At 35.3% G+C, this 72,089-nt stretch overlaps 2 pseudogenes; both read left to right on the top strand.

Annotated features, from left to right (window-relative positions):
- Positions 1 to 44,225: 44,225 nt before the first annotated feature.
- On the top strand, positions 44,226 to 44,850 carry LOC149155237 (uncharacterized; annotated as a pseudogene).
- A 10,573-nt stretch (positions 44,851 to 55,423) lies between these two features.
- On the top strand, positions 55,424 to 57,076 carry LOC149155236 (cytochrome P450 94B3 pseudogene; annotated as a pseudogene).
- The last annotated feature ends 15,013 nt before the right edge of the window (positions 57,077 to 72,089 follow it).

Here is a 72,089-nt window from a genome sequence, read left to right as displayed (position 1 = left end):
AAGTCTTGTTTGCTTCCCAAGACTTATGGGAAATAGTTGAGGATGGTTTTGAACAACCAACAGATGAAAATGAGTTTAATAATCTAACTCAAGGAGAGAAGGATCTGTTAAAGAGCTACAGGAAGAAGGACTCAAAAGCTCTCTTCTTCCTGTATCAAGTAGTGCATGGAAGCATGTTTCCAAGGTTAGTAGCAGCTAAGACATCCAAAGAAGCATGGCAAACTCTCAAGACAACCTATCAAGGCATGGAGAAAGTGAAGACAGCAAAACTACAGTTGCTGAGGAAAGATTTTGAGAACCTGAACATGAAGGAGTCAGACAATATTGACTCATTCTTCACTCAAGTAATTGGTCTGGTCACACAAATAAGATCTCATGGAGAGATACTTGAAGAAAGGAGGATTGTGGAGAAACTATTAAGGATTCTACCCTCAAAGTTCGATGTGATTGTCACCACCATAGAAGAGACAAAAGATCTCACAAATTTCTCAGTTGATGAGCTTCATGCATCACTGATAACACATGAGCAGAGGTTGAGTAGAAATGAAAACTCATCTCTAGAGCAAGCCTTCAAGACCCAAATGTCCTTTGGAAGAGGAAGAGGTCAAGGCAGAGGAAATAAGAGAGCAAGAGGCAGAAGCCAAAACAGAGGTGGAAGGAACAGTCCAGCAAATGCTCAAGGAAGAGGCAGCGATACAAATCAGAACCAAGGCCAAGGCAGCAGCCAACAAGGAGGACAACATCATGCTCAAGGACAAAGGTATGAAAAATCCAATGTCCAATGTTATTATTGTAAAAATATGGGCATTATGCCAATGAATGTAGGAAGAAGCAACATGATGTGAATAATAGATCTAATGTAAATATTACTAGAGAAAATGTCAGCCAAGATAATGTGTTGTTAGCTTGTAACATGGCTGAAACAAATAGTGAAGACATATGGTTTCTAGACTCCGGTTGCAGCAACCATATTACAGGAAACATAGCTTTGTTTTCTGGTCTAGATCAAAGTGTGAAGTCACAAGTCACACTTGGGACTGATCGAAAAAATTTTGTTATGGGTAAAGGAGAAGTTAAAATATTTACAAAGCAAGGTGAAAGGAAAACCATAGCAGATGTCTATTATGTTCCTGGAATGAGATGTAACCTCTTGAGTATTGGACAGCTTGTCCAAAAAGGTTACAATGTTTTCTTTGAGAATGATGTATGCACCATCATAGATATTGCACCTAGCAAAAGATGTATTGCTGAAGTGAGGATGACGAGGAACAGGATGTTCCCTCTCAGAATAAGGGTAGATTTGAAAAACAAAGAAGAAATTGCAGCAGTTACCCAAGAGGCTTTCCGAAACCAACCAAAAGATGAAAATTGGTTGTGGCACTTGAGATTTGGACATCTCAACTTTGGAGGCCTTAATTTGTTGAACAGAAAAGGGATGGTAAGAGGATTACCATTGATAGAGAAACCGAACAACCTTTGTGAAGGTTGCATATTGGGGAAACAACACAGAGAAAGTTTTGCAAGCAGGTAAAGCATAAGGGCAAAGGCACCCTTAGAAATTGTCCACTCAGATTTATGTGGACCAATGCAAACCCCATCTTTAGCAGGCAGCCAATATTTTCTAACATTCATTGATGATTTTACAAGAAAGACTTGGGTTTATTTCTTGAAGAACAAATTGGAAGTGTTTGAAAAATTCCGAAATTTCAAAGCACTTGTGGAAAATCAAAGTGGGCTGCGCATCAAGGTTTTGAGAATAGACAGAGGAGGTGAGTATATCTCCAAGGAATTCCTACGGTTTTGCAGAGAAAATGGAATTCACAAGCAGTTTACAACGAGGTACATCCCAAAGCAAAATGGAGTTGCTGAAAGGAAGAACAGGACCATTATGGATATGGCAAGGAGCATGTTGAAGGCAAAGCGTTTGCCAAATGATTATTGGGCTAAAGCTGTAAACTGTGCAGTATATGTCTTGAATAGGTGTCCTACAAAAGCTGTAATGAACAAAGTGCCAGAAGAGGCATGGAGTGGGAGAAAGAAAGGAGTCACCCACATGAAATTTTTTGGATGTGTGGCCTATGCACACATTCCTGATCAGCTAAGGAGGAAGTTGGACAGCAAAGGGGAGAAATGCATCTTCATTGGATACAGTGAGGAATCCAAAGCTTACAGGTTGTATATCCCATCCACCAAGAAGTTTTTTGTAAGAAGAGATGTTCAGTTCATCGAGGAGGAAGCTTGGGATGGAAGCATAGAGAAAACAGTTAATGTTAAAAACTGTTTATCTCATAATGAAGATGATGAGGAGATGGTAGAAATACATCCCCAAACAGCAGCGCCAACACAAGGACAGCAAGGAACACCCTTGAGAAGAAGTGAGAGTGCTTCTCCAAGCACACCACAAGGAGGAAATTCAAGTGCATCTTCAAGCACTTGCACACCGAGTGAAAGAGGTAAGAAGTTTAGAAATTTAAGTGACATTTATAATGAAGGAATGAATTCCTTATTTGCCTTGTATTGTCATGTTGATGATCCTATTCATTTTGAAGATGCAATTAAAGATAAGAAATGGATAGAAGCTATGGATGAGGAGATGAAAGCCATAGAAAGAAACAAGACATGGGATTTGGTTGAGCTACCAAAAGGTAAAGAAGTTATTGGAGTCAAATGGGTCTATAAGACCAAGTGCAATGCTGAAGGAAAAATTGAAAGACACAAGGCAAGGCTGGTTGTCAAAGGGTACAAGCAGCAGTATGGGAGAGATTATGAGGAAACTTTCGCACCGGTTGCAAGAATGGAAACCGTGAGAGTAGTTCTGTCCATAGCAGCACAAAACAAATGGAAAGTTCACCAAATGGACGTGAAGTCGGCATTCCTAAATGGAGTGTTAAAGGAGGAGGTTTACATTGAACAATCTCTAGGCTATGAGAAGAAAGGCCAAGAACACAAAGTGTGCAGATTGAAGAAAGCTCTTTATGGGATGAAGCAAGTGCCAAGAGCATGGTACAGTAGGATAGATTCCTATCTACTGGAAAATGGATTTGACAAATGTGAGGGAGAACCCACCGTCTACATCAAAGAAAAGGATGGTAAGATTCTGATTGTTGTATTGTATGTTGATAATGTTATTTTTACAGGTAATGATGACTACCTCACTGAAAACTTCAAATCAGTCATGAAATAGGAATTTGAGATGACTGACATGGGTTTGCTGAGATACTTCTTAGCAATAGAAGTAGATCAAAATGAAAATGGAATTTTTATATCTCAAGCAAGATATGTAAATGAAGTGTTGGGCAGGATTAGTATGCAAGAGTGCAAAGCAACAATCACTCCCACAGTAATGGGATTAAAACTCAGCAAAGAGGACAACAACAAGGATTTTGATCCTAGCTTATATAAGAGCATAGTTGGAAGCCTTATGTATTTAACTACAACTAGGCCTGACATAATGTTTGCTGTTAGTTTGATTTCCAGATTCATGGAGAAGCCAAAAGAAGCACATTGGCAGGCAGCAAAAAGAATTCTGAGGTATGTCAAAGGTACAAAAAGATTTGGCATTTTGTATTCTTTTTTAGAAAGTTCAGATTTAGTTGGCTATACTGATAGCGATTGGGCTGGAAGTGGAGATGATCGGAAAAGCACTTCCGGTTATGTTTTTCACATGGGTTCAGGAGCCATTTCATGGGCTTCCAAGAAACAGCCAATTGTGGCGTTGTCTACAGCAGAAGCAGAATACGTGGCAGCTACAGCAGCATCATGTCAAGCGGTTTGGATGAGGAGACTGTTAAGAAGTCTATGCCAAGCGCAGGCAACAACAACGGTGATTTTTTGTGACAATAGCTCAGCTATTGCGTTGTCCAAGAATTCTGTGTTTCACAAGCGAACGAAACACATTAATACAAGGTTTCACTACATCAGAGAATTGGTGAACAATGGAGAAATTGTTTTACAACATTGCAGCACTCAGGAACAGGTTGCAGATATTCTAACTAAGCCATTGGACCAGAAAAGTTTTGAGTTTTTGAGGAAATGTTTTGGTATGATTGAATACCCAACAGTTGAAATTAAAGGGGAGTGTTGAAATAATAATTTCAACTACAGGTTTATTTGATTTGCGATGCGATCTATCGCATATCGTAAATCGCAAACTCATCCTGTCACCCTCCGTTATGTGCTATGTTTTCTGGCGATTGCGATGGTGCGATGCAATCCGATCGCATAGCGCAGATCGCACTAATGAGTGTGTGCTCCATTTTTGTGTTCCGCCAAATGCAATTTCGCGATGCGATTCAATTGAAGTCAACGGTTGAGTACAGGTCTGCTCCAAAAGAATTTGACGTGAAGTAAAAGTTTTATTTACCGCCAGTTTTGTCAGTTAAACAGTAAATGTCAGTAAAACAGTAAATGCAATTTACTGTGGTTGGTAAGTTTTGGTAAGGATTTTAATTTTATTTCACCGGGAGTATGGGCACAAGAAAAGGTTGGTAAAACCATTTAATTTCACTGTTACGAAAGCATGGCAAGTGAAAACGTGAAGTAAGTTTAAGTATGGGGGATTTTCGCAGTGCATTATATTAGATATCATTTTTGGGATTCAACTGCGTTAAGTAAGTCATTCAAAGTATGACCATTTCCATGAGAGGTAGTCGTAAAGTGACTAATTTCTCATGATTTTTGAATAGTTCACTTAGCACTCATTGCATCGGGTGATGCTCACAGGGGTGAAGAAGTGGGATTGAAACTAGTGAAATGTGGAGAACGAATCACATAGCATCAATCATCACTTCCGGGGCTTGCACCCGGTAACCAGGACTTCCCAGGAGGTCACCCATCCCAGAACTCCTCTGGCTCAAGCGTGCTTAACTGTGGAGTTTTTCCCCACAATCAAGCCCACTTAGCTTGCTACCCCATTTGCAAAACCTTAGCAAGTATTGTGCCTCATGAACCATTCAGGTAGAGATCCCTTGACTCTTTTTGAATTTAAGTATGGGGGATTTTCGCAGTGCATTATATTAGATATCATTTTTGGGATTCAACTGCGTTAAGTAAGTCATTCAAAGTATGACCATTTCCATGAGAGGTAGTCGTAAAGTGACTAATTTCTCATGATTTTTGAATAGTTCACTTAGCACTCATTGCATCGGGTGATGCTCACAGGGGTGAAGAAGTGGGATTGAAACTAGTGAAATGTGGAGAACGAATCACATAGCATCAATCATCACTTCCGGGGCTTGCACCCGGTAACCAGGACTTCCCAGGAGGTCACCCATCCCAGAACTCCTCTGGCTCAAGCGCGCTTAACTGTGGAGTTTTTTCCCCACAATCAAGCCCACTTAGCTTGCTACCCCATTTGCAAAACCTTAGCAAGTATTGTGCCTCATGAACCATTCAGGTAGAGATCCCTTGACTCTTTTTGAATTTAAGTATGGGGGATTTTCGCAGTGCATTATATTAGATATCATTTTTGGGATTCAACTGCGTTAAGTAAGTCATTCAAAGTATGACCATTTTTGGGAAGTGATGATTGATGCTATGTGATTCGTTCTCCACATTTCACTAGTTTCAATCCCACTTCTTCACCCCTCTGAGCATCACCCGATGCAATGAGTGCTAAGTGAACTATTCAAAAATCATGAGAAATTAGTCACTTTACGACTACCTCTCATGGAAATGGTCATACTTTGAATGACTTACTTAACGCAGTTGAATCCCAAAAATGATATCTAATATAATGCACTGCGAAAATCCCCATACTTAAATTCAAAAAGAGTCAAGGGATCTCTACCTGAATGGTTCATGAGGCACAATACTTGCTAAGGTTTTGCAAATGGGTAGCAAGCTAAGTGGGCTTGATTGTGGGGAAAAACTCCACAGTTAAGCGCGCTTGAGCCAGAGGAGTTCTGGGATGGGTGACCTCCTGGGAAGTCCTGGTTACCGGGTGCAAGCCCCGGAAGTGATGATTGATGCTATGTGATTCGTTCTCCACATTTCACTAGTTTCAATCCCACTTCTTCACCCCTGTGAGCATCACCCGATGCAATGAGTGCTAAGTGAACTATTCAAAAATCATGAGAAATTAGTCACTTTACGACTACCTCTCATGGAAATGGTCATACTTTGAATGACTTACTTAACGCAGTTGAATCCCAAAAATGATATCTGAAGTAAGTTTTTCATGTTCTTATATATATATATATATGTATATATATGTATATATATATATATATATATATATATGTAATGTTTTTTTTTGTGTTGAGAAGAGATTAGGGAAGAACGCAGCAGCCCGTATGAAAATATACACAGCAGTGCGAAGAAGTAAAAATATAGAATGCAGCAACGCGTGAATGAAAAAGAAAGGCAGCAGCAACGAAATAGAATATACAGGAGACACAACAGTCTGAGTCTTTTGTTTTTGTAAATCCCTGTGTGAGAGAGGAATAGAAATTTGTTGGTGTGTGAAACCTCTGTCCGCTGCAAATAAACTTTTAAGTTTCTGCAGTGTTAAAGATCCTGTGTGTGAAAATAGAGCATTGTTCTCTGTTTTGTGATTTTGTTTTTGAGATTTTACCAGAAAAATCCCCAACAGTGTTATCAGAGCATTGTTCTCTGGTCTTTTGAGTTTAAAATCACCTGAAATTTCCAACACTTCTGAAATGTCCAAGAGATGCTTTACCTTCACCTTGTACTTAAGATCGCTCACTATACTGTATTATGGACCCAAGAGATGCTTCAGCGTTGGCTTGTACTCAGGATATCTCACTATACTATGGACGTTGTAGCCTTTTCCTAGCACGCAGACAAACGTTGCAAGACAATCTTTACCATTCATAGTTGCAGCCGCTATCGTGCCCCTGCAAATTAAATAATACCTCAAAATATTATATTAGTCTTTTACGGTCAGATCTGATCACATATTATTAATTTATGAATAATTTCATATATACAGTAGGCTAATTTACAAATATAAAAAATGGAAAGATTTTAAAAAAAATGAAAAATTTAATTTTTAACCATCAAACCTAGCGGATATTGAGCAAAACCATTTTATTTTTCCAAAACGCAAGTAACCCAAAACCTCAATTACTCTATTCATTACTGCATTCAATTCCCCAGTCCAACATTGAGGGCGAGAAACAAAATCAAATTTTCTCTCAAACACGAGTATTCCAACACTCCACGAGTCTATTCGTCACTGCATTCAGATGTGGCACAAGTGGTTCTTTTTCCAGCATGAAAAAAACATCTGTTTTGTATTATAATTGAAAAATTCAAAAATTCAAAAATCTTGGGTTTCTGCAGCGGATTTCTGCATATGGTTTTCCTATATTTATCATCCATTTATACAATCTTTATATTCATCTTTCAGATAATCAATACTATGTGGCACTAATGTGTATATTAAAAAAAGAAAAGTATCACTTTATCAGCTAATGTGTATATAAAAAATAGAAAAGTATCACTTTATCAACTATGTACTAAAGCAGAAAGAAAAACAGCTATATATAGCATATACAAAAAAAAATAAGAAAAAACATATAATGTTTACTTATCTCTTCTGCCAACATCTTTTCTTTTGGAAACTGTAAAATGTGTTCATTATCCAGCGCACATAGTTAGTGTCCCCATCTTTAGTTGGATGTTCATACCATGTGGTGCTAGTATGATGTTCATACTAGCGGTTTATTTTGCATAACCCTGGTCCCAGAGGTTTTCTGCCTTGTTCGTTTCCATCAACCACACATTGTTAGCTTGCGCGGTTATGTTTAGGGTTGTGGGTGCCATTGAATTAGGAATCACATGTAAATATTTTAATTTCTCAAAGCAATATACTCATGCGCGTGCATGAATTGCTCAAATTTTCAAGTCCCTTTATTTTTCATGAGCTTTTGTATTCATTGCGTATTAGATTACTAGGAGAGATCGCGACCAGCACTTTGCAGATGTAGATATTTTATATTTGATTCCGCCGCACATTAATAAGTGGACAGTATTCTGCATTCATTAATTTAATTTAATCATAAGCTGAACTAAATTCCAGAATTAGGAAAATAAGAGCATCATTTGAACGATTTATAAAGTAATATTTGCATGTCGCTGTTATGGAAAAGAATCATACACCACGAAATAATGAGTAGAGTATTTTAATATAATTTATGTTTTGACATTACCATATCAATTCATATTAAATATAATATAAGTTTGACATTACCATATTAAATTCATATACAAGCATTATGACATATTCTTTTAATTCTCCGTGAATCTCTCAAAAATTCAATGCAGTGATAATAATGAAAAGAATCATACACCACGAAATAATGAGTAGAGTATTTTAATATAATTTATGTACTGACATTACCATATCAATTCATATTAAATATAATATAAGTTTGGCATTACCATATTAAATTCATATACAAGCATTATGACATATTCTTTTAATTTTCCGTGAATCTCTCAAAAATTTAATGCGGTGATAATAATGAGCAATTGAAGGGAATCTTATATTATAAGAAATTGGAACAACACTAATATGAGTAACAATGGAGATAATGATGGAACATGATGGAACATATATGGAAATTGTTATAATTTTTTCATTAAAAAAATAACTCTTTTAAGGAGTTAATTTTAATGATGGAACATGATGGAACATATATGGAAATTGTTATCATTTTTTCATTAAAAAAATAACTCTTTTGAGTTAATTTTTTTAGCTTGAAAAGACAAGTTTTATTATAATCCATGGAGCCACAGTAATATTATTAATAATGGAGAAAAGACTGAAAATGTTATATTGGTGAATTTATATTGATAATAACATAATTGTAATGTCCTATAGGGTTATTAAATTAATTTTAATGGTTTAGATTTAAAAATATATAATATAAGTTTTTTTCTAAAATAAATATTGAATAAAAAGTTTTTACTAATTTGTATAATTTTAAATATATTAAAATTAGTATTTTATATAGATATACGTAAAAAGAGATGTTTTATAAAAATGTTTATTTCTCTTTATTTATATATATATATATATTTTGATTATAGTTCTAATTTTTTATACCAATATTATTTTAATAGCAAAATTTTGAGTCTTTACATATTCAACTATATTTACTTTTCATGCCAATTTAGCTATATGTAATTTTAATAAAGTTTAAATGCTTGAAGTGATCTTAGGAAGTTTTTTTTGGTAGTGTTTAATTTTTTTACATATTAATTATGTGATCATAGTTATGTTTTTATTTAGGAAAGAAAAACTTATATAAAGATGATAAAATATAGTTATTTCTTTATATTTTAAATTTATAAGGAAAGTGCTAGAAAGCACTTACAAAAATAATTCAATTATAAACATCAAAACATTTACTTGATTATACCTCTAACATTGTTAATATTAAACAAATAATAAAAGTTAACTAGATTATAAGTTTATTCTAATAAATAATTTAGTTATTTTTTATTATTTGTTTAATGTTAACAATGTTAGATGTATAGTAAAGTAAGTGTTTTGATGTTTATAATGGAGTTGTCTTTAGTGTGACTTTTTGGAAGCTTTTAGGATGGGCTTTTCCAGTAAAAATTCTCTAAAATCTGGTAGGAATTTATTGAAATCACAAGCTTATGGGTAATCTTGTGCAATCGAAGTGGCCTAGGGGTTTTCCAGGGTGCTAGATCCATACATACAGTCAAAAAACTAGTTTAAATAACACAAATCAAGATTTCACCTCAAATTTTTCCACCGAATAAAGTCATACTAAAGACAACTTCATTTATAATTGAAGGATTCTTGTGAGTGTTTTCTATCTCTCTCTACTTCTCTCTCTATCTCTCTCTCTATATATAAATATTTATGCCTCGTGTCTCTCTTTATATATATATATATATATATATATATATATATATATATATATATATATATATATATATATGCCTCGTGGACATTAAAATAATTTCTTTCTTTCTTTCTTTCTGCTATATATGAAAAAGCATGTAACAAGATTTTTAATTATGGAATTCATTATACATATCACTTTCTTAATATTAAATAAATAATAAGAGTTACCTAAATTATAACTTTATTGCAATTTTTTAATTAATAATTAATATATATATATATATATATATATATATATATATATATAATTCAACTCATTTTATGGAGATTTTTAATTTGTATATAAATGTTGCAATATTACGGCTTATCAATATCACATGCCAAAACACAAAAACTCATTTCATATAACTTTTCTAATTAATCATTTCAATTGATGATGATGATGGTGGTGGTGGTTGATGCCCTCTGAGACCAAACTTTGGTCTATCGGACCTAAAGAAACAAATTATATAGTTTGATTTAAGATTTTATTCCCATGCTCAAAAAGCTTGGAGAGAAACCTCCCGAGCTCACTATAATTTTGACATCATAAAAGGCTAGGAAGATTAGTATTGTGATAGAGATTATGAAACTGAGATCTAATGTGGTTGTATGTGAGGCACTCTAAGAGGAAGTGATTTTCATCCTCGATGTTCCTATTCTCACAGAGATGGTAGATCCTTTCCATCCATGGTGTTTTAGGAACTGCGCAATGACTTGTTTCACTATGGAGCTCATGAGAGTTCGTTCTAATCTTCACTATATTAATTTTCTTCTTTGAGCTAGTTAAAACAGAGAGATACTTTTGATCATTTAGAGTGGGGTTGATGACCTTCTTATAATAACATAATTTTCTTTTAGCTGCTAAATCTTTCTCACACCACATTTTTTCTTTGAACTTAGAAGTAACAATATTTTTAATGTTATTAATATTTTGCAATGCATCATTCTCATTGATCTCCCAATGGTTTAACTAGGCCCTTGTGTCTTTATACCACCCTGCTTGAGCCTTAGGTGGGTTTTGCTCAAACTCAAAGCTAGTTTAGGAAGGCTATGGTCTCCTATGTTATTGAGTTTGTATTTGTACACCAGAAGCCTAGTCATAGCTAGGATCTCAATATGGGAAAGACCTACATCTATAAGGAAAATAGGATAGGGTGTATTTCTTTTAATTTTCAGGTATACATTATAATTCTTCTAGATTTGCTCAATATTTCTCCACGATTCTCTAGAGATGTTGCAACCCCAGACCTCACATCCATATAAAATAATAGGAGTGACTAAAGTTTCAAAAGGTAACTTCTTTTTATCCCACATTACGAGGTTTGCCATTTTACAATTATTTTGAAGACCAAAATAAGCTTTCCACCCCCATTAATCCTTTTCTCAATGTTATAGTTCCAATTGAGCTTGTGATGAATATCAATTCCTAGGTAATAAAAGAGCATAATTAAGTTGGAGAAAAATGGCAACCTTTTACTTATGAATACTACTAAGGATAAAATAATAGGAGTGACTAAAGTTTCAAAAAGTAACTTCTTTTTATCCCACATTACGAGGTTTGCCATTTTACAATTATTTTGAAGACCAAAATAAGCTTTCCACCCCCATTAATCCTTTTCTCAATGTTATAGTTCCAATTGAGCTTGTGATGAATATCAATTCCTAGGTAATAAAAGAGCATAATTAAGTTGGAGAAAAATGTCAACCTTTTACTTCTGAATACTACTAAGGATACTTAGCGTTCATTTGTTAGTACTACTCAAAATATTCCATAGAAGTTAAATCACCCAATAAGTTGTTATGAGTAAATTAAGCCTTATTTCAAAATAAACACGTGTATTTGAATAATTACAATATATTATATACTTTTAATATTTGAAATGAATAATTTTATATAATTAATCAAATTTTAAAGTTTAAGATTTAAGTAAACCTGTTTTATTTTATTAATTTTTTTTATGTTATAGTTGTGAATTTATTTATGCATTTTTTTCTTTGGTGAGTTCGACCGAACATTAAATCTGATTGTTTAAATAATACTTTAGATCATGATAATAGCCATAGTCAATTAAACCACCAAATAAAATTAATATTTTATGTATTTTAAAAAATATAATTTAAATAACAAACAAATTATAACCTCAATAAAAAATAAGTAAACACATTTAAATGAAAAATAAAAAATAAAACAAATATTATATTTTTTAACTTTCTTAAAAGCATAATTTTTAATTAATTTTATTCTGACAATAATAAAATAATACATCTTCCTAAAAGCTTTTTGAAAAACTAAATTCCTTCCTACATTTAAAATACATACATATATTAAAATTACAACTCGATAAACCCTAGTCTTATAAAATAAAATAAAAAATAACTTTAAAAACCATTGAAAAAAATTGCATACTCTCACTTATAAAACATGATCCTTTGCATCTATGAATCAACCAAACAAAAAAGTGAATGAGAAAAAGCTCACATACATTTATAAAACATGACAGAGTCCTTTAAAATGTGCACATCGTTAACCCCATGCTACGACTTCGAAACATATTGTTCGAATGATTTTACAGAGAATCGATATTTGAATCTTCACCGTTTTATTTATTTTATCTATATATAAAAAAGACCAATGTCTACCAAATGTCATTAGCCAATTATAAAAAGAATTTAAAATTTAAACATCTCAATATCAAAACTTCTATAAATGACTCCTCGTTTATATTCTAAAGCATTATCGTGACATTCCCTGGCCCCTCACAAATAATGCATCTGGATATGCATGGATCATGTTTTGTGTTTTGAGAATGAAATCTCAGCTTGTGAATACTGAAAATTAAATTATTTTAATATATTTATTTAAACAATTTAAATTCCTTGAAAATATAATATTTTTTAAAATAATAAATATATAAATAATTTCAGTAAATATAACATTATCATTCATGAAATGGGCCTTCGAGTACGTAGATTTACATTTACACATTTACGAAGTTTAAATTCAAATATTCTATAGAATCACTTTATCAAAATCTAAACGCATCTCCGAAAATACTAATTCCGGGTACTTCGACTAGTTTAATTTACTTATATTAAAATTTAGGTTTTAACATATTCCCAAGATGTGGCACCCATCAATAAGTGAAGTATCTTTCACATTGTTGAATGTGGTAACCATGAAGCAATATCAGTAATATTGAGGACTGAATCGAAAATGGGGATCGTGCCAGTTTAACAGCTCAACAAACAATTGAAAGGTGGATCTCCCCGTATAATGTCAAATTAGGCGATGTATGGATAACGATATCAAAAATATCTGCTATCACATTCTACACGCATATTCAGATGTGTAAGTTGATGGGTATTTGAAATTAGTTTTAAAAGTCTTATGCTGATTTTGTAATGATTACTGATACTCAAGCTGCAGAAGTCTTTTGGAGGTTAGAAGTAGATCTGGACGGAGTCGATCGGACGTCTGTAGGAGAAATTGCTTTATTTTGTATTTTTAGTCCCTGCCATCTAGCATGGACGAGAGTAATCAGAATAGATGGTGAAACATTAGTTTATTTTGAAATTGGGTGAGAGATTTTAGATTTTCCATGTATTTGGGTATAGTTTTTAGTTTCATTTTCTTATTTAGTCTTTTCGGCTATCATTATATATTATGATGTTGGACGAGAGTAATCAGAATAGATGGTGAAACATTAGTTTATTTTGAAATTGGGTGAGAGATTTTAGATTTTCCCTGTATTTGGGTATAGTTTTTAGTTTCATTTTCTTATTTAGTCTTTTCGGCCATCATTATATATTATGATGTTGGATATTTAATGATGTTGGATATGTTTCATTGTTGTTATTTTTTTTGGTTAGACTAATGCTAGCATTAGTTTAATTACAGTAAATGTTTGCATGAAATTTTTTTATTTTTCTTTTCAATACTTTTATGGTCTTGTACAACTACCACGTGTACTTGTAAAATTGTTATTTGTACAATCATGTACTTTCAAAATTGCGACATGTACAATCATGCAAGCCACCCTTCCTCAACATTCCTCTTTTCTTGAACGAGACATTGGTTTTCTTCTTTGTGAAGAGGATGCATCCATGTCGACTCTATGCCGAGAACAACCCGTAGACCATACTGTCAGATAAAATGTGAATAGAATTGAAAAGAAAAAGTTGTAGCTCTCAGGTGTGGCCTGCACCTGGAGACTACACTCACCAAAACAGAGAGATCACTCTCATACATTACAATCAAAGATTACATCATTAAATACAATACTAGGAAATAGGAAGTTGCACCCAAACTCCATAATTATAGGAACTAATCCTAATGTAGGGAGAAAGTTACAACAACGTAACTATTTTCTCCATTAATAACAAAATAATATTAATTATTCTCAACTCCCCCCCTTAATGGAGAAAGGGTTCTCCTGAACTCCTAGCATCTTTCTAAACAATTCAAATTTCACTCGTGTAAGAGGCTTTGTGAAAATATCAGCGACATTGTCAGAAGTTTTACAGTATGTCTATGTGTTTGGTGTTTTTATGAAACACTGGATTGTACGCTAATTTGATAGCGCTCTGGTTGTCGCTTTTGATAGAAGTGGGTTGCTTCTGTTCTTTTCCTGCATCGTTAAGAAGTCTCCTCAACCAGATTGCTTCACATGTTTCTACACACAATGCTTGATATTCAGCTTCACATGACGACAAAGCTACAGTACTTTGTTTCTTGCTGCTCCATGCAATTACCCCGGAACCTATGTTAAATGCATAACCTGTGATGGACCTCTGATCATCCAGGTTACTTGCCCAGTCTGAGTCTGAAAAACCTGCTAGAGTAACATCAGATACATCAGTGTATAAAATACCAAAATGAACAGTATCACAAAGATACCTCAACACGCTTTTTGCTGCTGTCCAGTGACTTTCACGCGGTTTTGACATGAATTGGCTTAATACACTAACTGAGTATGCCAAGTCGGGTCTGGTTGTTGTAATATATATAAGGTTGCCAACCAGCTGTCTGTACATTGTGCCATCTACCTCCTTAGTGCCATCGTCACTGCTCAATTTCAAATTTTGCTGCAAAGGTGTTGCTGCTGCTCTACACTGATCCATACGAAACTTTTCCAACAGATTTCTCGCATACTTCCCTTGAGTAAGGAAAGTTTGCCCAGTATCTCTGAATACTTCTAATCCCAGACAATAGTTAAGGCTTTCGAGATTTTTCATCTCAAAAACTTGTGCCACGAGCCTTTTGATTCCTCTAATTAAGTCATCTGCATTTCCTGTTAGAATCATATATTCCACATATAGAGAAATCAAAATAATCTGCCCATGATCATTGTACTTGGTATACAAATTTGGGTCATTTAAGCTTCTTTGGAAACCATACTCTACAAAGAAAGAATCAACTTTTTCATACCATGACCTGGGAGCTTGCTTTAAACCATATAAAGCCTTTTTCAATCTGCAAACAAGATGTTCCTGCCCCTGCTTTACATATCCTTCTGGCTGTACTAAGTAAATTTCTTCTTTTAGATCACCATTTAAAAATGCAGATTTAACATCAAGCTGGTGTAATTCCCAAGTACATTTAGTAGCTAAAGCAATAAGCATTCTAATTGTATTTAGCTTTGCTACAGGTGCAAAAGTATCATCAAAATCTATACCTTCCTTCTGTGAATATCCTTTTGCAACCAACCTAGCTTTTAACTTATCTATACTTGCGTCTGCATTCGTTTTTGGTTTAAACAGCCACTTGCTTCCTATAGGTGTTTTATTTTTAGGCAGCTCTACTAATTCCCAAGTATTATTTCTAAGAATTGATTCCATCTCCTCATTCATTGCAGCTCTCCATTCCTCAAATTGACTAGCTTCTTTATAATTAGAGGGCTCTATAATGTTCAAAAACTTTGACATCAACGCATAGTTTCTCAACTTCAATGGTAATTGAGTCTTCCTACCTGACCTTCTTGGTAGGGGACTTACCTCAAATTTGTTTTCTTCTGCAATAACTGGGCCTGCTTTTTCACCTTCTTGTTGTTCTTCTTCATTCTCTTCTTTCTGCTCCTGTTCATGCTCCCTTTCATCCTCGCTGCTTTCCTCCAACAGCAATGGAATGTGCCAATCATCTCCAACATCAGCTTTCCTTTCCTGTACCTGTTCATGAAAGACTACATCTCTACTTGCACATATCTTATGAGACTCAGGATTGAACAGTTTGTATGCTTTAAACTCTGTACCATAACCAACAAAGATGCATTTGACTACCTTAGGGTCTATTTTCTTTCTATCAGCTTTGGGTACATGTGCAAATGCCTTTGACCCAAAGACTCTTAAGTGGTTTACTACTGGTTTAAATCCATATAAGGCTTCAAAATGGGTTTTGAAGCCAAGAAACCTAGTAGGACTTCTATTTTTTAAATATACAGCAGTATTTATTGCTTCTGCCCAAAAGTATTAGATAGACCCTTACCTTGCAGCATGCTCCTTGCGCACTCTACCAGGGTTCTGTTTTTACGCTCTGCAACACCGTTTTTCTGTGGTGTGTGCGACACTGTATACTGCTGAACAATCCCGTGAGATTTGCAGTATTTCATGAATTTCTTTGATTTGTATTCTCCTCCTTGATCAGATCGGAGAATTTTAATACTTTTTCCAAATTGTCTTTCCACCAGGGTTTTGAATCTATAAAACATTGGAAAGACTGACTTTTCTTGTTTAAAAAATAAACCCATGAATACCTAGTGCAGTCATCAGTAAACAACAAAAAATAGTATGCTCCTCCTAGTGACCTTGTTTGCATGGGACCACATACATCAGTGTGCACTAGATCTAAGATTTCTGTTTGCCTCCTCCTATCATGCACATGGAACTGTTCTCTCTGCATATTTCCTAAGGCACAACCATCACAATTTAACTGAATGTTACGAAAGATGGGGAGACCTTCGACCATACCTTTCTTCTGTAACAACATGAGATCCTGCAGATTCAGATGACCAAACCACTGATGCCAGAGTTGTTCAGCTGTCGACTCTCCTGCAACCATGGCTTGCTTTGATATACTTTTTGCATCCAATCTGTATAGGCTTCCAACTCGCATGCCTATTGCAACAATTTCATTCCTGCAATCCTTTATCACACAGTGATTCTTGAAGAATTCGACATTCATATCTTGGTCAGCCATCATGCATACAGATATCAGGTTTTTCTTTATTCCAGGTACATATAAAACATTTGAAAGGTGACTATTTTTTCCATTTGGTAACTTAACTGAAATCACCCCATGACCTTTAATCTGATATCCATTATCATCCCCTAGATATATTTTTGATCCATTTATAATTTCTTCAAGACTGTCAAAAATTTCTTTATTACCTATCATGTGAGAGGATGCTCCGAAATCGACATACCAGATGTCATCTTCATTTGATGCAGAAAGGGCACAGTCGACTGTGAACAGTCGAAATTCATGACTGAAGTCTTCTTCTTCAACAAAATATCCTCTCTGTTTTGGATTTGCCTGTCTCCTCCTTGCCTCATCAACCTCCCTCTTATGATAACAATCTCTCTGTATATGACCCTTCTTTCCATAATAAAAACATTTCTTTTCAGAATGATTTGCAAGCATACCTTTATGACAGTGATGTTTATGTGTTGTTCCTCCTTTCTGGACTAATTGCTGTTGTGACTGCTTCCCTTTAGATAGTCGTCGTTTTGCCACCAGCGCAAGATCGTCACTTTGGGGGTTCAGATTCAGATTCTGCCGTCGCTCTTCCTCTTGCTGCAAGATCGCAGTGAGATCATCAAACGTGGGTGTTTTTTCCCTTGCCGAGACTCCAGTGATGAAGGTTTGGAAATCATCACGCATCTCATTCATTGTAATTGCAACAAGATCTTCATCAGCCACCGCCACTCCAATGGCCACCAATCCGTCTTTAACATCCTTAATTCGCGCGACAAATGCAGTAGTAGACTCCCTTTCGTCCATCCTCATCGAAAATAACTTGCTTTTCAGAGCCAAAACTCTGTTTGTATTCTGGGTCTCATACAGATTTTTGATTTTCGTCCAAATCTCTGTGGACGTTTTACAGTCTCTGATGTGTGCAATGACATTGTCTTTCACAGACATCTTTAACAGTACCTTGGCCTTGTTTTCTCGTTCTTCCCAGTCTTCCTTCTGCGTTCTCACAGTCAGCTTCTGCTCATCGCCTGTCACTATAGTCCAAGCGTTCGCACCTTCGAGCAGGGTCTGGATCTTAAACTTCCAATTCGTGAAGTTAGACCCGTTGAGTTTACCAGACTCATTAAGGTAAGATTCCATCGTATTACTCATTGTGAATCTTCTTAACAACAACAAAAGACAATACCTGTCAGATCGATCTGTCACCTCTGCCACCGATCTGCAGTGTCTGGCACTCCCGCTCCAATGAGCAAATTCGGTGTTTCCAACACAGTCGAAACAATGATCTGATAACTATTGATCCGATCCACCTCTCCCAGATTGATTTACCACTTCGCCGATCCTGCTCTCCCTGTAGATCACCAAACGAAGTCGAGGTTTCCCGCAAATCACCTCTGGCGCTCTCCCGATCTGTCTCTCCCGGACGGATCTGCAACTCCGCCAATCTGCACCGTTTGCATACCGCCAAACGAAGTTCACGCTATTCACAGATCCCCTTGGCGCTACCCCGAGCGAAAAATCCGTGCTAATTCAAAATTTCTTAGAGTATTTTAATTGGCGCGACTTTCCTGGTAAAATCCCGCGCTAATCGGGCTTTTTTGGCGCTCTGGCGCAGTTTATTCCTCAAAATCCGCGCTAATTCCTCTTCTGGCGCGACTGTCAGCGAAAAATCTGCGCCAATCCGTGCAAAATCCGCGCCAAAATTTTCGAGTCCGAGCCAGGTGTTCTGCAGTCAACCTGCTCAATCGAGCACAGAGCTCTTGTGTACACATAGCCACAAAGGCACTTCAAGCCACATAGGCTATTCCAGCCACACAGGTAAGCTAGCTACTACAGGCACTTCAGCCTGACAGGTGACAAAAGATCAGGTTCACTCACTCTGAGCTCTGATACCAAGATAAAATGTGAACAGAATTGAAAAGAAAGAGTTGTAGCTCTCAGGTGTAGCCTGCACCTAGAGACTACACTCACCAAAACAGAGAGATCACTCTCATATATTCTATTATCAATCAATCAAAGTTTACATCATTAAATACAATACTAGGAAATAGGAAGTTGCACCCAAACCCCATAATTATAGGAACTAATCCTAAACTAGGGAGAAAGTTACAACAACGTAACTATTTTCTCCATTAATAACAAAATAATATTAATTATTCTCAACTCTGTCTCCATGGCTCTGTGAAAATAAGCATGTATGGAAACGCACGACTCTATACTGTCTCCATGTCTCATGACTCTCATATCGTATCCATGGCTCTGTGAAAATAAGCATGTACGACAACGTATGACTACCTTCGCTTCTTAATCATCGAGCTTACTGGTATCTGGTGGGCTCCAGTATTGTAGCAATAATGCTACAACTCCTGGAACTCCCTTCTTTAATTTTATCAACCCGGTAGTTCATAACAAACTTGGAAGTGACGGAGCTGTATGCACAAGTACTAGCTCTTGCCATAGCTATCACTTGGTCAGCTGGCACAAATCCACTAGGAGCTTAAGCCAACTTCTATGAGCTCTTAGAAGAATCTTTTTAATTGATGGATGAAAGCTAACTCGAAGGAAGCTAATCTATTTGCAAAAAGAAACTGAAAGCCAAAAAGAAACGCAAACCCTAGCAAACCCTAATTCTACCAGCTAGTCCTACTGACGCAAAGGAGAGCATGCAAACTACTGAAAGAGATGCCATTACTTCTATGAAGGTAAAATACATGTGTCTAGACTACCTCTATCTGAAGAAAACATCTTTTTGCATTTTTTATTAAGTTGTTGGAATTATCATGCATGTGCTTTTAACTATTTTTTACTGTGCAGAGGTGGATCGAGGAGGAGAAATGCTTGGAAGAGGTCGATAAGGTTCAGAGAGGGTCTAAGGAGTCCCTAACACCCTTCCAGAGAGTTTCACAAAGTTTGGCTATCAAGAAACCTCATTCGTGAGCTTCTACAGGAAGTCTGCAGGGGTTCTACAGGATGTTTAGGATTTCTACAGGATGTTTAAAAATTGGATTTTGGAGGATGGGTGAGTGAGGTAAGGTGCATGAATGGATAGGGAGGCAGGGTAGGGGCCTGAAATGACCCAAGGACTGATGGATAGAGTTGAGGAGAAGGTGTATATGGCTGGACTTGTTCCAAGAAGACTGAAGTAATGCTGCACAAAAGGTAGGGTTATGAGGGCAGTATGGCAACGTGAGGCAAGAAACCAAGTTAGGAGATGGAGAAGATGGGTTTGAGGGAGTCTGGGTAGACAGAGAAGTGGCACAGGTGCTCTGCAATTTGTTTTTCCAACTGAACCAACAAAGACATGCAAGAAAACAAAGATCTAGTTATGCTACCCTAATATGATCTAGCTAACAGTAACAAGAATGGACAGCAACTTTATTTGCAAGGAAACCATGTATATTAACTATGCAATGAAGCATTCAAAGATCTGAACATGTAACCAACTTCTGCAAATGAAAACCAAACACTAATGATTGCATGGCAAAGCAAAGTCAGTGTTTTTGTGGGCAGCAATGTCATCCTAGTCACAGCTCCTGATCCCACTGAGGGAGAGGTGAAACCACAGATGTTTGTTGGACCTTTTCTTGAAGCTTTTTCTATTAACAACCTGTCAACTAAATCTGAGCATGAAAAGCTATTTTACTCATCAAAAAAACAAACTAAATAACAAAACAAGATTTAGATCTAAATAGCAGATTTTATTCTAAGAATGCAACAGAGACACATGAAAGTAAACAAAGGAGGTATTGGGCGCTTGAGATGGGCCCAACCCCAAGAGCTACAGCCTCCTAAGAGAGATTTAGAGCTGGTGCAAAGTTGGATTCATCTTTATTGATCAAGAAATGAAGAGTTACATCAAAACTGTCCACAAGGAGAACTTGAAAATGAGCTGACAGCAAAACTAATCTATTGCCTAAAAATCGAACTACAAAATGACTACAACAAGACTATGAAATGACTAACTACCAGCTACAAAATGACTAACCACTAGCTACTATCTACTGGCTAACTAGCTAACATCCACTGGCTAACAAAATGACTAACTGGCTAACCAAAATGAGGCCCTAAGCCTTCTTATTTATACAATTTGAGGACCCAATAGTCCTCCTAAAATTTAGGGACTCGGCTACCCAAAACTTGGAGTTAATAGTAGTCCTACTTGACTTGCTTGGCTGCCCTTATGCTGATTGATTCGGTGGCCCTTGAACTCCGAGCTGATGGTGGAGAATTCGAGGTAAGGGCCCATAAATGAAGGGGACACCTTCCTACAAATCCTCTAGCTTGTTCTCCCACGAATTTGGCTGCCAAGTGCTCATTAAGACCTTCAATTTTGTCTCCAAATTGACCAAAAAGGCTACACAAAGCACCCATTAGACTTGTTGGCATAATGACTAACCAAATTCACTCTATTAACATAAATATAATAAAAAACATGCAATAATGAGAATGGTGGATTAAGTCAAATTAGGAGGTTGAATGAGCCCAAATAATTGTCCATATTTGGGGCTCATCAGTATCATAACCTAAATTTGGAACTGTGGGTAGGGCTTAAATAGGCTATGACTCTAAAGATGGAAAGAATGATAGGCGGAAGAGCCATCCCCTTTGTTACATCTTTTCCTACTACTACTAAAACTGGATAGCATCATATTAGCAGAAACTAGAATGGATCATCTAATATGAGAAGAAACATTAGTCTCCCTTATGAGAAGATGTATTAGTTTGCGTTATATTTGCCAACTGCTCCCTACGCAATCTCCTTTGGTTGATGCTCGACCTAGCCTAGAGTTTAGACTTTGATGTGAAGTGACAAGGTAGTGCAGTGACAGGGTAAATAATTGTTACTCATGCCATTGTTACTTATGATTTTGGTGGTTATATATATGAAATTGAATCTCGTTCAGTCTCAAATAACTATAGATTCTAGGGTCGATTGGGGTACAAATGAGAGGAAAAAGCTATGAAAGGTTGGTTGGGTATATGCAAAATCTAAGAAAAAATAGTGGTTTCCCTAGTTTACCCATCGGAATAAGCCCCCATAAAAAGGTATCTGACGAGCCTGTAGCTAAGATATTGGGACTTACCAGTATGTTTTTCAACACTCCTACCTAGCATGATGACTATGGATGGCTTGTGAGTCTCTTGTAGACCACTCTGAACTATCTAGACCAATAGCACGTGTAATGTATGTAGGTGGAAGAGGTGCCACGGGTGTTTTATTCCATAAAGACCTGGGTGTTTTTTTCGACCATATATTAGGTGGGCAATCTTACCTATGGTTTTGTGGATCGATTTCGTATATGGTTTTGGGCATGATGGTTTTCTGACCATGGTGTTTGGTAGATCAGGTCAACGGAACTACGGTTATGTCCTAATCCATGGTTAATGGATTGGGGTTTATGGACGCTTCGACATGTATATATATGTATTCTAGAATTGAAAGGAATATAATGAAAAATCAATCTGGTAGTCCCGATTTTGGGATCTAGGGGAAATTATTTGTCTATATTTGTTTTATGTATTATTCTCTTGCCATTGTTTATTTTCATTTCTTTTAGCATTCGTATGCAGGTAATTTTTGTACGAGGTTGAAATCTAAATTTGGTATTAGAGGTGTTTCGGCTTCAAGGGGACGCCTTTACTACTGAGGGGTTTTTCTCGGGCCTGTGGTAGACCCTGTTAAGTGGGAGATCTGGGGATCAATTCTTGTGGTGAAAGAAGATTGCGAGCAATGGAAATATAGTGATCGAGAAATTTAATGGTCAGAGTTTTGAGTTGTGGAAACTCAAGATGGAGGATCTGCTGGTGGATAAAGATTACTGGATCATGGTAGATCTAGGTACTAAACCAATAGCATTCTCAGTTGAAGACTCGGTGAAGATGGATCGGATGGAAAAGAGCGCAATGGAATTATGTGTCTCAGATTTAGTATTGCTGAGTGTATCAGAGGAAGCTTCGGCGAAGGCTTCGTGGGATAAGTTAGGGACTTTGTACCAATATACGTCTCTGGTGAATAAATTGTTCTTATGGAAAAACTATATAACCTGAGGATGAAAGATGGAGACTCGATGACAGAGCATCTGAACGCCTTTAATACTATCGTAAGAAAATTCTTATCTGTTGATATTAAAATTTTAGATGAAGATAAGGGCATCAGTTTGTTGTGTTCTCTACCAGATTCATGGGATAGTCTGGTTGTTCCAATAGGTAGTAATGCAACTTCTTTGCAGTCTGAAGAAATAATCTCATCTTTGCTGTCGGAGGAAATGAGACGGAAAATATAGAGGGCCAGAATGGTGATGCCTTGTTTGTAATAGGATGGACCCAAAAAAAAATTAAAAAAAATAAGTCTTTGAGTGGGAGACCTAAATCTCCAGGAAAACTTGTAAAGGTGTGCTAGAAATGCGAAAAGGAATGGCACTTCAATAGGGACTCTAAATCTAAATCTCCTAAGAAAGGAAAGAGATCTGATGATGCTCCTTCTATAGAGGTGAAAACCACCTGAGATGAAGGTGGGGATGCATACTTGGATTCTTCTTCAAGTACACATGTAGATCATGAGGCGTGGTTGATTGACTCAGGTGCTTCCTTTCACTTCACTCCCATAGGGAGTGTTTCTGCGAGTATGAGAAATATGATGGTGTTGATGTCTTCTTAGGGGATGACAGGATGGCTAGAATCATTGGTTCCACGTGTTCTTCATATTCTTCCATTGGCCATAAATTTGATTTCTGTAAGAAATCTGGATGATATAAGTGTAAAAACAATGTTGAGGAAAAATACATAGAAGATGGTTTGCAGAGCACTGGTATTGATGCAGGGAATTCAGATTAGAACTCTGCACAATCTTAAGGGTAGCATTGTTATTGATGAGTGCAACAGTTTTGTGGCTTCTGAAAGTGGAGTAGAAAATCTAGTTGTATTTGGAGAAAAGGCCAGGTTATGGCATAAAATTCTTGGACATATTGAAGAGAAGGGCCTTTGAATAATTCATGGTAATGGTATGCTAGAAGGTATGTCTAATTTCTCTTTGGATTTTGATTTCTGTGAAAAATATGTATATGGGAAGCAGAATCGGGTGAGTTTCCCCTCTAGAGCTAAGAGGGAAAAACAAATATCAGAGTTTGTGCACAATGATATGTTTGGAACTATGTCGGTTCCATCACTCGGTAAGTATGTGTACAATGTATCATTTATAGATGAATTCTCAAGGAATACATCAATATATTTCCTCACGAAGAAATCTGAAGTCTTTGACAGGTTTAAAGAATTTAAGGCTTCGGTGGAAAACCAAAGAGAGAAGAAGATAAAGGTGTTGAGGATAGATAATGGTGGAGAGTTTTGCAAGAAGGAATTTGAAGAGTTTTTTAAGAAGTGTGGTATAGCATGGCAGAAGACTAATCCATACACACCTCAAAAAAATGGAGTTGCAGAAAGAATGAATAGGATGTTGATGGAAAAGGCAAGAAGCATGCTCAGTCGTACCAAGTTAGGACAGAAATACTGGGCAGAGGCAGTGGAGATTGCATGTTACCTGGTCAACATATCACTTTCATGAGCGTTGGAGGATAAGACTCCACAAGAGGTATGGACTGGTAAGAAACCTTCTCTTTCACATATGAGGGTATTTGCACTACAACAAAATAGGGCATTTGCGCTAGATTTAGCACCAAATTTTAGTGTATCTTTTTTCTAGTTAGGATGAGAAACTTGGCGCTAAAACTGGCTCTATTGTACAATTTTTGAAGCGTCCTTTTTGTGCTAGATTTTTCATCCTTTTTTACACCATGTTTTTCATCCTCTTTTACATCATATTTTGCATCACGATTTGCATATAGTTTTACGACAGGTTTTACTTCTAGTTTCGCGCCATTTTTTGCATATGCTTTTTCATCATTTTTTTCTTCCTATTTTGTGCCATTATTTGCTTCTAGTTTTATTCCATCATTTGCATCAAGTTTTACACCATATTTTGCATGCAATTTAATGCCTTCTTTTGCATCTACTTTGTGCTAATTTTTTCATCTACTCTTATGCTAATTTTGCTTCTAATTTTGTACCCATTTTTGCATCTGGTTTTGCACCATTTTTTGTGCCTATTTTTGCATTATTTTTTGCATGAAATTTTGCATCCTTTTTGGTGTCTAATTTTGCATCCTTTCCAACATCCAAATTTTTATCGTTTTTTCTTCCTCATTTTGTGTCCACATTTGTATCTCATTTTGTGCCTATGTTTGAGTATAAATTTGCATCTAGTCATGCATCATTTTTGGCATCCAATATGGTGTCCTTCATTTCACCATTTTTTTAGCTCAATTTTGCCTCAGAATTTTACACCATTCTTTGCATCCTCATTTGGCATCTAAATTTTCATCCTTTTTGTTTCTTTTTAACACCCAACTTGGCATCCCCTTTTGCATTCAATTTTATGTCTAGTTGTGTTTCCTTTTTTGCATCTAGTTTAGTGACCATTTTTGCGTCCTTGTTTGCACCCTGGGTATCCTTTTTTATGTCTTGTTTTGTTCCCTTTTGTGTCTAGTGTTGCATATTTTTTTACTTCTAGTTTAAAATCCTTTTTTTTTCCTTGTTTGCTTCTTGTCTTGACGCATAGTTTAAAATCCAATTCTACTTACATTTTTACATCCATGACTACATCCAAATTTGGCTTCTTGTTTAGAGTGTACTTTTTTTTTCCATTTATGACCCCCTTTATGGGTTCATTTTACTGATTTCAATTACATAGTGATATATATTACAATTTCTAAATATCATTAAATAATATATCACAATTAAAATTGATAACATAATTTTTGTAAGTAAATTTAAAGGAAATTGAAAACATCCATCCAAGAAATAACAATATCATCATATATAAGAATTCTCTATAAAAAAATCATTGACAATTTTCAATAAACATATATGACTACCAAATCAACACCTATCATAGATATCATTATTCTAAGGTAAATTTACAACATCCTTCGATAAATAATAACGCCATCATACATAATAATTCTCCATAAAAAAACATTGAAAATTTTCAACACATATATAAAGTAATAAGATAATACTAATAATATCATGGTCATCTTTAATCAAATCAATTAAAATTCAAATGTGTGATTACATAGATCAAAATATTTCATGAATATCATTATTCTAAGGTAAATTCAAAACATTTATCCAAAGATAATAGTATAATCGTACATAATACTTCTCCATCAAAATACTATTGATAATTTCCAAAATGTACATAAGGCATATAAAACTTAATCTTATAGTAGTGATATGTGGTGAGCAAAGCATTGAGTTGATCACGCCATTATTCAATAAATGAAACCTTGAACATACAAGTGGGAGAATCATATTCGTAAATTTTGTAACCAAATTTTGTTGGTATCATATACATCAATTTTGTAACCAAACATTGTTTGTATCATATAGATAAGGTTAGAGGTTTTTTAAAATAGCTAAGATATGGAGAAGATTTCATAGGTTTCCATATGCTTTAGATGGTCCACGCCTGATGTTTGACCTTTCAAAAGAACAACTTTGTAGCAGAGAGAGGCTGCAGCTGCTATCGATGTTTCTACTATTTCAGTGGTGGTGATGCCTCAGGCGTCTGATTTGATGGTGTTTCTACTACTTCCATTGGTATTGAAACCTCAAATACAAGAGCCAGAGGAGAGGAAACAGGTGAGGTAACCAATGGAGGAGCAGAAACCAACGTAGTAGAAGTGACACATGGAATACACTAGGGATATGAACATGACATATACTAGATATATGGAGGGGTTGGGATATGGAAAGGCCTCAACATGCACATATCCTTGCACAATAGGAGAATCCACTTGCAAATTCTAATGATGCAACTTCAAACAGTGGAAATGCAAAAGCATAACATTAAAATTATGCATGCCTTTCCCCTCCACTATGAATCTATTTTTCTCATGTGTGAATGCATTGGATGGATTTGCATTATTAAAACACTTGTATTAGTTGTTAGGTAATAATTATATGGATTAATATATACCATGGTGATAGTTAAAATAAAATATATCTAACCATTCAATATTTCTATTCAATATAATTGTGATGATTCTATATTATCTAGAGAATGGGTTAAGCAGATTCATTGAACTACAACTACTATGGACATATGCATTTCACAACAATAAAAACTGGAGTAAGTGGATCAAACTTGGTGCTCAAACCTTAATGCTTCCTTTGCTTCTGAGTTATGGAGCTCTTATCGATGTTAAACCTGCATTATTAAAACCCATGCATCGGAGTCATAGATCTAGCTATGGATATATGAATCTCACAACAATAAAATCTTTTTATCAAAACTCATGTAGTATTGGTGGTATATCTGCATTATGAAAACCTGGGTATTAAGGAAATAGTTCTAGCTATCGATATATGCATTCTAGAACAATAAAAATCCTCTCCCTAAAACCCTTGTGTTAGATATGGATATATGAATTCCGAAACAATAAAAATCATCTATCTAAAGCCCCTATGTCAAAGAATTAGCTATAGAAATCACTTGTATTGTCGAATTAGATCTAGAAAACCATTGTATCAATGAACTGGATCTAGCAAACCCCTCTATCAGAAAAACTAGATATAGCAAACACCTGTATATGTGAACTCGATCTAGCAAACCCTTCTAGCAAATATCTGTATTAGGAAACAGGATCTATTAAGCCCTGTATGAGCATCTATATGAGCGAACTAGATGTAGAAAATGGATATATGCATACCACAAAAATAAAAACCCATATATTGAGAGAGTCTATAGACATACAAAGAGGGAAAAAAGAGAGTAGGAAGGAAATTTAACAAATGATGAAAAAACCATAATCTAAGGAAATTCAAAAATAAATAAATAAATGAGGGAAAAAGAGGAGAAAATTTAATTATTAATTATTTAATTAAAATAAATTAGTTTTTCCTATTTTTAATACATAATATCTAATTTAAAACTATTTTATTTCTAATTTAGTTATATATAAGCTCTAGTATTTAACCTTATTTATTGAACTATTTATAACCTTATTTTCATTCAATTTAAAAATGTTGTTTTTAATAATGGTTTCTAATCATTTATTATATTTATATTTATAAATGTGTATATATATGTGTGTGTGTTGGTCCCTATAATACTAGTAATTACCCCATTACTAGTGTAGTTGCATCCCTTATTAATATTGTTGTGCCCATATTATCCCATATTGTTATCACTCTGCCCCATAGAATCCCTCTATTGTTATTTTTGTGGCTTTATATTATTATTGTTAGGTCGGCTGGGTTATATTGTGACTCCTTAGACTCCTATATATAGAAAGGAGGTTTTGTCATTTGAATCATCAAAGAATTGTTCATTTATGTAATGTAAAGGAGGTTTCCCCCTCGAAGAGGCTAAATTCTAAGGTGTTGATATATGTTTTCTATCTTTTCTTGAGTTGGTTTCATAACATTTGGTATCAGAGCTTTGGATTCTAGGGTTTCGTTGCTCCAATGAGGTCATCGTGGCATTTTCACTATAACTTTTTTCTGCAACGTTTCAGAAGTCGCAAAAAAAAACCCATTTGAGAAGAAATCACGTTGAACCTCAGATCTAAATTTCAGAGCTTTTCACGCTATATTTGTGGGGATATGATCTGAGAAAGTTGGTCTTTGTGCAGACTCCTGAATTACATTCCAAACAGGTGACCTGGGGAAAATCGTCATAACTTTCTCGCTGGGGATCAGATTGAAATTTCGTAAGAAGTACAGAAAGAGGACGAACTGTAGTTTCTTGTATGCATTTTTCAGATCGAAAGGTCGAAACAATGACTCGTGGCATGTCGTACAAGTTCGCTCTACTGAACTAGTCTATAATCAAGTCACTGTGGGAGATTTTGCATAAATCTTCCTTGGAGAATCCAATTTGGGTCAGACTTGTGGCATTGGAAAGAGGACACAGAGGGCTACTGCAGGTCACAAATTCAGAACTAGATGATTAGAAAGTACAAAGATACATCAGAGGCAATATCGAGCTCCTACAAAGTGAAAAAAGGTGTGTAGATTTTCTTAAATTTTTGCTTAAGCTTGGTTTGAAAATTTATTTTGAAAGAATTCAAAGGGAATAGTAGAGAATTATTATCGGTAACTGATGCGCCGAGGAAAGAAAATGCAAACACCTAGTAAGGAACTTGAAAGCTCTAGCATGACTCATGAAGAAGAGGAAGAAATGCTACATGATATATCAAAATTACAAGAACAAGTGCAACAAATGTCACTGTCACAAAATATAACAGAAGCTAAGATAAATGGCGTGGAACCTAAGATGAATGGCATGGAATCTAAGATGGACAACTTGAAGATAGATTTGAAGACAGATTTGACAAATTTTCTACAAGAAATACTTACCAATGGTGAAAAGGTAGTAAAGGAAACTCATGATGTGAACAAAAGAAATGTTAATCATGATTTCTTAGACTCTAATGTGGGATCTAAAACCCACCATATTCTAAAAATCGATATGAGGAAGTTTGATGGCAAGGATCCCGCAACATGGATATTACAAATGGAGCAATTTTTCGATCTCAATAATGTGCAAAACACACAAAAGGTACGTATTGCAACTTTATATTTGGAACCAAATCAGTTTGTATGGTATCAATGGCTTTGATCTTGTAAACAAATTATCACTTGGGCAATTTTTACAGAAGAATTGATAGCACATTATGAGGATACAAAAAGAAACACTTTTTTTAGCCAATTGATAAGTCTCAAACAAAAGGGTTTAATAATGGAGCACATTGAGGAGTTCCAAAAATTGAACATAAGGGTAAAAGATATTCCAGAGGAGCATAGGATTGATGTGTTCATAGGGACTTTAAAGGATAATATCCAACATGATGTTCCCCTTTGGGAACCTGATTCATTAGAGAAGGTATTCATGTTAGCAAGAAAAATGGCAAGAAAAATTATGGCAACCAGGAAGCATACCACTCACAGCGATAAAGATGGAAGTGTGGTTGCTCCTAGTCTTCCACAACCTATAAGGTTGACACCACAACAATTGGAAGAAAAAAGAGAAAAAGGGCTTTGTTACAGTTGTGATAACAAATACACTAAAGGTCATAAGTGTGCTGAGAAGAAATTATTCTACATAGATTGTGAAGAGGAAGAAGAAAAGCAGCAAGAAAGGTCAAAAGAAGAGGATATATTCCAGGAACAAAGCCTAGATAAAGAAGAAATTTATTCGACCATGTCTTGTAATGCATTGACGAGAATTACTACTCCTCAAACCATCAAGATAGAAGGGCAAATCAAGAAGAAAAAGGTACTAGTGTTGATTGATTCAGGAAATACCCACAATTTTATTCATTGTAAGTTAGCAAAAGAATTGAATTGCTTCCTATACCCAGCACCAGAGTGTCAAGTGATGGTTGCAAATGGAGGAACAATAAATTGCTCTGGAAAGTGCCATAATATCAAGCTATCGATGGGAGAATATGTATTGACTAGCCCAATGCTTTCCATTCCAATGGGAGGTGTTGATGTTGTACTAGGAGTACAATGGCTACAATCCTTGGGTACAATAGCTTTCAATTTTCAAGAAAATTTCATGAAATTTTCCATGGAAGGAAAGGAAGTTGAATTAAGGGGTATTGCAGGGAAACCAGAAAGATAATTAGCTCTAATGGTATGAAAAAGCTTCTAAAAAAGGAACAAAGGGGTGTAATTGCACAATTATGTTCGCTAGATGTTTCCACATTGCAATCATCTATTTCTCCATATCTCCAAAAAGTCTTGGACAATCATTCCAAGGTATTTGAGACTCCCAAAGGTCTCCCACCTATTTGTGATCATGATCATGCTATTCATTTGATTCCAGGAAGTGTTCCTCCAAACATCAGGTCGTACAATATCCCTATGCCCAAAAGAGTGAAATTGAACGTATGGTTGCAGAAGTGCTAGAGGTTGGTATAACTCGACCGAGTCAAAGTTCTTTCTCTGCTCCAGTAGTATTAGTGTACAAGAAAGATGGATCATGGTGCATGTGTCTGGATTATAGTGAGCTCAACAAGCTCACTATTAAAGATAAGTTTCCCATCCCCATCATTGATGAATTACTGGATGAATTGCATGGATCAATTTACTTCACCAAGTTGGATCTTCATTCAGGATATCATCAAATCAGAATGAAGACTGAAGACATTCCAAAAAAGTCATTTAGAACTCATGAGGGTCATTATGAATTTTTGGTCATGCCTTTTGGCCTTACCAATGCACCTTCAACATTTCAAGGTTTGGTGAATTCCATTTTCAAACCATTCCTTAGAAAATTTGTGTTAGTATTTTTTGATGATATACTAATCTACAGCAAGTCTTGGAAGGATCATGTTGAACATGTTGATAGGGTGCTACAACTATTGGAGGAGAAACAATTATATGCAAAAAGATCCAAATGTTTCTTTGGAGTACAAGAGGTGGAATATCTGGGTCATATTATATCTCATGAAGGAGTTAAGGTAGACCCTAGAAAAATTAAAGCCATTAAGGAATGGAAAATCCCCACATCCATAAAGAATCTGCGAGGATTTCTCGGGTTGACAGGGTATTATCACAAGTTTTTTAAGAATTATGGGAGAATAGGAGCACCTCTAACAACATTATTGAAGAAAGATGCATTTTCATGGACTCCAGAGGCAACAAAGGCCTTCGAACATCTTAAAGAGGCAATGTGCCAAGCACCAGTCTTAGCTACACTAGACTTCACAAAAACCTTTATTGTGGAATGCGATGCTTCAGGAAATGGAATTGGTGCTGTTTTAATGCAAGATGAAATACCCATTGCTTTTGAAAGTCGTCCAATCAAGGAAATTTTTTTACACAAAGCTATTTATGAGAAGGAATACTTTTTAGAACAAATATTATCCTCTTAAGAGCAACAAAAGTGGGTCACAAAGATGTTGGGTTATGAATTTGAAATCATCTACAAAAAAGGGAATCAAAATGTGGTGGCAGATGCACTCTCAAGAAAGGATGAGGATGTGGAAGCATTGTTGTGCGCCATTTCTATTATCCAACTAGATTGGATAAATGAAGCAAGGGAGGAATGGAATAATGACGAAGAAGTATGGGCACTTATTCGAAAGTTACAACAATATTCCAGTACGTCTGATACATTTAGCTAGGAAAATGATTCTTTATGGTACAAAGATCGCTTATACCTCTGTAAGAATTCACAACTAAAACAAAAGATTCTTATGGAATTGCACACTTCTCCCTTAGGAGGGCACTCAGTATTTTTAAAAACTTACCACGGGGTTAAGAAGAAATTTTTTTGGGATGGCCTTAAATAAGATATTCAAAAATTTGTGGTGGAATGTTTGGTTTGCCAACAAAATAAAGTTGAAACAATTAAGACACCGGGTCTATTACAACCTTTATCCATTCCAAGTCAACGTTGGGAGGAGGTTTCAATGGATTTTATCACAGGTTTACCCAAGTCTGAGGGAAAGAGTGTCATCATGGTGGTAGTTGACAGACTTACCAAGTATGCACACTTTTGTGCATTATCACATCCATTTAAAGCTAGTACGGTTTCTACTACATTTATGGAAACAATTCAAAAGCTACATGGAAACCCAAAGATTATTGTAAGTGACAGAGATCCCATTTTCACTCGAAATTTTTGGACATAATTATTTTCTTGTCTTGGTATCCAGTTAGCTCATAGCTCATCTTATCATCCTCAATCTGATGGGCAAACTGAGATAGTAAACAAATGTTTGGAAGGATATCTTCGTTGCTTTGTATCTGATAAACAGACACAATGGGTCAAATGGTTGCCTCTGGCTGAATGGTGGTATAACACTTCCTTCCATACAACAACAAAAATGACCCCATTTATGGCACTTTATGGATATCAACCACCATCCATCACATCATATTTAAGACAAAATTTTAAGGTTCAAGGAGTGGAACATCACATAGAACATCAACAACAAGTCCTCCAACTCTTAAAGGATAACCTCATGTTGGCACAGAATAGAATGAAGCAACAGGCAGATCAACATCGCAGGGAAAGAAGTTTTGATGTAGGTGATTGGGTATTCCTACGACTACAACCGTATAAGAAAATGCTCCTCAAGCAAGCTAAGAAGGATAATAAATTATCACCAAAGTATTATGGTCCGTACAAGGTGTTGCAAAAGATTGGTACCATGGCATACAGATTGGAGCTTCCTGCACCTTCTCGATTGCACCCAGTTTTCCATGTTTAATGTTTAAAGAAGGTTACAGGCGACAAGCTCCCAGTTCAAACAGTATTTCCAGAACTTGACGAGGAAGGAAAAACTATATTGGAACCGAAAGCAGTCACAAAAACAAGAACTCGACAGCTACGAAATCGATCAATTTCAGAGTATCTTATCAAGTGGAAGAACTTATCCACTGAAGATTCCACATGGGAGGATGAGAATTTTATACAGAAGCATCCAGAACTACTCAAGTGTTGAGGAGAACACTTTTTTTGAAGGAGAGGGTCATGTTGGGTCCCTATAATACTAGTAATTACCCCATTACTATTGTAGTTGCATCCCTTATTAATATTGTTGTGCCCATATTATCCCCATATTGTTATTACTGTGCCCCATATAATCCCTCTATTGTTATTTTTGTGGCTTTATATTATTATTGTTAGGTCGGCTGGGTTATATTGTGACTCCTTAGACTCTTATATATAGAAAGGAGGTTTTGTCATTTGAATCATCCAAGAATTGTTCATTTATGTAATGTAAAGGAGGTTGCCCCCTCGAAGAGGCTAAATTCTAAGGCGTTGATCTATCTTTTTTATCTTTTCTTGAGCTGGTTTCATAACACTGTGTGTGTGTGTGTACTTTTAATTTGTTTAAATAATTTTTTGTTTTATAAGTTTTTTTCAACTAATTAATGTTACTTTTATTTTTTTCTTTTTGTATACATAATATCTAATTTAATAACATTATATGAGGATTCAACATTATTTATAGGTCTTTTCATAGCTTATTTTCATTTAAATTAGAAAAGAATGTTCTTTCCTTTAATAATAATTTCTAATACTATATTCCTAGTATATTTATCTTTTTAAATATTTATGTGTTTAATACTTATATTTTTCCTTATGTTAATTTTTTTATTATTTTAATGGTTTTATATGTTTAAATTATTTTATTTTATTTTATTGGTTTTTGACTAATTAATGTTGACATTTATTTTTATTTGATTTTTCCTTTGAATTCAAGCATTTTTGCATTATTTATTTCCTCCATCTATGTCATGATGACGAGTTTGGAACATTGACCCCAAAAATATTGTTGTGATTAATTCGAAGAAGTCATTCTCTTAAAAAATATTCTAGATTATATTAATATTTAATTTCGATATCAGCATGATTTTTCGTTCTTAGGTTAATTTAGGTTGAAGGTACATTCTCATTATCTAAAATACAAAAATATATATTAATTTAGGTTGAATATATATTCTATTTTTCTAAATTATAGAAGTAGAGTAGGGTAAAATTAATATTAATTTAGGTTATTCTATATTTGTAAAATATAAAAGGAGATTGTATTGATTACAATATTTATGTTTAGTTTTATTCTACAAAGCATAGAGAAGGATTGAACTTTTAGTGATGTAAACCTCTTTTTGAGTCCAAAATTTAATAAAAGATTTGCACCTTGAGAGATTTGATCCCTCTCGACACACTTGGAATTAAGATATATATTCGTTGGTTTTATCAAATACCAAGAGGGATAAAATCTCTTGAGATGCAAACTCATTTTTAGTGAAAATTTTGAGAAAATGTCGAAATATGTGATCCCTCTTGATACTTAATGGATTTGTATTTAAGATGGACATATGCTTGTTCTTTATAATATTATTTGTATTATATATAAATTTCACATCTCTATCTATACAAATTCTTATTATTAATTTTATTATAATCTTTATAATACATATAACTACATACATGTAAAGGGAATTTTATAGACACGTTTTATTACTATTTTTATTTTATTTTTTAATGTAATTAGCATAGCATAAAGTATATATAAAGAGGGAGTGTGCACATGCTTAGAAAAAGAGTTTATTGTAAGTATTAGGTTATTATATGTTTATTAACTAAATTTAAGTTTTAAGTTTTAAAATGTCATACTTCCAAATATGAATCTCCCCTCGATGGAATGACTAAGACATGCCAAGTTGGAGAGTGCATGGCCATCATCCCATCAAGCACTCACATATGAGGATGTGGCCATGCACCCTCTCTAATGTCATTAACAAGCCATCATGAAGTTTCTTGGAGGATTGTTTGACATCACTCCAATTTGGTGTTAGATCCCTCTGGAACTAGTATTCATTTAATGGTTGCAACTGAGTTGAAATTAATATTAGTTATGTTTGTGGGGTATGTATTTCTAGAGCCACCATTGGTTTCATTATCAACCTACAAGCCTCTGTAGAACACTCATAATTTGTAGATGTGGCCATTTGCTCCAAGAACAAGTTAGAGTTTGCACAAGGCAGATGTTAATTCAAGCTACAAGGCCTTGTAATGTATTCAATTATTAGCAATCAAGGGCTATTATTTGTCAACTACAATAATTCCATATGATTTTTTCTCTAGGGATACTACTTTAACTGTGTATAGTGGATAATTTTCTACCCTTTGTTGCTTCCTTTATTTATATTGTTCTATCCCATTGCATCCCCTAGGCATCAATTACATTGTTTTCTTATTTCTTTTTTTTCGTGTTAAATCTAAACCCCTCACTTAGACTATTATAGTCAGGTTTGGCTAGGTTTCTCCTTCACTTTGGATAATTTTTTCAAGTAAGGAACAATCCTTCTCCTTTAAGTTCTTCTCTAAATCCATCCTTGAGAAAATCCCTCATCTCCCAAGTTCCTCTCCTCCTTGGCTTCCACTAGCCTTCACTTCCATCTCTTAAGAAAACATTCATATTTCAGTATGTTTGTGTTATCATTGACTTAAGCTTACAATGTATTGTCGATGCAGTCAAATCCTGCATGGAGTGGCCCACTACATAAAACAAGGCTTTTGAGCCCAATAGAAAGTTTAAACTTCAACACCTTTGTAGTGCGTTGACACTCATTGAATATTCATGAAAAAATAATGGCGGTGAAACATGACATTGTAGGAAACCACAATGTTTGATAGGCATCGAAGTGGCTAGAGAGGTAGCATATTGGGTGCTTAAAACAACACACACCAGACAAAGATACTACTAATACATGTATATTGTTGATATCTACTATCATTTGAAAATTCTATTGGGTACTGTATTGTTGGATTACAATGAGGCCAAGGATGAATTTTTCCTCATGTTCGATGAGTTACAACTTTCCATGAAGAACCAAAAGAAACACTTGAATCAAATTGAACATTGTTTGGGCCTTCCTCCATATCTATGCTATGTGCAAGGAAGTAGCAAAGAGCTAATCATAGTGGAAGAACCAAACTCTGCTAATTTTGAATAATGGGTTATATTCAGTTGGTTGGGAGGTTAAACTAGTTAGTTATTTCTCATATTCCTGTGTTGACTACACCTACAACCAAGATAGCTAAAACTTATGCCCAAAGAATCACCATTAACTTGGTTCAGTCCATAAGACTAGGTAGACCACAATAACTGGGTGGTCAAAAGAAGAAGAATAAGAAAACTATTTTGAATGAGTGAAAAGAACCATAAGCTCCAAAAGCCAATGTCGGGGCCAAGAAAGAGCGAAAGCTAAAGTTACCATGTAATAATTGTGTTAGGGTCCATATGAAACATCATTGTCCATATTTGGACGAGGTCAATGAGAACAATACTTAGTGAAATCCCACCACACAACCTATTGTGTTGAAAATTCCTTTCCCACCTCAAGAACAATGCCAAATCATAATTGTTGAAAATATTGAACCTCTAAAAGGGGTAAATGTAGGGAATCCTCCTAGTGGGGATGCGCCTGTGACCATTATTTTATCTGAAGAAATGGTAAACTTGACCATGAGAAGAAAAATAAATGCAATAGTCATGCAAACTTGGATGCAAATGTAGATTTAAAAGTGGAAGTAAATATGTGTTCAATAATAGGTGCAAAAATTGGCGCAAATTATGGTGAAACAGAAGTGGATGCAACAACGGACACAAACATGCATGCAAAAAGGATGCAAACTTGGATGCAAAATAAGATGTAAAAAGCAATGTAAACATGGACACAAACATGGGTGAAATAGTGAACCCAAAATTACATGCAAAAGTGGATGTAACAAAAGTAGATGCAAAAGTAGGTGCAAAATGAGATCCAAAACATGATGCAAAATTCAATGCAAAAGGGGACACAAAAACATACACAATATTTGATGAAAAATGGGACAGAAAAGAGGATTCAAATGTGGATGAAAAAGTAGAAGAAAATGTGGGTGAAATGATATATGCAAAACATGGAATAAATTGTGGGTCAACAAATATGGATGCAAAAGTGAATACAACAAAAGAAACAAATGAAGATGCAAACTCGGATGAAAAAAAAGATGCAAGAAGGGATGCAAAAGTGGATGCAAATGCGGGTGAAATAGTGGACAACAAATTGGATGCAAAAATGAATGCAACAAAAGTAGATGAAAAAGAGAATACAAAAATCCATGCATAAACCCAACACAAAGGTGGATGCAAACATCGATGCAAAAGTAGAAGAGAACATGGGTTCAAGAGTAGGTCCAAAACATGACACAAATTATGGTAGAACAATAGTGGATACAATGATAGATGCAAAAAAAAAAGCAAACTTCAGTGCAAAAAAATATGCAAAAAGGGATACAAAAGTAGACGTAAAAATGGGTGCAACATTGGATGAAAAAGTGGATGCAATAGAAGTTGATGCAAAAGTAATGAAAAATGAGACTTAAAACCCGATGCAAAACTTGACACAAAGTGGATAAAAAAAGGGATGAAAACACAGATGCAAAATTTGATGTAAAGATATATGCAAATGACGATGCAAACGTGGATGGAAAATTAGAAGAGAAGGTAGGTGCCAAACTAGGTGCAAATTGTGGCACAACAAAAGTGGATGCAATAGTGGACATAATAATGGATACAAATGAGGACACAAATATGGATGCAAAACAAGATGCAAAATTTGATGCAACAAAAGTAGATTCAAAACTAGACACAAACCTTGACACAAAACTTGGTGCAAAAGGGGATGCAAAAATGGATGTAAACACTGATGCAAATGAGGATGCAAAAAATGATGCATGTGTAGGAACAAAAAGTGGATGCAATAGAGGATCCAAAAGTAGGCGAAAAAAAATTAGGTGCCAAACTCGACACAAACCTGAAACAAAACCTAGTATGATGGATGATGCAGGACTTGGTGAAACATTTGGTGCAAAACCTCATGCAAGGCATAGTGTAACACCTGGTGCTAAAATTGGTGCAAGGCTTGGTGTAAAAATGGCTGCAAATTTTGCTTCAAATATTGCACCATATTTGATAAATGGATGCATATATCACCAAAAATGGTCTCTAGATGCAAAAAAGGAAGCAAAAAAGGATGCATATGTACATGTTCCAAAGGAGAAAGAATAAATTTGGATAGTAAATATGAAAGGCGCATCTTTATTGTGTATAAGGATGGTTTAAAAGATTATAAGCATTGGAACCCAAAAAAAAGGAATTTTGTGTACATACGAGATGTGGTGTTTAGAGAGGTGAAAGTTGTTATAAAACATGCAGTCCTAGCAAAGGAACCTAAGAAGATAGATTTTGAGCTAAAGGAGGAAGAATCGGACCCTAGAACAGAAGAGGAATTAGAAGATGAAGAGCCACAAAATCAAGGTGTAAGAAGATCAGTCTGATAAAAGAAGAGAGCTACATGAAGAAACCTGAAGGCTTACGGTGAAGGGTAAGAAAAAAGTTGTATGCAAGTTAAAAAAAGTCTTTGTATGGGTTAAAACAGTCACCAAGGATGTGGTACCATAAATTTGATACATTTATATGGGGAGTTGGCTTCATCAAAAGTAAAGCAGATCACTGTGTGTATTTCAAATTGATTGGTGACCATGTTATTTATCTGGTTTTGTATGTGGATGATATGTTGTTGGCTGGAAATAGAAAATAAACTATCCAGGATTTGAACACTCAATTGTCCTCCAAATTTGACATGAAAGATCTTGGTGCTACAAACAATATTTTGGACATGAAAATTAAACGAGATTGGGCAAAGAGGAAGCTCTGGATAAACCAGAGGAAGTATGTCGAGACAATATTTAAAGGTTTAATATATAGGATAGTAAACCAGTGAAGGTTCCTATTCTTGTAGGTGTAAAGTTATCTGTTGAACAGTTTCCCAAGACACAAGAAGAGGAAGAGGACATGTCCCGTGTTCCATATGAAAGTGCAGTCAGTAGCTTGATGTATGCAATGGTTTGTACTAGACTAGACATTGCACATGCAGTGGGAGTATTGAGAAGGTTTATGTCAAAACTAGGGAAGGAGCATTGGAAAAGAGTGAAGTGGATTTTTGGGTATTTGCATGGCATTAGTGATTATAGTTTGTGCTACCAAGGAAGACCAGGATTGTACAGAGTTTGGAACATCCATGGCTTTGTTGATGCAGACTGGGTTGGAGATCTGGATTAGAGAATATCTACAAGTGGGTATGTCTTTAACCTATTTGGAGGTGTAGTTAGTTGGATGAGTAAGAGACAGTCTGTAGTGGCCCTTTCAACTAAAAAGGCATAATACATGGCAACCGCTGATGCAAGAGAGGAAGCAGTTTGGTTGCACAGATTTTGTTCAAACATGGGGTTAGTACAATGAGCTATAAGGATATACTGTGATGAGCAAAGTGCAATTTTCTTTCCAATGAACCCTGCTTAGCATTCAAAGACAAAGCACATTGATGTTTAGTATCACTTTGTGAGGGATATGGTTGAGGATAAAAGGGTGTTGCTGGTAAAGGTGGACACTTTGAAGAATACTGCAGATGCATTAACAAAGTCTATAAGCACTCACAAGTTCTCTTGGTGTAGAGAAACAATGGGTGATTCAGGGTTGGACCAATGACTAAGCTCTCTTGTGGCCCACTATCGAAAGAAAACAACAAGTGGGAGAATATTGGGTGTGTGTTATATTCTTTCCATGACTACCTGACGGGCGGGGGCGCATTAACCCCCCCTGTACGTTGTTTCGGGCACAACAGGGGGGTATATAGGGGGCGGTAGCTCCCTTGCATGGGGTAGCACCCCGAGAATTTTTTTGGACCCTATATTAGGTGGCAGACCTACCTATGGTTTTGTGCATGGATTTCGCACATGGTTTTGGGGATGAAGGTTTTCGGTCCCTGGTATTTTGTAGATCTGGTAAAGGGAACTACAAATTGTGTTCTAATCCAGGGTTAATGGATTGTGGTTTATGGATGTTTCAACATGTATATATATGTATTGTAACATTGAAAGGAATATAATAAAAGATCAATCTAGTAGTCCCGATTTTTGGATCTAGCGGAAAATCTATGTGTACATATGTTTTATTTTTTACGCTCTCGCCATTGTTTATTTTCAGTTTTTTTAGAATTCGTATGCAGGTAATTTTTGTATGGGGTTAAAACCTACACAATCCCACATGGGACACAGGGAACCAAATCCTCTAATCGATATTGAGCATCGAGAATCTCATTCAGTTCCTTAGTCTCCGAGGATGCTCCTCTTCTTTCTATTTAGTTTATAGTTTCAATTTCTATGTCTATCTGACCATTTCGACATGACCAAAAATTTTTTTTCAATTGTAATGAATTTATAAATATATGATATAAAATTGACAACATTTCTTTGAGATTGAAAAAAAATAAAAATTGTTTTGGTGTTTTTTCATAAATAAGCATTGTAGTAGTTTTAACACTTGTAGTACAAAAAAAGTTGTCCTTCATAAGACAAGAAAGCCCATGAGGAAAGTCATAGCCTGAAATCTCCGATACTACCCTTCCCCTATCCCTTGCATACAATGCTTCCCCTTCCCCTTGCATACAATGCTTAGGTAGGGACTTGTTGCTCAACATCAAGAATTATACGTGAGTTTGACACTTTTGCTATAGTGGCATCCAATAAGCTTATCAGTCAATTATTGAAATTGTCAAGTTGGTTTTGTGTGATAAGATGAGATCAAACCAAGAAAGCAAGCACAACAACTTGTCTTTTCAATTATGTTTCTTGTCGAACTGTAGATGCAATGGGGACTTGGAAAAACCAAATGCTAGATTTAGTAGAGAAATGCATGATAATTGGTGAAATATGGTGTCCAAAAACATGGTTTCCAAAAACATGACTGTCATGCAGCAGATATGGGGAATGCTTATAGCAATGCCCTTTTCATCCCCTTAATAGATTTGTATAGTGTGCTCAAGTGGTGACCCCTATAGTGGAAGATCCAATTTAGTGAGTTGTGTGCCAATAGTATAGCCAGGATGATTAATGCAATGCAAACATAAAAGTGGAACACACTGAAAACTGAGCCTTGTTGTTGTTATTCTTACTTTAGTGGATTTCTATTAGGGACTTTTTTTTTAATATCTTTAGGCTTAGGCCTTTTGTATTGTGGTTTGATTTGTTAATATAATTTTTCCTACACTGCAGAAAAAAGAGCAGTTATCAACAAATAGTCTAGGTGGATAGAAAACAACAAAATAAACTCAACCCTTGCCTTGAGTGGGATCAAGGGACCTTTTTCAGAATTATTTTTGGAATGTTTAAGAAATATTTCCATTTTCTTGCTTCATAATCTCTAGAAATTTGGGCTTTTATTGTCTGGTTTCCCTTTTGATGGGCAATTCTTTGTTTTTTTTTTACAAGACTTCCATTGGCTTTCCAGTTTAGGATTTTAAGTTACACCTTATCTGTAGTGCTCTTCTTTGTCTCATTTTCCCTCTTCCAAGGGTCAACTAGATTTCTTCCTTCTCCTTTTCCTTTCTGAAATTCATCCTTGGTTGAAACTGGAGTGTTCCCTAGCATTCTTATCTTAAACTTGTGTACCAACTTGAAACAAGAAGATACATGGCCTGCTTCCTGGAAAACTTAGCACTTGAATTTCTGATTTTGGAAAACTTGCACTTGAATTTATGATGTTAGAAATCTAACAACTGCATCCTTCTATTTTTTCTGCTACCTCCAATATTACCTTGTCTAGCAGAGGTTTTCTTGTGTCTATTTCTAGTATCTACACATAACCTGACATAAATTTAGAATATATCGTATTTTCTCTACTTTCATCAATAGCTAAATAATATTCCCTCAACATTGCTTATTGGATTTGTCTCCTCCATTCTATAGATAAATTGGTATTTTCAAAATCTCATTCATATAGTAGTGATCATGGTTGTAGTGAAAAGATAAAAATTCAAGAACTAAATCTTTCATATAAGTTTTTCCCCAAAATGAAGGCCCTTCCATGATTTGTTTCTTATCCTTAAGATTTATGAAGTAGATAACGTAATATCCCCAAGCATGAAGAATAATTGTAAAGTACTCAGTGCTGTAAAGTGTTATCCACCATTCTAGTACAACTACAAACAAATAAGATAGTTGAACTTGTAGATCAAAGTGTCTTCTTTTTAACCCTTCAAAGCATTGATAAGTTTCTCTTTGTTCTAAGACAAAACTGGTTCTTCCTTGTAGTTCTCAACGAAGACACCCCCTCCATAGAGGTTTACATCATTCATATATCATGAACAAACTTTCATTGAATGAAAAAGAATCCTTATGTGGCCCAATCCCATCAATTGTTGAAGTTCTCTTTTGAGTGACTAGGTTCAATTTTAAAGGGGGGAGAAACCTTGTCTGTAGAAGAATATGGCTTGAAGATCTCCTTTTCATGAAAAGTACACATGGGAAACTTGGGAATTTTTAGTGGGGGAATTAGAACCACTTGAAATACCTTCTCTATGACTTAGAGAAAAAAATATCCTTGGAAAATCTCGAGGACATCATTTGAGAGTTGCTTTCTTTTAAACTAGAGCCTAATCCCTCACATAGTCATTGGCCCTTGAATAGTAATTGGAAATTTGAATTAGAAATGTGAAAAGACCTTTGTTTGAAACAAACAGTTCGATGTCATCAACTAATTTGAAAACACCCTTCTGACGGAAATCTCAATAGAACATGGAATCTAAAGTCTACTTCTGTGGTCATCTGTCTTCAATCCGTTTCATCTAGTTTGACATGAGGTTGGTATATTGGTTTACTCCTGCAATTGCTTGCAATATTAGTCATTGCTTCTTTTATAATTGTGGCCTCCCTTTTGAGTTTGAGAGCTAGACATAGAATCTTTTGGTTTGACATGAGGTAGGTATATTGGTTTACTCTTGAAATTGCTTGCAATATTAGTCACTGCTTCTTTTATAATTGAAAGCTCTATTTTCGAGTTTGAGAGCTAGACATAGAATCTTCAATGCTAGAAATAAGTTGCACCAAAATAAACATCAAAGAATTCTTGGTATTCACCCATTTGAGTCACGGGTTAAAAATCAGGGAACATGATGGAGTAAAGGTGCTCAGCTCCATTGGCATAACCAAATGGGCTAGCATTGTATCCTTCATTCTAATATGCCTTCTACAATCAGATTAGAATTCAATCTTCAAGCAACTTTCATATGGCTATCTGTTGTTGCCGGAAAACAACAAAAGAAAAATGTTTCAACATAGTCCTTGATGGTGTTTGTATGCTTGTACAGGGGGTTGTGGCTTCTATATAAAATACAAGTATAAATTTACCACTGTGTGGATCCCATATGATGCATTACTTCCAACCCCATGAAAGGCCTCAATCTCTAATGAAATACCTTTGTTTATGTGCAAAAATAACACCTCTAAATCATTATTAATATCAACCAATGGTCTTCTCTTAGACACTTTTTTTATGATTGACGTTCCCTTCCAAAATGATAGAAGGAAAATGTTGTTGAAGCCCCCACTACAACACATAAGCTACTGCACCTATGGAAGTCGAAGAGAAAAATATACTCCAAATTTTAGTCTACTTATAGATGTAATATTACTTTGTACTCTATTTTATTCAACTACTAGTTGGTCAGATGTTAATGGTATTTTTGGAAAAAAATCTGTTCATAGATCTTCATACAGATGACAGTGACAAGCTTAGCATAAATGAGTTGCGGTCTATCCTTCTTCAAATGGGAGTCGAGATCGGTGTTCCTCCCTTCACAGTTACCCCTGAAGGTGATTCTCTTCTGACAAACATTTTAAAGAAGCATAGGGTAGAAGGGATGAAAGAATTAGCGCAGGCTCAGTTTGCTCAATTACTCCAAGGTGTCTTTCAAGATCTGCCTGATTCCTGGCTTTAAAGCCCATTGTTATCAAAGATATTAAGGTCTTCAATGGATTACAACTGAGAAAGTCTCAATGGCTTGCAACTGAGAAACTTCCTGGCAGATGAAAAACTTTTGGAGGAAGTGAAAAACCATATGTTCCAGCAGTTAGATGTGAATAAAGATGGTAAAGTTAGAAAATCAGAGCTTCAGTCTTTTAGAAGCCAGTGAAACAGTTGAGTTGCTCTATGATCAGATCTTTCTGAGTGTTGATGAAGACCATAATGGCCAACTAGAACATAATGTGTTTCAAGCACTTGTTAAGGGTATAGTGTTGACGCTCGCTGAGTAACTTACTGCAAATCCCATATTTCGTGATCTAGAAGCTGCTGATTAGAAATTTTTTTAGATAATGCAATTGTCTTGTTTTGGGATTCTTTTTTAAATCAACGCGGTGTTAAGATTTTTTATAGCTATTTCTACATTTGATTCAACATGGATGCCATCTGTTGAAAAATTTAGAATTGAACATGTCAACCTGACCCGACTTGGTCATACCGTGTAAAATTTGTATCACGCCACTAAAATTGGTATTATTTTCAATTGTGGATTTTATTTTATATCGTCTTCAGTTGACCTCGACAGGGCCTTGCTGCTTAGCATCCCTTTTTGTTTACGTGAGAAATTGCTTTATTTTGTATTTTTTAAGTTAGAAACTGCGGAAGGGGATCAGTTCTGTCTTGGATTTAAGGATTTATTGAGATTGTGGCATTGTTTTGTGTTTTGTGATATTGTCGGGATTGTGAAATTACCATATATTTATTTATGATATTGTTATTTGAAGTTTGTAGTTTGTGTGGTAAGAGATATGTACTTTGTGTTGTTAAGAGTTACTGTGATAGTATTTGGTTTATTTTTTCTATCTAAATTTTTGTAATAGAATATATAGTTTTGTATTTTATTGGTGGTTGTTACTATTTTATATATATATATATATATATATATATATATATATTACTTATTAATATTTTTATATTTAAAAATAGATTGAAAAAAAAATAAGATTATTATTTGGATGATTTAGATTTGGGGTTTTGAAATGATTGGAATTATTGTTAATATAGATTTATTCTAATTACGAATCTATTAAGATTCAAGAGAGATGAAATTGTATTATATGAAAATCTCTTTTTAAAATGCACAAATATGAAAAAAAGTTATGTGCCAATAGATTTAATTTTTCTTTAGTGCTTGATAAATCTAGGATTAAGATGCATTTATAGTGGTTTTCTATTTTTCTATATAGACCAAGTGTATTTTTTCATTGTTTAAATTGTATTTTTTAATAATTTATTATTATTATTATTCTTAAAAATTGAATGAGTTACACATTTTCTTATTAACTAAACTATTTTACCTCTAGTTACTTTTTCCTTTTTAGAATTTAACTATTTTACTAAGGTAAAAAATTAACACACATTTTCTCTCTATAAACATTATTCATAACCATATATATAAGGAAAATAGAATATTTTTTTCTTAATTTTAATTATCTTATTTAATATAGATATCCAAATACTTTATTTATAATTCCAATAATGAAAGTGAAATATTTTTATCACATATTTTCATATTACTAACAACTAAGTGAACACAATTAGAATGTGGTTATTAAGATTTGTTAATGCTTTTAATTAAATGTAAGAAATTATGTATAATCATTTATGTGGAAACTGCTTTTTTATCTAAAGTACTTTTTTAGGGAGATTACAATGAACATTTTTTTTATTAAAAGAATTTTTTTAAAGGGACATGTGTCAATTAGGAGTTGAGAATGGACATAATTACACAATGCCCTCATATTGTGTTGTAGAATGAACCTCTCACCTCACTGATTTAGATTTCCATTTGGAATGAATGGAGTGCACCATCCTAAATGTTTGTGTCCGTTTCAAAAACACTAAATTAGAATAAGCTTCTTTTAATATTTTTAGAAGTTTAAAAAATTTAAATAATATAATAATAGGTAAATAATTAATTTTCAAATTAAAGTGTAAATTGAAAATTGATTTTTTTAAGAAATCATTTAATAAGTTATGGAAATTGAAGATGTGTTATCTTTTTTGCTCAAGTACCTCCACATTGTATATTGTGCTACACACAGCGAGGACTCAAAGGCAGAACAAACACCTTCTATTCAAATAGGTCATTAGGTCAATGAAGCCCCTCCCCAAAAAAATTATGGAAAATTCTTACTTAGAAGGTTTGCAAGGGAGCTTTCTACCCCTATATAGGGGTTTCACCGTAGCACTCCAAAAGAAATTATGCCAAAGTTTTATGGCTATTTTTGATATCTTTTCGAACATAGTTTTACTTTTAGTGGCTTCACAACACATAATGATTTAGCCCATGGTTTTGTAGTTTTTATTAAGAAAATACAATTCTATTCTAATCTAGGTTAAATGGAATGGTACTTATGGATGTCATAGAATAATGATGATGATGATGATGATGATGATGATGATGATGATGATGATGGTGATGATGATAATAATAATTATAATAATAATAATAATAATAATAATAATCTAATTTTAAGGTCACAACCAAGCGAGAAACCAAATTGGTGTATGAGAAACCCTTGATTGTGGGACAAGGGACCCACCTCTGCATTGTGATTTGACTGCAAAAGTGTATGAATGTGTATATATTCTACCTTCCACTAGATTTGAACTTGTGACAATAAATACATTGAAAAATATTTCTAGTCTAACTTTTCGAGGGTAAGATATTTGTGTTAATGTGTGTGTTCACCATTTCATCTTTTTTGTTTGATTAAGAATCTATTTGCAGTAATTAACAAAGTATAGTTAGAGCCTACATTTAGTATTAGAGCGCATTTATCACGAACTCTCTAGCAATAGTGGCCTTCGTATATCACTAATAATGGATTCACTATTGATTGCTTGACTATGAGATGTGGTTTTAGATATGAGAATAGAACCAATAGAGTATAGGTCAAGAGATCAATTTCCACAGAAACAAGTGTATGTGAGCTTGTCCACTTGGTCCTATTTAGAATTTGTAGAACAATCCTTTCTATCAAAATCAAAATATCCAATAACCATTTTGTCTATGAAAAAATTTCCAATAATGCTTCACATGGCCCCACATGGAGGTTGGCGACTTTGGTTTGGAAAATCCTTGGAGAATGGCCAAGCGAAGTGTAATAATCTCAAGTTTCAAGACTCAATTCCTTCAATGGTTTTCAAGCATTGACTAAGGACTACATCATTTGATAAAAAATGGACATTGAGGTATTTGACCTAGGAGGCTACAATCCCACGTAGGAACCATACACCATCATCTCACACACTGCACACACAAAGTACATGTATTAACCTCATCCCCAACAACATTGGATCGAATCTTGATTGATGACACATATAGGTTGCTTCGCTTCCATTTCTCAAACCCTATGTCAACTAAGATGCCTATGAACACAGTTTCCATTTTGAGACATGCACTATTCAAGGAGACAAGAGTATGGTCGGATTTTTCCGTAAGATGATTTAAATTTTACATAGGACACCGAGTAGGCGGGTAGTCATCATTTCCACAAGAGGGTGGAAAATTAGAAGAATGCACAAATTTTGTTGAAATTGTGATAGATCCTATTGAACTATGTCATATATCTTGTGTCAAATTATGTATATTGAGCTCCTATTTAAATGGGAATCCAATAATTGAAATTATTATGTACAAAATGTTCAAAGTTGTTGTGAATTGAAAAAAAATGATGGGAATTTTGGAACACATGTCATAGATGTTCCAATGACTAAATAAGAATCTCCTTGGTTCCAAATGAGAGATATAAAGGACTATACTTGCCTATCCAAGTGGTGAAAATGTTCAATCTAGGGCTATGATGTTGAGTTTTAGGCATTAGTGGTTTGTGCCCTTAGTATATGTGGGGCACCTTCAATGGTATCTTTGATGTAGTTGCATTGTGTTGTAATTCGGCATGATCAATGAAGTGCGTTCAATAGTTTCTTTGGAAAGGTAATTCGGTATGGTTGAAATCCTCATGAGATTGTTGGCAAGATTAGATCTAAATATGGAAATGAACAGTTGGAGCATAGATAAATGATCTGAAAATATACTATGGAGACCCATTGTGATGGTGATGGTAAGGGATGTGCTAAAGTAGTGGTGAGAGAATTATAAAGGGAAATTAAATAATTATTGTAATGGAATTGAATATTTGTAATTGTGCATAAATGGGTATACAAATGTAATATTTTGTTAGGCATGTGTATCCCTAATAGTCTATAAATATAATATATATATATAGATGTAGATATCCCTAAACACTGTAGATATAAAAATTAAGGGCACTAGGACCTGCAGATGAGTGGTGTTTGATATTCTAGCTAGTTTAGCTAAATTTTATCAACTGAAACCTTAAGTCACATTTAAAGGGGGGAAGGTTAGGTTAAACTTGACATGGTAAAAGAGTCAAATTTGTTACATAGATAATCATGGATTTGAGAAAACATTTTCGGATTTCTATGATTTCATGACCATGCGTTGCATGTAATGAAGCTTTTAAAATGCTTGGGGTTACTCCATTGAAATGGGCCAAGGAGGTGAGTACGGAAGGATCATATGACTGACTTGTCCAAGTTCTTCTAAGGGACAAATAGATTTGTTAACTATTTTCTCCCTATTTGTGTTTTCCATGCTCCTAATTAACTTTGGTATTTCTTCACTTTTCCTTCTTCATTAAGCTTCCAAAAGATTTATTTTATCTATTTTTTTTCTTTTGATTTTGATGTAAAACATATGGACACAAATACAACATTCCTAAATGGCAATATAGAAAAAGAAAACAATATGAGGAATCCAGAAAGATTTGGGGTGAAGGAAGTGAAAGAGATGACATGCAGGTTAAAAAATTCTCTTTATGGGTTAAATAAACCACCAAGGACATCAAAAACTCAATAATTATATATTAGGTCTTGTTTCACAGGGAAAAATGTGAATCCCTATGTGTATTTCAATCTATTAGGTGATAATGTTATATAATTGGTCTTATATGTGGATGATATGTTGTTAATTGGAAATGATAGGGAAATCATCCATGATGTAGAAAATTAGTTCTACTCTAAATTTTACAACAAGGATCTTCGTGGTTGAAATTTCATTTTGGACATGGAAATTTAAAGTGATTGGAAAAATAAGAAGATTGAGTTAAATGAGAGGAAATAGTTTGAGAAAATATTGCAAAAGTTTAATATCTAGGAATATAAACCAGTAAATGTACCCATTATTACATGTGTGAAGTTATTTTCAAAACAATGTTTTAAGACACATCAAGAGGAAGATGACATATTCCCTATTCTATATGCTAATGTAGTTGGAAGTTTGACGTATAAAATGGATTGTACTAGAAAAAAAATATCACATGTTGTGGGAGTATTGAACATGTATATTTCAAAAGTGGGGATGGAACATTGGACAAAAATAAAGATCCTTTTTAGGTATTCGTGGCACCACTAGTTATGGATTGTGCTACCAAAGAAGACAAAGATTTGATATAGTGCTCAATATGCATGACCTTCGATGATGAAGATTGTATTAGAGATAGAGATCAAAAAAGATATATAAGTGGGTATGTGCATAGCATATTTGGAGGAGAAATATGCTGGACGAGAAAAATATTGTTCGTAGTGGCACTCTTAATTACAAATTTTGATCCAGGATGTCTAAGGAATCAGACTAAATATTGACAATAGAATATGTCACATACATATAAAAAATATTGTAAAGGAAATACTAATATGAAAAGATCTTAATTTATTTTATTGAAAAGTGAAAATATCAAAAACTACATCATGAGAAAATTCATGGCTTTTACCAAGTTGAAAGCTCGTGTTTATATTATTTATGGGTGTCTTTTCACTTAAGAATGATATACTTGCATTATTTATTTTAATATTTAATACCAGAGGTGCATATTACGTGTGGATACCATGGGTAAATTCCATGGTGAATGCGATGGATGAATACTAGGAGAAATTACCATGGATGAATACTATGGTTTGTCAAAATCATGGGCTTTTAACTAACGAAGGGAAAAAATACAAGATTAATCATATTGATGTGACAAAAAAAGTGGACGACTACCAATTTCCACTGAAATAATATTACAAGAGCTAAAAATTAGTTGAAGTATCTCATAGTTGTCAAATCTAATAAAAATTGAAGATTAACCATGTTCATTCAATGAAAATGGTGGATAACCACCAATTTCAACTATGATAATCCCTTCCGGTTACGAATAAATGGTCCCCATTATGTCAGGTTCCTTCATCAAATCGATAGAATTTTGTTGAATTTGACTCATGGTGAGCTGCTTTCCTTCATGAAGAAGTTTTCCCACTTTGACAACCTGGTAAATTTGTATGTTTTATTGATTGATATCTTTCACCCTGGTATGCATGATTTGATCCACTATAGCATGAAACTTGTGTGGAACAAAATGGACACGATGTTCATGCCTTTAATTAGAATTAGATTTTTGCAAAACCTCATGAACTAGTTATTTAGGAGTTGGATTCATTCAACAATATTCATTGTTTAATCTACAATGAACCGAGCATGAGAGTACTATTTTGGTGAAGATTCATTCAAGAGAGTGATATATATAAGAGTAGCGAGTTTGACCTTTGAATAATTGTAAAAATATTTTTAGAGATCTTCGTTAAAGACATGCTAAGAATATGGAAGGTTTTCATCTCATGTATGTGGATGTGTTGACCTAGATGTGTAAAGGAACCTTTGTAAGTAAGGTGTATAGACTCTTCTACAAATTTTTCCACATGTTTATGTTCTATAGAGAGAAATTATGCTAAATTTTTGGTGGTCATAGTGACCTTTTGTTTTACTTCAACCATGAAGAGGAAAAATTCGAATGTATGTGACATTACCTTTCAGAATGTTTTTGCTAAGATCAATGAAATAGAAGTAGTTACCATAGATTCCCTATAGGGTTGACACCATAAGGTAATAATGACATCACATTGATGGATCTTGTAGATAGCATGGTTTTTCCACATATATGATCGTACTAGAGGAAGATCACAAAGTTCGAATAGGGAAATATTACACCATACCTCATTTTTGAAGTCCTTAATGCCATAGGACATGCAACATTGCTTGTTGACATTGATGTCTCGTTCATGGCATAAAAAACCAATGGTGTGTTGTTGAAGGAGTGGAATTGTTGAGAACTTTAATCACTTAATGACCTTGGTTGAGATCATGTTCTTCTAGCTGCCACTATCAACAATAAAATGTAATGGGGTCTCAATGACCCACATTTGCAAATGAAAGAGGTGCACTATCTCCTTTGACTACTTTGAGTCCTTTAGTTGGTTCTTCATCATCTCTATGGTAGCACTACTTTTTTCATCAATAATAAACTTTCCTTTGTCATGTTTTGAATTAGAATCAAAGCCAACATCCATTTCCTTTTATTTAAGCTCAACCGACAATGATTGTTTCAAGTGACATCCATCAATGGTGTGCTAGGGGATTTTATTGAAATCCTACCACTTTCTAATGTATTCATTTGAATTCCCATTACCCTTAAATTCCTATAACTTAGGTTAGTTATCTTGAGGTTTTTTCTCCTTGAATTGTCCCTTTTTCTATGAGTTAGGGCCCCCATTTATACGCTTATATTGAGTTGATTTGCAAACCTAAACTCACTCTTATTCCTTTGCTTCAATGTTTTCTCTAGTTTTACAAAATATCTATAAGTACCTCTTAATGAGGAGATATCTAGGAAATCCATATCCATTTTGATATACCTATTTAGGTCACTAAAATACCTCAAAATCAGGTGCCTCTTGGAGTCTTTGATACCAATGTTTGAGCACAAGGTATAGAAAATATTACCGTAATCTAACATTGTCTAGTATCGCTCTTGTCACAAAGTTGTCCATCTCATGTATTAGTCATCATAGTTCTCTATAGGGTATAATTCCTCCTTGAGGGAATCAACAAAAGCAACCCAAGAAAGGCCTGCATTAAATGTCCTAGACTTGTCTCTGTTGTGCCTCTTCTAGTAACCTTACCACTAATTTTTGACATGAAGAAAGGATTTGAGTGGCACAAAGGTGATCTTTTCATTATTAGAAGTTTTTTGGAAAAAATAATAGGCCTCTAATAGATTTAACCATTTCTTTGAGGCATCTACATGTTTTTAGCCTTTGAATAATGGGATACCAAAGTTATGTTATACCTTGAAGGGTGTCACATCTCCATAATTTTTGTTCGTTCAAGGTGCCTCGGTTGCTACTGATAGTCACAAAAGGGTCTGGGTGAATTTGTCTCTCATCTCATTCCTCTGTTGCGTGAGTGCATCCTTGAGCAATAACATGATAGGATTTCCTACTCCATCATCACTCTTTTCCTTTAGCATGGGAGGTCACTTGCGTTGACGATCATGGTTGTCCTTAAGGGAAATTAGTTTGAGATTAAATGCTTCGTACCTTGACCTCGACAATGAGATGCGTTGAGAAACCATAAGGAGTAGATTGCTCTTATACCACTAATTTGGGTTGTATGAGGAATGAGACGAAATATTGACAATATAATAGGTCCGAAGCATATATAAAACAATGTAGAGGAAATAATAATATGAAAAATGCCCACTTCTCTTATTAAATGGTGCAAATGTTATAAAATGGCATAATGAGAAACTTCATTGCTTTTACAAAGGTGGAAGCTTGAATTTATGTTACATAAGGGTGCTTTTTCACTTAAGAGTTATGCAGTTGCATTATATGTTTTAATATTAAATACCCTAGCAAATGCCATGGGTGAATACCATGGTTTGTTAGACCCATGTGCTCATTACGTGTGAATGGAAAAATATAAGGTTAATCACGTTGATTCGATGGAAAACATGGATAACATCCAATTTCCAATCACATCAGAAGTTGAATAGATGGGAGCCACTCATGCAAGCAAGGGAGACGTATGGTTACAAATATTATGTTCAAATATTGGGTTGATACAATGAGGTGTGAGGATAGATTGTGATAGTCATAGTGCAATCTTCGTAGAAAATAACCCAACATATCATTATAAGACAAAGCATATTAATGTTTGATGTCACTTTGTGAGAGATATAATTGAAGGAAAGAAGGTGTTATTGGTAAAGGCAAACAATTTGAAGAATGTTGCAGATTCATTGACAAAATTTGTTAGCACTCAAAAAGTCTCCTGATGTATAAAAAGAATGAGAATTACTAGCCTTGATTGTTTATCATGTACTTGTATGACCTTCTCTATGCAAAACATGAGAGAATATTTAGTATGTGTTATACACTACCTCGATGCATTGTACCTTGTATTGCATTGAAAATGGGGTCATGGGGGGGGTGTCAAGGGTAGCAAGGACCCCCTACTTTGTGGTGTTTGAGAAAGGCGAGAGTCTCCTACACAGGAGTTTGGGAAACACCCTAAAAAAAAATTGGGTAGTTTTTGTTAGGTTTTCCATTACACCATAACTTGCAGGCATTAGTAAAGTTCCAAACCATTGTCATTCCCTTCTTAAGAGGTCTCGGGGTGGATCCCATACTGGCGGTTAGTCCACGTGATCGATTCCCAATGAGGTGAGTGTGAAAATCCAACACCCCCCTCAAACGCAAATGGGGCAATTGGTCGTGGTCCAAGGCTCTAATACCGTGTTAGGTTTTCCATTACACCAAAAATGGCAGGCATTAGTAAACTTTTTACCAATTATCATTACCTTTTTGGGTGATCTGAGTGTGGATCCCAAAATGGCGGTTAGTTGTCCAAAGTGAGTGTGAAAATCTAATTTTTTTTTGTGTTTTTTTACAATTTCCGTCGCATCTTTTTGGTTTTAAATAATTTGTGGTTTATTTATTTATTTTATTAAAAATATATTTAGAACCGTTAACTATATAAAATTAATAAGATTTTAAGTTTAAAATTGGTTACATATACGCTATTTTATTAAAACTTTTTTAAAACCTTTGTTGAAAAAAGTTAAAAAAAAGTCACAGTTAAAAATAACTTAAAAAAGTTTGGCAACTTAAAAAAGTCTGCCAAACACATTCAGCGAAGCTGTAAAATCCTTCAAAATCACCCACGCATCCAAGGCAAAAAGGCCTCATGCCTGAGGCATATCGCTGGCCGTTGGTTTGCAGAAAAGAATCATGGTCATATTAAGATTCCGCAATGAATCCATCTCCGTAGAGAAAGGAGCTAGTTTGCCCGGAAGTGAGATTTTCATGGGGAGTGATGTCGGCAACAGGGAAGGGTTGCCAACAGGGCCGAATAAAAGACCATCGCCAATCTGGAAAGGAATTTGACGGCAAATTGGCCCGTCAAATAGGTTAAAATTTCAGAAAAGCTGTCAACACTCTATCTTAATCAAAACATGACCGGATTGCGGTTAAGTTATAAAATTCCAGCACCATTTTGGAAGATAAATGGATACTTCGAAAATGTATATGATGTTGCTCATTACCATAATCACGTGCGAAGCGATTGTTAGCGTTTAGTAAGGAGCTAATTTGGTGGGAAGCGAAAGAAGAAAAGGTTGCCATTTACTAACAGGGCCGGATTGGAATCATCACCATACTTGGAGGAAATTGGATATGACGGTGACCCATTACCCTTGAATATGACGGTGACGTGGGAACGCAAATGACGGTGCCGATTAACATTCACAGGAAGTTGGAAAGGACGGCGGTGAGGGAATTGGATATGAACGTACCTACCAATTGGCTACAAAACGCACGTGTAATTCATGCTTTAATGGCATGCATAATGGGAACACTCTTTCTTGGCATCGTGCGGGTGCCCCGCACGTTTATGAGCCCAGTTTATTTATATGTGCTCTCTGTATTTGCAACCCAAGAGCAGAAATGGAGGAATTTTGCCCTTTACTCTATGTGCAAATCCAAGTCCTGGCAGTTGCTGTGGGGCTGTTGCTTTATTGGCTTTCTGTATGCAGGACAGAATTTTTATGCAGCCGGAGTCTGATGAAGGTTTATGGACCCCAGCGATATCCGATCGTGGGTTCGCTGTTTTCTTTCTGGAAAAATGGCAAGAGGCACATAGAATGGTACGCCCAGATGCTGGCCAATTCCCCCACGCAGACCATTCTGGTAGAACGACTGGGTGGAATTAAGACGGTGGTGACCGCCAATCCTGAAAATGTTGAGCACATTCTCAAGACGCGGTTCGAAAATTATCCCAAGGGCGAGCCTTTCACTGCCATTCTCCAAGATCTGCTGGGCAAGGGGATCTTCAATGCCGACGGCGATGCGTGGCGGCTGCAGCGGAAGGCTGCCAGCCACCACTTCAATTCCCGGTCTCTACGCAATTTCATTGTGAAAGTCGTGGAAGAGGCCACAGATAGACTTCTTCCGATTCTACACGATGCAAGTGATAGTGGAAGCACGTTGGATTTGCAGGATATTCTGCAGCGATTTGCATTCGATACTATTTGCCGGGTTGCGTTCGGGATCGATCCCGTATGCCTGGAGGCGTCGCTTCCGGTGTCAGAACTGGCGCGGGCCTTCGACACGGCGGCGAAGCTGAGCTCCGAGAGGTCCTCCGCGCCGATTCAGATTCTCTGGAAGGTCAAGAAGATGCTGAACATCGGATCGGAGAAACGGCTTTCCGAGGCTATTCGGGTCGTGCACGAGTTCGCCATGGGCATCATCAGGAGTCGGAGAATTGAGATTTGCCGCAACAGTGACACAGCGAGTCATTCAAAGAAACAGGAGCGCGACGATGATCTCCTTCCAAGATTCATGTCACTCACCGACACCAACGATCTGGACAGCGTCCAGGAGGGCTTCTGTTCAGACGAATTTCTCCGAGACATGATCATAAGTTTTATCTTGGCGGGCAGAGACAGCACCTCCGCAGCGTTAACATGGTTTTTCTGGCTCTTGTCATGTCATCCCCAAGTAGAGGAAGAGATATACAAAGAAATAACCGATCTCGTCGCTGTAAGAACATCAGAAGATGCAGAAAATATTAAACCGTCCGCAGTCCTTGTATTTTCCTACGAGGAGCTGCAGAGAATGAAGTATCTGCACGCTGCAATCTGCGAATCCATGAGGCTTTACCCGCCGGTGCCCCTCGACTCCAAGCACGCTCTGCACGACGACGTCTTGCCAGACGGGACTTTTGTGCGAAAAGGCACTCGGGTGACTTACCACCCCTATGGCATGGGTCGGATAGGAACCATCTGGGGCGCCGACTGCCTCCAATTCAAGCCCGAGAGATGGCTCAACGACAAAGGCGATTTCGTTCCGCAGAGTCCGTTCAAGTTTGCAGTTTTTCAAGGCGGAATGCGCCTCTGTCTGGGTAAAGACATGGCCTTTATCCAGATGAAATACGTCGCGGCAACCCTAATTTCCATGTTCAGGTTGCGGCGCCCTGTTGGTTCGACAGCCAGAATTCCGAAGCTTGTTCATAGATTGACTTCGCACATGGAAGGTGGTTTTTCCGTCGTTATTGAAAGGAGGACGAATCCATCGGCCGTTATTTCAGTCCCAGCTTGAAAAGCTATCCACCATCCGCTCCTGTCTGCCTTGGGCCTACTGTAATTTACCAATAAGCTGTATGTCTATTACTGACATGTTTTGATGGCGGGTCGTTTGCAAGTTTTTATGATTGAATGTTTTAAATTATACAATACGATGGCTGTTATTGTATTAGCTGATAAAATCTCAACTTCAACAACAGGAGTCCATTTGCTTGAAACCTGCGCCTGGGAGTGAAGCAACGGACTTTGATCAAGCGAAGGTTTCGTTCTTTTAAAAATTATGGATGAACTGGTAGGTTTCATTATTTAAAAAAAATAAAATTATGGATAATATAATTGAGAGTAATTTCCATACTATACATAATTTAATAAATAAGTTTTTCCGTTTTCATAATTTTATTCTTTCATCTCATACATTTTCAATTTACTAATAGTACAATCAATTTAGTGATATAAATAAAAGGGTTATTATATTAAATTTAAATTTTGATAAACATTAATTATACATACATATTTTTCCATTTATATATTAATAAAAAAATTAATATATAAACATGTTAAAAAAAGTATGTAAAGACATTTTCAATTATAGATATTCACATATTATGAGTTATTAATATTAGGTGGCCAAAAATCTAATTCGTGGCTAAAAATCTAATTCATTTGATATGACAGTTTATATTTTTTAAATTAGTAAATTAAAAAAAAAAAATTAGAAATCAATTTCAAGTTTTGATTTGTTTATATATTTTTAGAGAGATTAAATCTATACCTCCAAATAATAATAATGGCTAATTAAATTAAAATTCTATAAATTTTATTCTAAAATAAATAAATTTATATTCTATTTTATCAACTATTTAATTTATTTAACTTTATTAGTTTTATTAATCTTTACATTTAATTTATATAAATTTATTAATTTTATTAATCTTTACCTCTATCATATTTTCTTGATTATATATACGATATAAGAAATTTCAATTCGTATATTCGGAATCATCACAAATCTTTGGCCCAGGCTTAGCCTTAATTTAGATTTCACAAATCTTATATTTTATACCCACACAGTCTATCAACTTCTTTTAATGATTATCAGCTTCAGACTCTGACAGTCAACTGGCTTCCAACCAGGACCGAATCTGTTCTGACTTAAAAGCGGATCTCTCGTGAGGTAGATTAAGTTTGTCTTTGCCATTACAATATAGAAGATGTCTCAGAATCCCTTCTAATTTAAATTAAAGTTTGATTTTCCAATTATTATATTATCTTAATCATTTAAAATTATTTTATAGCCGAGTATAATGTGTAATGCTGTTTATCAAAATTGAAATTTTGTTTATATTAAATTTTTATTTAAAATAAATCTATACTGATATTTTTCTAGATATAAAAAAAATTGTAAATTATATATACATATATATATATAATTATAGAATTCTGGATGGTATGTTCCTTAAGTTTCGCTGTCAATGCTATATCATAACCAGATATAAGTACCGAGAGAATCTGTGAATCATGGTTGTGAGCTTTAAACCTTATATAAATACAATTATATGTTTGATATGTCCAGGCCATCAAAAAAATTATAGAGAATGTATGAACATTTAGGATATATAAAAAGAAAATTTTATTCTATTAGATGAATGTAGCAGTAATAAAGGTGGACCTCAAAAAGGCATATCATTGTTTAGATTGGCATTATTTGAGACTAGTTCTTCATAAAATTGGCATAAGAACAAACATGGCAGAATGGATTATGGGATGTGTTAAAATAGTTCGATATGCTATTATAATAAATGGATACCCATCAAGGTTCTTCGTTGCGCGCAGGGGACTTAGACAGGGGTGTACTTTGTCTCCCCTTCTCTTCATACTGGCGATGGATGGCCTAAGTTTGATCATAAAAAAGGTTGTGAACATAGGCCAGTTTGAAGCGCTAAAAATTAACAGTCATATTTCTATTTCCCACAATTTCTTTGTTGACAATATCTTGTTGATGGGTATGATAAACAGACTTAAATGGCATGCACTGTCATTAATTTTTAAGAAGTTCGGAAGAGAAACTAGACTTGTTCAAAATGAACACAAATCTATCATCCTATGTAGATCCTGAAACCTCGATGATATCAACTATATCCAGAGGAATTTTGGGGTCAATGTAGTAAACTTAGAAGCTGGAATGAAATATATGGGACACTGCCTAAAGAATTACAAATATGCTGACTGGATGTGGCTAGTGGATAGATTCCACTCGAGGATTAAGGGGTGGGAGCACAAATGTTTATCAGTGGGAGGCTGTATCACCCTCACACAGTCAGTTCTCACACAATTGGGGGTCTATTGGGCTCACCTGTTCCACGTCCCACAGCTGATAATAAAATCACTAAATCGCATAATGGAAAACTATATTTGGTCAGGCACAAGAAAAAGCTGTAAGTATCATCTGGTTAAATTGGAAAGGATCACTTGACCAAAAAAGTTGGGCAGATGGGGTATCCTAAATCTTAAAATTTTTGGTTGGGCAGGGAATCAATAGTGATGGTATTAGGGGAAAATTGATTCGGTTCAAGTACATGAAGAATAAGGACTTTAACTGTTGGATGAGATAGGGTACAATTAGAAAAAAAGGTGGATCCAAGATATGGAACAGTTTCAATATGGTAAAAAATATTCTACTTTAGAACATCTCATGGATGTTTGGTTCTGGAAATATAATTATTCTAAGCATAGAGAGTATTATTGGATCTAGTGAGATCCCTCTTGGTACAACGAAATTAATAAACCACCTGAATAGAAAGGGCATATTTGTTCTGAATTAGATGATCAGTGAATGGCGTGGTAACATACCAATTTGGCTTGAACCCATCCAACTAAACCTCATAGGACAGTACGAACTAGATTGGTTCCATCTTGTGAAATCATTAGAAGATGCGGGTATATGTTATGACAACAAAGGGGATCACATCACCTGGATAGGAAAAAAGAAGAAATCCAGAGAGATTGAAGTGGCGGATTGCTATCTCAAATTGTGTATGAAGGAGCTACATGATGTAGACTACTATTGGTTCTATAAGTTTTAGTGCACTAATATTCCGATAAAGATTATCATTTTCCTATGGTTAACATGGCAGAATAAGAATCTTAGATGTGAAAATTTATAGAAGAGGAAAAATCACGGACCTGGGATATGTTACCTGTGCAGGAAAGAAGGAGAGGATAATTGTCACTTATTTTTACACTGTCCAACCTCTATTAGCATCTGGAAGTGCTTCACCACCAAGAAGAAGATACCATACATACATTTTAATACAATTGAAAAATGTTTGAAATGGTGGAGTACACAATGCACAAGTTTGTGATTTCTTACACAGGGAGATCTAGAAAGGCCACAACTACCTGATTTTTGGAACCAGTAGATGGAGAGAAGATTTGATTTGTGAGTACATAGAACAGTGGCCCAAATCAAATCAGAGTGTTGGCACCAAGAAAAAAGAGAAGGAAGAAAAGGGGATGGTATAGGACACCAAATACCCGACTGGTTTTTTGATGGTGCATCACAAGGAGGGAGATGTGGATGTGGTATTTGGCTAAAGGTGATAGAAGATCAAGACTACTGGATTCACTGGAATGCAGGAGAGGGGACAAGTATGAAAGCAGAAGCAATTGCTTTATGGGGACTACTATGGATTACAAAATTTTTGGATATCCCACAAATACAAATATATGTTGATTCCAAGTGTATGGTTGATCACATCTTGGGGAAGAATAATATTCAACAAAACTCCCTACAGGGTTGGTTGAGCTGCATACAAAGCCTATGAAACACTCTTCAACAATCTTCCATAAAGCACATTAGTAGAGCTTACAACAAAAATGCAGATGAAATGTCCAAAAAGGGATTAATAGCCACAGAATAAGGTATGCATATCGAGTTAAAAATGGGGACAAAAATGACAGAAGTAGGAGGCATCAACATGTGAGGATAGCGCTTTAAAGTCCTTGATGGTGGAGCAGAACATCAGCACAGATAAGTACCTTGAAAAAAAAATTGTATCATTGTTCGTAAATGTTTTGTATATGGTCCTGTATAAAAAAGACAGGGGAAAGATCACTATATATATCATTGTATCAAAAAAAAGTTCTAGATTAGGTGTGTATTAATGCTTTCTCGTTTTCATAATGAGAATCTGAGAATTATTTAGGAAAAGGTAGATGTTGTTGTAGGAGTATATTCTCTGTTCCCTATAGTAGTATATGGTTGACACTGAAATATGCACTAAATATGTAATTCCTTGATCAGTTAAATATTAGATACACTATCAGAACTATGATGATGTTGAGATCATCTTATATATATGTACGATTTTAAATATAATACAAAATAGACCGCTTTTTCCAACTAAAAAAGAAAATTTATTTTGTTAAAAAAATCTTAAATTGCTAAAAATTAGAATTAGCAAAAAATTTAATGCAGCACCGAGTATCCCGATTCTATAGGAATAGGAGTAGTAGGTTGTTAGTTTGTTAATGAGCCCGTGTTTTAGGCCAGGTGGGCCTTTTTCAAAATGACAAGTGTAAGGTGATGTGTCTGTAGTTTTGTTATGATATTTTGGTCCAACAATTAGAAATATACATGTATATAGTAGGTTGAGATACGCCCTGAAAAGGGGTTCTGAAAAGGGGTTGTTATTATAGCTTGATACAAGAATTAATTGGTGGTGAGGACAAGAAAGATTGAGCAGGAAGCCCATGATAATTATCTTGTAAATACCTTGTCCTGGATTATAATAGAATTACGGTTTTTCTATAGCTACCAAGTTCAGTCATACTGGCAATTTTTTTTTTGGGAAATTCACTGATTCGGTTCATTATGGGGAATAATTCATCAATTTCCAATTCGGTACAGTCACAGGTGCATAATCTTGGTCAAAGCTTTCCACCTTCTTGTGTCGCGTTTTCACTGTGCTGCTCCTGTTGAGTTGACGAACAGTGCATGTGTAGAACAATAAAATTGATACTCGGCATGGTGCCCAGACTTGCACCACCGAATTTTCCCTTCATTGACTCATCTTGACTCAAGCTGTGCTTTCCTTTAACTGGTTAGGATTTGTTGTGGTTTCCTTCTGTTTGAATGCCTTTTGATGGCCAATCAAAGAAATGATTACTTGGCGTTAAGCGTTCAAGCTTCCTGACACATGTAACAATAAATGTTGCTGATTTGTGGAAATTTTGGGGTCTTTGTAACCATGGATAGGAGTGCTAACAAATCACTGGTATATCCACTGTTTGTGTGGGATGGGAGATAAACACATATGTCTGTGGGATAAAATTCTTTTTTTTTTTTTTTCATTTAGGTTTTATAAAAATAACATAGCAGCCTCGTGAAAATTGAAATAATGCAGGCATCATTTAGCTTTAATGCATGGATTATTTATTTTTTATAAAAAATTTATACGAAAAAATAGGGTAATTTTCTTATATGAGGATTAGTAGAAATTTAGAAAAAATATGAAAAAACAATAATTTTTATAAAAAATCTAAAATAATAATTCCTATGTTATATAAAGGAGATGACTTCTACCAAATTTAGCAATAAAATGGCAAATATGGTTAGAAATTTGGCTGTAAATCTGATTATTTCAATATTTTTCTATTTGGTTATTTCATTATTATTCACAAATTAACTTCTAGCTTAACCAAAAATAGAAAATAATGAATTGGTTGCAAACTAGTAACTCTTATGTAAAAAAAACCATAATTTCCATATTGAAAAAAATTATAAATGATGAATTTCAGTGTTAGATGGATAACTAGTTAGTAATTTCTATATATTGACAAATTGCAATAAAAAAATGATAATTTCTATCTTAACAATAATTATAAAATAGTAAATTGGTTACAAATTGGTAACTCTTATATAAAAAAACAAAAAACAGTAACTTCTGTATTGGAAAAAATTATACCCTGGCAAATCTAAGTGAAAAAAAGATAAATCCAATATTAGAAAAAAATTATATAAGTTATAAAATGGTAAACCTAAGCTGCAAATCCACAACTTTTATACAAAATAATAAAAAGCAGTAACTTCTATATTACAAGAAATTATAAAATGACAAAATTCACTTTAAAATGGATAAATCTTATGAAAAAATAGAAAAAGAGATATCCTTGTTAGGGAAATATTTAATGAATTTTCATATAACGATTCTTCATTTAAATGAAAAAAAATAAATCAAGTATTTGTAAGACATATAATTTGTTCCATATTGAAATCTATAGGGTCGATTTTTTTCGTATCGAATCAAATTCGAATTTGGTAACTATAGTTTTTTCGGCTCATTTCCTGTGTTTTAATTTCCTGTTTGAAAATATACTCATTGATGCTTATGTAGGGTAAGTCCGAACAAAGAATCCTGCAAGTAGACCATTTAGACTACAACGCTCTAAAAATATGTTTTATGAGAGGGAAAGACCCTCAATTTCATCTCATTATCGTAGGGATGCTTTATTTCTATGTCCAATACCATATGTTGAGAAAAGGGTTTGTGTGTCTTATTCACCAACCTAAATACCACAAGTCTGTGATGTTGAATTAGAGAAGGTCATCATCGCCCAATTGAGTTCCTGTGTTGTGTGTATGGGATTCTTGTTGTATAACTAATACTACAGAAATGTCTAGTCCCTAAGCGAACTATTGACCAGGTTGATTCTTGAAGTCTAAACCAGAAGTTGGTACAACTTTGTGTTCTAGATTTGGAAAGCTTTGTAGGAAGAAAGAAGGCTATGACATTCATTCGAATTTTTACTATCAAGTTGGATTGGCCTCTAGAGAGACCACAAATCCAGGTTTATCTAGCCAATATCAAAAGAGGCTAGCATTTAAATTGGATTGTTCAAGCCACACTCTAGGAAGAGAAATAAGTAGGTGAACAGTTGAGCGAGTTTAATCTTGGAATTAGTTGGCCCAATAAAATTGGAAACAAGTCGGGATCCAACCCCTCACCTTGTCCAAAGTTCCGACTAGAACAAGTGTGGGAGCAACCAACAAATTTGAAGTCTCCTAGTTGGTGCAGTTAGGCATTAGCATTTTTTCAGCATGTGAAAAACATCGACCCCCGACCAACAAGAAATATCCCACACCTGAATAGAAAACATGATTGGGAGCGTTGAAGAACTCATCAAGTGTAGATGATGCTCGAAAAGATTGACTCCTTGATCCTGAGAAATTTGACGTGTGCGTAGAAGAGTGACCTGTAGTGGAGAAATCAGGAAGGAAGGGCACCTACACAAGCGTCACGCTGCATCAAAGTCAATCCAACGAAAAATTGTTTTCATGGGGATTTGATTGTAGTTGGATCAAATTTATTTAATTGGGTATAAAGATCATGTTGACCCTGCTACCTACACCTACCTACAAGTGAGAAAAGCCTTCAAGCCCACAAGGTGTTCTTGGTGGCAGCGAACTCAGAGAAGAGGTTGTCACAGTAATCCTGACTCTCTCCGTTTGAGCTATCTCCTAGGTTAGCTAAGGGGGGTGGTCCCTAATGAGAAGTTAAGTTAAAAAAGGATGTGAGTTTCTAGGAGAATTGTTAGGGTTAATTAGATTATCTCTTTAAGATTAATAAGAAAAAACTCATATGAGAAATAACCATCATAAAATAAACATGAAATACATAAACAACCAGTGCATTCCAAGCATTTGCTCTTTAAGAAATGAAATTGTGTTTTGCTTAAAATGAAGTGAAATTATTTCAAATGCAAAGCCAAAATAACCCTGAAAAGTGAAACACTAAATTGTTAGCACAAAATATTATAAATGCTTTCAAGATGAATAAGATACAAATTAAATCATGAAAACTATCTTTCTCAAAATGATACAAAAATAACTCAAATGTTAGACCAAGATGACAAAATGCAATTAAGTTTGCAAGCCAAAATAGTAGTACTTGAAAGTGAAATCAACCATTCATGACAATAAACAATTAAACCAAAAAATGAGTCAATTTCCTAATAGAAGAAAATTAAACTTATTGCAAAATTAAAAGAGATTACAATGCTTGCATCCAAGGTGCCTCTTGAAATAAGATTTCCATGCGAAACTTTAACCCAAAGAAAATATGATAGAATGTTGTTCTTGGTTCATTTTATTTTATTAGTGGTAAGACAAAGTTACAATTGAACTCTAGTTCACCCAAATATTTGGATCTCATAATGAGGAGTCCATAGAGGCAGAGGGTCTCTAAAAAGATATTCAATCAACTTAAGTTGGAGGTAAGTTTTAGTGTTGTTTGGGGCATGTAAATAGATTAACCAAATAGTGAGAATTAACTTCTAATTGAAATGTACTTTCTTGACATGAAATAAAATGTTACTTTATGGAGAATATTTCTACAAATACTTTATGTATGTAAAATGTGCTTAATGATGAAGCATACGAAAACTTGGAACTATGTTCAAGCCAAAGAAGATCAAGTAAAAAGTGATTGCGTGCAAAAAAATCTGAACTTGTTATGGATTTGAAACATTTAGTAAGTTAAAATAAAGTGCATGCAAATTGAGTGTTATGCATGTTGTGTTAATTTCTCAGTTAGATGACATGCATGAAAAATGAAATAAACCAACAAAGTCAAACCACCAAGCCTCTCCAAAAGGTGGAGAAATAGGGTTACCAATGAGTAAAACCCACGCTCCCAAAATCATAAATTTTATTAGTTTTTACAAGAAAGAAAAGACAATGAAGTCTTCTCTTAAATCCAAGAAAAGCCTTAACAAACTGGAATCAAATGATAGGCTTTTCCTCGCTGAAGATTTCTGCAATTTGAGGCCCACAAATTCCCCAAAAAATGCAGATTTTCTGAAGAATTAGAAGAGAAGATAAGCCTGCTCTATGGCCACAACCAAGAGAGAGCAAGAGATGATTAAAATGAACTTGACCTTCCTCAAGAAGAACACAGATTTATACAAGATGAATCTAGCCTAAATGTATAAGTAATCACTAAATCTGAGCCCCAAGGTTCTGCATGCAAACTTGTAAGTAATTTTCTGATGATGAATGCCACAAGTAATTGCAAGAGAACAGGTTAGAAACAATCTACAAGAACAAATGTTAGCTCAAGATAACTGCAAAGTATGTTACAAAAATAATCTACAAGAGGCTATGCCAAAGAATATGAGCAAGCTATCATCTTTGACTAGCGATGAATTACCTCTTTGAAATAGCCAGATATTGATAAATGAAGTACAATACATAAAAATAAATTTTTCCAAGTTTGATATTTTGATGAAAGAAATAAAATTTTTAATAAGCTTGAAAGAATCCCTGAAGGACAAAAATAAGCTATAGATGAGACTTTAGAGTTCAACACATGTGAGTTCTCCTTGAATATTTTTCAAGAATGTATTTATTCTTCCAAGAATTTCCCCTCACGCTTGAAAAGCTTGACAAAATAATGATTCATCTACAAAACTTCACAACAAATCATTAAATCGACATGAAATTAAATAAGTACAATGGAAAGAATTCCTCGAGGTACATCTATTATCCACTAGAAGATTTCTTTTCCTAAAGCAAGTAATTAATTCTTATGCTAATATCAGATATTTGCATACTAACATAACTTGAAACAAGCATGAAAGAAACAATGTCATGATGAAATAAATATAAGCATAACAACAATTCAAGAATTTACCACACATGCAAGGAGAAGATTTCCGTCACACTTTATGCCAAAGACTGTTGTATTATATTGCAATTAGTGAATACAATCTCAGAGAGTCTCTTCAAGCACAATAGCTTGTATTACATGATAAAAATGAGATCCCAGGGCTCTATTATACAAAACTATGGGAGAAAATCCCAATTTAGAAGTGATTAAACACCTTACATGAGGTGAAAATTCCGAAGAGGAATTCAAATTTGTTGAATGAAGCTCCAATGATAAGTGCAAAAATTGAATTCTGGCAAGGGGACATCATTTTCTTCTTCCCTTATGTGCCAAATTCGAATTTTATGATGGAATTACAAGTGTATATGGGTGGTAACCCATGTGGGGAAAATTGCCCACAAAAATATCGAACAAATATTCTCTCAAATCCTCCTAGATGTGCATTAACTTCACAAATTCAAATTTCAAAGTCAGCAAATTTCTCATTTAACGCCAAAAACTCGATTTTATTTGAGCATGTATCATTTCCTTGATTTTAGGAGTCCACATCACCTTGGGACTTCACTTCAACTCCCCCATAATTTTCCACGTGATTTCCACAACATTTAGCATTTGTGGATATTTATTTTTCTCCATTTATTTAATTTCTGGCTTAATTAATTGCCAAATTTCCCGCTAAACTTACGAAAAGTGGGTTGAGAATTAAAAACACATTCTTAACACCTAAAAGTGTGTCATAGTAGAAATTTGATAGTGAGAGTTGTAAATTTCATTACTCATACCCGATACAACTTCTCTAGACATCACTTATTACATTACAAATACAATTTTTACTGTAATTTCCATAGTGCGGGAAATCCAAAAAATTAAAAAATGACAACCTAGACAAAACCAAATTCCACAATTTTTTTTGTGTGATTTAGTATGGTAATATACAATGACTCTAAACACTAACATTTGTTATAGGCTCAACCTTCAAACTATCACCCCGGCTTTGGGGTAAAAAGTGAGTGAAAAAATCCAAAAAATTATTCGCCTCTAATATAGAAGGGATAATTAACCAGATAAAAAAAACACTCCAAGGTGTACTAATTTTTTTATTGAGTCTCAACATCCTAGTCCTATTACAGACTCTAAACTTATCATTACTAGTATCACTTATTACAATTCCCCGTAGGGTGTGGAATTTGGATACAAGAAAGATGATGAGAAGATAGAAGTAGAGTTAAAAAACTCTGTTAACTGATGATATCTGATGGTACAATTGTTCTATGGATCATCCTTGAGCATGGAGTCTTCATATAATCATCAGGTGCCACTCTAGTGGTTGACAAATCCTAAAGGGTGTCTCGTACCAGATTTGGATTTTTTTGGAGTTAAGTATCAAAACAAAACAATAGACCATTTCCGCTATGTTAGTAACTTTTAAAAGGTTAATGGGAGTTAGAGTAGATGTGGGCAAAAATTAATCCATGCTTTGGGCTAGTGTGACCTAGTCTAGGTGGGATCGTGATGATTTTGAGAGCCTAGATGCGCTTGGACCACAAGTACTTAAAATTATAGTTAAATGTGTGAGTAATCTTAAAACTAAAAATAAAAATAGCTTCAAATGATTAATGGAGAAACCTTTAAATGAGCCAATGTACTTTAATGCTTTACTAACATTGTATTATTTAAAATAAAATCATAGTATCTGGGATGAGGTATCAAATAAAATTTAATGTTTTACTATTAAAACTGAGTAACATGAGAGACTAGAATGTGACACTCCCTATGATTCATTCTCGCGACTTAAGATGTGGGACTTCTGAGGGTTTGATCGTATTGCTTGGCTATTGCCCTATGTAGGTTTCCTTCTCACTCCATGGACACAAGCTCACTCTATCGTAGGTGTAGGTCATAAGGGCTTTTGCTAAGGGTAATCCTGACTGATGGCTTATGAGCCGTAATTGGTCTGCCATTTTGGTCCATGCGAATTTCCATGTAAAGTCCCAACGATGGGTGATGGATAAGAAGGCAATCGGTTCATCCCTGAAGCATGGACTTAGGGAAACCCAACTTGCTAGGTTGAAGTTGATCAACAATAGGTTGAGGGTGTGAGTTGAATGCACATTGCCCAAAAAAAATGAGTTCTATCTTGGATTTGAAAAACATGTTGAGGAAGAAAGCAATGTGTTTGAAAAAATGAATCAATCAGTTGGGGAAGGAAACGAGGACAATTCTCTTCAAAATTTTCCAATTTTGTCTGATCTTTTCCCAATAAATCCCTCTGCATTAAGGTCAATGCCACTGATGGTGTTTTAATAATCAAAGACAAAATTAAAACATTTACAAGAGTTCAAGAGGGTGTCTTCAAGCTCCTTTACAAAGGAAGAAAACTACATACATATAAGATACTCATAGATTACAACAATGTGAATGATGCCTCCATACCTCTTGTTGCATGTCTAAATTGTGGTCACAAGGGCGGTGGGGCATCTTCAGCTTCAAAGCTGCTTTCCTTCAAATATGCCCTCAAGTCACGATCCATATCTCAATAACTCTAGGCTGGACCTAGGCCATACTAGGTGGATAAAGCTAAGGATGTTCCATCTATAGAAATTTTGAGCCCTATTCTAGAGAACTACTTTCATATGTACTCTGAGAAGGGTTTGACTTATTGCTTCAATGGATTTTGGCCGCAGTTAATGGACCTTTATAAGTGGATTGATGCAACCCAGACTCTGAAATGCAAGGTTAACTTTGTTTCTAAGGGTTTCTTTATTGATCTAGGTGGATGTTGGTGGCCACCAACCTATCCCATTTGGACCCCCACAACTCTCTCTTCTAGTTTTTCAGTTTCCATAATTGTAGCACAATTTACTATTTTTAGCAGTTTTTTGGGTCCTGAACTTCCGGAGCCATTTTGAGGCCCTAAATGATGCTTTTTGGAAAATCTAGGAGCAACATAGGTCCATGGACCAATTTTTCTCCTACCAAAGTTGTAATGCTCGGGTAGATATTTCTAGCGAGCTACTATAGGCACCAAACAGAGATCGTATGCCAAAGCTACGACCTCGGGAAGTTGATGTACCAATTTACCCAAACAGGGCCCACAATTTGGTGTTTCATCTTCTATGATAAGGTTTTTGGATGTTAAGGGTTTTCCATTGTTTCTCAACAATAACTAGGCCTTTGAGCCTCATTGTAACACAGTTCAGAGGCATGTAGCCACCACATCTCTTCTCAGAGATAAGCTACAATCGCCCTAGTTGGTTTATTTCCATTTCTGTTTGTAAGCATATGTTAGTATTTTAGTTTAATGAAATGAAGTATTATTTCCACTACATATTTATGTTTATGGTTATTTCTGTAATTTGTTGCATTCCTGTTTAAATCCAAATCAGTGGTATCAAAGCGGTCTACTTTTTCTCTATTTTTCTTTGCATGTCCCCAACGAGGTCGGGATATAGGGAGTTAGGGCTTTAACTGGTCGAACCTTTACAAGACCAGCCTCGAAAATTCTGATAACCTCCCATGGCGGATGAAAAGAAAGATGAGGGGGCAGGATATCCTACCAAAATCTTGCTCGAAGAAGCCCTCAAGCGACAAAGGAATGCGATGATGGACAACTTTGCCCAGATCCTTCAGTGGCTACCCAAAGGCGACGCATCAGCTTCCAACAGCTACTCTGGAAATGCCACATCGTTTAAGGTACAAGTTAATTTTGAAATCCCCATATTCAAGGGTCAGATAGATGCAGATGCCGTAGATAAAGGGTTAAATATGCTAGAAGTGTATTTTTCTTTTCATGAATTTTCGAGTCGGGAAAAGATTGTTTTCGCTCTTCTCAAAGCAGCCCCCCACGTCAAGGACTGGTGGGAAACCTATTGTGAGTAGAAGGATGAAAGTATAGGCTCACTATTTTCAGTCGCACCCACTTGGAATTTGTTCTATGATGCCATCAAGGAGCAGTACTACCCTATCAAAAGCTATGAGGACAAATACATAAAGTGGACCAAGCTGCGGCAGGGAAGGGACCAAGGTGTGCCAGAGTTCATAAAAATTTTGCATACCCTTTTCACACAGTTGGGTATCAACGATTCTGAGCTGCATTTGGTACGCAAATACCATGGCTGCCTACACAGATACATCCAGGAAGAGATGGAGTTCCTAAAAATTTCCTCGCTCAGCATGACGTACTGATATGTTGTCAAAATCAAGTAGAAGTTTTAAAAAAAGAAGTGAGACTTTGGATCTGCAAATTTGAAGACCAAAGGACAAAGCCAAGGCTGGGTGACCCAAGATAACCCGTCAAAGCCACAAGAAAATAACAACACCATAAAGCTGAAGTAGGGCATAGGAAAGTGGTGTGAGTTCCATAAGAGCCCCACTCATAAAACAAGTGAGTGTCGTACCAAGTAGTCGCTGGTGGTTGAGTTGAACGCTTCCAAATCAGATACATGTTCTAAGCCTGAGTCAGAGCTCGACAAGGGGAATGGAAAAGTGAAGAAAATCATTGATGCAGAGCCCAACGTCACTGTTGCCACCTCCAAGATCCAGAAGAATGAGCCCGAAGATCCAGAGGAGGGGGAGCGTGTTTTCCACTCACAGATGTGGGTGAAGGGTTCGCCACTGCAATTCATTGTCAACAATGGCAGCCAAAAAAACCTCATTTCAGTAGAGGTAGTGAGGCGGTTGGGCCTACCAACTACACCACACCTGTAGCCATACAATATCAGGTGGCTTCACCAAGGATGAGATATTCGAGTTCGCTAATAGTGCCGCCATCCCTACAGCATCAAACCCTTCATAGATGAGGTATTGTGTGATGTTACACCTCTGGATGTTTGTGATGTATTATTAGGCCAGCCATACTTGTGGAGGTGACATGCTATGTATAAGTCAAGGCCTCACGTTGTTACTATTTCTTTGGGTAATTCATTATATAGGATATCGGAGGTAGCCCCACCCACCGCCACCTCTTTGATCGCTATTAAGAAAGGCAACAAGCTCATCAGAAATTTATTTTCTGTCTAGTTCACTCCCAAAGTAAGGGGAACATCGCTGCCACATCCATGACCTCGACGGAGGGTTCCTCCATGCAGCAGCAATAGCAGGGGGATACGATCATGAAGGAACACAGGAGCAACTTCTCCTCACCCAGAGGGCCACCACACAAGTTTCAGTTGGGCGACAAAGATTGGTTACATATGCAGAGAGAACGCCTTACAAGAGCCCATCAGAAGCTCAAACCACTTTGACATGGTCATTACAACATTACAAAGGTTGTGGGAAACAATTATTTGGAGTACAACATTCCTCCATTCCTTCAACTACACCAAGTGTTCAATGTGTAACACCCTTGACCATGCTTCCCAC

This window comes from Pinus tabuliformis, chromosome 9 (genome assembly GCF_031772625.1).
Source record: "Pinus tabuliformis cultivar Carrire ecotype Pingquan chromosome 9, CPIR1, whole genome shotgun sequence".
NCBI classification, from domain to species: Eukaryota; Viridiplantae; Streptophyta; class Pinopsida; order Pinales; family Pinaceae; genus Pinus; species Pinus tabuliformis.
This window is presented reverse-complemented; position numbering and strand designations above follow the sequence as displayed.